A 57,933-nucleotide genomic window follows, 5' to 3' on the forward strand; every position below is an offset into this window, starting at 1 on the left:
AAAAAGTCAAGCCAACCCAAACATACTAGGCACCTATGTTTAAAAGCTCATAAGTTTGAATTAGGGGTGTTCATTAATTAGACTGATTGGGTTGAGATACTTTTTAGACCAAACTAGATTGTTCGAGTTCTAAACTTTTTCAACCCAAATAATTCTTATTAAATAATAAACTCAATACAACCTAACCACGAACAGATTGGTTCGGGTTATTCGAATCATTTATTCAAAGTATTATATAATAAAAAATGATTATATTTTAAATATGTATTTTTATATATTTGTCTAACATTGCATCAAAATTCATAGATCGATTTTATTTATCTTTTAAAATTTGTTTTTAAAAACTATGGTAGAATAAACAATCCATAAAAAGTAATTGAATGAAATAAAATTAAAATTAAATACAATTTTTATGGTGAGAGGTAGTTTTAAAATTCGTTCAATCCAAATATATTTTAGGTGAAATCTTAAACTAATTCAATCCATAAAATTTTCGAACCCACCCAACCCAAACGTAAAAAGTCTATACCAAACCAAACCGTATCATTTGGGTTGGATTGATCAATTTTTTTTCAGATGATCGGATTTTTTCGAACACCTCTATTTTGAAATTTGAATCTCCCATATGTTGTCGAAAAGGATACCATTTCCACGTGACACACGTGAGGTAAATATTTTAATTACAAAAATGAATAAAGAAGGAAGAAATAGTGCGACTTCCGTGTCTCTGGTTCACATGCCGCCCTGTCTCTGAAGCGCATAAATAATCCCCAAATTCCATCTCCTCCTTCACTAATTCGTCCTCCGCCTCCGCCAATTTCAAGATCCAGACGCCTCCGCCGATGGCGCAACCGCAAACGCAAGCTCGGGTTCTGGTGTTTCCTTATCCGACGGTGGGGCACATAAAGCCGTTCTTATCTCTGGCAGAGCTGCTCGCCGACGGCGGCCTGGACGTGGTCTTCCTCAGCACAGAGTACAACCACCGCCGGATCCCCAATCTGGAAGCCCTAGCCTCCCGCTTCCCCACGCTTCATTTCGACACCATTCCCGACGGCCTCCCCATCGACAAGCCGCGCGTCATAATCGGCGGCGAACTGTACACCTCCATGCGCGACGGAGTCAAACAGCGGCTCCGGCAAGTGCTTCAGTCTTACAACGACGGTTCTTCCCCGATCACGTGCGTCATCTGTGACGTGATGTTGTCTGGTCCGATTGAAGCGGCTGAGGAATTAGGGATTCCGGTGGTCACCTTCTGTCCGTACAGTGCTCGATACTTGTGCGCTCACTTTGTAATGCCGAAGCTGATTGAAGAAGGCCAAATTCCGTTCACTGGTCAGTACTTCTAATTGGGCTCTTCTCAATCTGTGAAGCCCAATAACCAATTTTCTCTTTTATTACATTTTTTAATAATACTTGAGTCGTCAGATTCCATCACTTCAAAATTTGCCACCTGTTTACTTTCTTTTTAAAACATCTCCATTTTGTTTCGGTACTGAATTTATTAGGCACTGAATTGGGCTCCTCACTTGTCAGATTAATTGTTACAAATATGAAAGTAAATAGAGACTAAATTGTGGTACTGAAATTGAGTTTACATTTTGGTTTAGATGGAAATCTTGCCGGAGAGATTCAGGGGGTGCCTTTGTTTGGAGGTCTTCTTCGACGAGATCATTTACCTGGTTTCTGGTTTGTGAAATCACTTTCGGATGAAGTTTGGTCGCATGCCTTCCTTAATCAGACCCTTGCAGTTGGTCGAACCTCTGCTCTCATAATCAACACATTGGACGAACTCGAAGCTCCATTTTTGGCCCATCTCTCCTCCACTTTCGACAAAATCTACCCCATTGGACCCCTCGACGCTCTCTCCAAGTCAAGGCTCGGCGATTCCTCCTCCTCCTCCACGGTCCTCACCGCATTCTGGAAAGAGGACCAAGCCTGCATGTCCTGGCTCGACTCTCAGCCCCCCAAATCCGTGATCTTCGTCAGTTTCGGGAGTACCATGAGGATGACAGCTGATAAATTGGTGGAGTTCTGGCACGGGCTGGTGAATAGCGGCACACGCTTCCTGTGCGTGTTGAGATCAGACATCGTTGAAGGCGGAGGAGCGGCGGATTTGATCAAACAAGTGGGAGAAACAGGGAATGGGATTGTGGTGGAGTGGGCAGCGCAAGAGAAGGTGTTGGCGCACCGTGCGGTGGGTGGGTTTTTGACGCACTGCGGTTGGAACTCCACCATGGAGAGCATTGCGGCGGGAGTACCCATGATGTGCTGGCAGATTTATGGCGACCAAATGATCAATGCTACTTGGATCGGAAAAGTGTGGAAAATTGGGATCGAAAGGGATGATAAATGGGACAGGTCAACGGTAGAGAAGATGATCAAAGAATTGATGGAAGGGGAAAAGGGAGCGGAAATCCAACGATCCATGGAGAAGTTTTCAAAATTGGCAAACGATAAGGTTGTCAAAGGTGGGACGTCTTTTGAAAACTTGGAACTTATCGTGGAATACCTCAAAAAGTTGAAACCATCCAATTGAATGTAGAAGAAGTGGTTGAGTTGGGTTTGATTGAAGTTGATCTTTTTGTGGTATGAATCGTAAAATTCTAATAAAAATCTAAATATTGTATGATTTCATTCCATCATGGAAATAATTATTTTTCGTTATAATAAATTATTATTATTAGGTTAAATGATGAGAGGATATCCTCACAGTTTGACTGACAATTTTATATTATTATATTTATTTGAGAATTTACAAGGATATTTTGAATATACATCCAATATTAGGGTAATTTTTTTTGAAGTTGCGATACTTCCCTTCTAGTCCCTGCTCGGAGATATACTTGAGATACTACACCTGATTGAGACTAAATTGAAACTTCGTAAGATCAAATTTAAAATTTGTACAAAATATAAGGATCAAATTTGTAATTTAACCTTAAAGATATTAAAATTACAATGGGTGAGAATTTAACCTTCTTCATATCTAAAGAGAGAATATTTACGACGGGAATTCGAACTCAAAATCTTTTAATCAGAAATAAATATCTAGACTATGTTTAGATTGACTTACTAATGGTCTAATCAAGTATTAATGTCACACGTCAACATTACAAATATTATAATATTACTTTTAAATATTATGACATCTTCCTATCTCACTTCCCACCAAAAAAAAAAAAAGAAAAATTTTGATGGAGACTTTTTGAAACATTCTTCTTTCTTTGAAATATAAAAACCAAAGATAACTATTATTATAATAAATGCTAATTTTTATTTGTTATAGTTGCTAAAATAATTGCTATCATGCTTTATTAAAAAAAAATGGTGGAAGTAAATTAATATTTGATCAACTTTAATTTTAATTATAAACAAATAGAATGTTTGATAAATTAATATTTAATTGTTACAATTCAGTAGTTTGGATGAAAATAAGAATAATTTTCAAAATTTGATGAGGTAATTGATGCTGTGGATTTAGATTAATGGCCTCAATGGCCAAGAATGAGCAGAAAATCCGTCAAGGGAAGGGAACACTCCCAACTTAAAAGACAAACAAACTTGTATATTATAATCTCACACCAATAACCATGTAAATTTTTATATAATTTAAATTACAACCTATATTTTGTTTACTCTAAATTATTTGACAGAGAGGCTCAGAAAAACAATTGTTATGAACAAAAATTCCATTGAATAAAATGTTAGTCCAAATTAAATACAAAAAATGTAAGGAAAAATAGATTGTTGATGTCAATGTCTAAATTTTATAGAAATATCGACTACAAATATTTACGAAAAAATTATAAAAATTAAGAAACTGATAAAAATATTTAAATTAATACATAAATATTTTACTATTATTTAAATAAGTCAAAATTTAAGTTATACTTTATTTATATTTCTATACATTTGGTTTATCTTTTAGATTCATCGTCCTTGATGTAAAGGATTGAACGTGAATCACGATTTTCGTTTATTATTGTTTCGGTATTTTCGAGGGAAAAAAAACTGCTGAGGCATTCCACGTGAGTAATCTTCTGTTTCTTAATAAATATTAAGGTGGTAAATATTGGAATTCACCAACTCCTGGTCGAACATAAAAATTTTGAACAGTTGAATTATGTTCAATTTGGTGAGGTAAGACTGTTAAATTTTAAGTTTTGTGTCTAATAGATCAACAATCTATTCCAAAATTTTAAAAAATTAAAAATGCATTAAATCCAAAATCGAGTTTTATGTTTAACAAAATCATGACTTTTCAATTTTGTAACTAACAGACGGGTAAGTTTTATAAAATGTTTAATAAGTAAGAGAGTTATTTGGACACAAAATCTTAAATTTAAGGATTAATTTACATTTTGTGGATGAACTTATTAAACACAAAATTGAAAATTAATACTTTAAAAGGAACATTAAATTAGAAGGTAAATTTATTAATTTATATTTTATTTATAACCTTTTTTAAATTTAGTAATTTATTAGACACAGCCTTAAAAGTTGATTTGTTATTTAATTATATATATATATATATATATATATATATATATATATTTTGGATCGTTAAAATTGAATACTACTCCACTATGTCTGCTACTATAAGGTGTCGTTATGTGTGGATATGTTTGGAGTTATTGTGTGTGTGTGTATATGCCAAAGTGAGCTATATATAACAATCTTAAAATTAAATACTATTCTACTATATCTGCTACTATATGGTGCGTTATGTGAGTTATTGTGTGTGTATATTTGTCAAAGTTAGCATGAGCATAGTTCAGCGGCGATTAACATATATCTCCAACTAAGAGGTTCTGAGTTCAATGGTCATCTCACATGTTCTGTATATATATAGTTTTACAACCATGTAGTTAATTAATACACTAGAATTTTGACGATCTCACAAATCACACCAATAATTATTTAAGACTTTATATAATTTAAATTATAAATGATATTTTATTTTCTCTTAATTATTTGATAAAAGACCATGAAAATTTTGTTATCAAGCAATTTTATTAAATCAATAATGCAAGAAAAAAATAAATTTGTTGGTTTTAATTAAGTTAACATACTGATTGAATTTGAAGTAAAAAAAAAAAAAACATACTGATTGAAGTTTGATGATACGGCAATTTTGCTTTTTGGATTGTTGAAATAACTGTCTATTTTCTGTCTTTTTCTCATCTTTTTTTTTTCTTTGATAGGTCTCGCTACCATCTTTCTGTTATTGCTAGCTTAATTATATCTCACAATTTTTTTTTTTTTATATACGTGAGTTTTCAAATTAGCTCACACATCTTGACTAATTTCACAATGCAACCGCTTAACCCTACAGTGTATTTGATATCGAGAAACACATAGAAATTAAATCTTAAGAATAGATGGTCATCATGAGTTTAAACTCATTCCAGATGGGACCCTTCTTGCATTTTGTTAGGTCAATAAACAATCAAATGAGTCAACAACTGAGAGAGTACGGTTTGTTAAAAAGACGAATCCATGTTTGTTCTACAGTTTTATAACTCATGTTTACTACAGTAAATACTATTCTACCCTCACGTTGCTACAGTAAATAATATTCTACCTCTAGTTTGTTAGAATACTTTATCACTACTCTCAAATTACTGCAGTATTTTATCATTACTCTTTTGGATTACTTTGCATATTTTATCATAAATGCGTTAACTTTTTAATAAAATATATTAGTTAAATAAGAAAAGTAGTTAATTTTAATTTTAATAATAAATAAGTAAATGAATTTAATTCAAATCGCAAGTTATAAATTGTTAATTCAAAAAATAAATTATTCGTACTTGAAATATTAGTTACTAAATAAATATTATTATATTTTTAATCACATATATATAATTAAACTAAACTATTTTATTTTAAATTTAAAACTCAACACACTTCATACATATAATTAAACTAAACTATTTTATTTTAAATTTAAAACTCAACACACTTCCTACAATTTAACAAGTTCATTTCTCTAAATCCATAATTTTATCCCTTTTTACTGTTGCAATGTATGGGGTTGCTTTCGTCAACGGCGACGAAATACGAAAAGCGAGGGAGTCATTCTTCAAGCTCTGTCTCTGATTCGTAGAGCAGAAGCTGAAATTTGGTAATCTCCAAATCCACAAACTTCCGGCGGCCGTCGATGGCACAACCTCGGGTACTGCTGTTTCCTTTCCCGGCAATGGGCCACGTGAAGCCGTTCCTGTCTCTGGCGGAGCTGCTCTCCGACGCCGGCGTGGAGGTGGTGTTCCTGAGCACCGAGTACAACCACCGCCGGATCCCCGACATCGGAGCCCTAGCCGCCCGCTTCCCCACGCTTCACTTCGAAACTATTCCCGACGGCCTGCCGCCCGATCAGCCGCGCGTTCTCGCCGACGGTCATCTCTATTTCTCCATGCTCGACGGAACCAAGCCGCGATTCCGGCAACTGATTCAGTCTTTGAACGGAAACCCTCGCCCCATCACCTGCATCATCAATGATGTGATGCTTTCTTCTCCGATTGAAGTTGCGGAAGAATTTGGGATTCCCGTAATTGCATTTTGCCCCTGCAGTGCTCGCTTCTTATCGGTTCATTTTTTTATGCCCAACTTCATTGAAGAAGCCCAAATTCCTTACACAGGTCGGATTCTTATTCTTAGAAGAAAACAAAAATCAGGAATCAAAATCGAACCAGATTTTATTCTGTTTGGACAGTGAAATTAAGTTTAGTAATCTGTTAAACACGTTTTTGTTCAGATGAGAATCCGATGGGGAAGATTGAAGAGGCGACTGTATTCGAAGGGCTGTTGCGGCGGAAGGATTTGCCTGGTTTATGGTGTGCAAAATCTTCAAACATATCTTTCTCGCATCGCTTCATTAACCAGACCATTGCAGCCGGACGAGCCTCTGCTCTCATACTCAACACCTTTGACGAGCTTGAATCTCCATTTCTCAACCACCTCTCCTCCATTTTCCCCAAAATCTACTGCATTGGGCCCCTCAATGCGCTGTCCAGATCCAGGCTCGGCAAGTCCTCCTCCTCCTCCTCGGCCCTCGCCGGGTTCTGGAAAGAGGACCAAGCCTACATGTCCTGGCTCGAATCTCAGCCGCCTAGATCCGTGATCTTTGTCAGCTTCGGAAGTACCATGAAGATGGAAGCCTGGAAATTGGCAGAGTTCTGGTACGGGCTGGTCAACAGCGGTAGCCCCTTCCTGTTCGTGTTCAGGCCCGACTGTGTCATCAACAGCGGAGACGCAGCGGAGGTGATGGAGGGGAGAGGGAGAGGCATGGTGGTGGAGTGGGCTTCCCAAGAGAAGGTTCTGGCCCACCCGGCGGTGGGGGGATTTTTGACGCACTGTGGGTGGAACTCGACGGTGGAGAGCATTGTGGCCGGAGTTCCGATGATGTGCTGCCCCATTGTCGCCGACCAACTCAGTAACGCTACTTGGATTCACAAAGTGTGGAAAATTGGGATCGAAGGGGACGAGAAGTGGGATAGATCGACGGTGGAGATGATGATCAAAGAATTGATGGAAAGTCAAAAGGGAACAGAGATTCGAACATCGATAGAGATGCTTTCGAAGTTGGCAAATGAAAAGGTTGTGAAAGGTGGCACGTCTTTGAATAACTTTGAACTTCTAGTTGAAGACATCAAAACGTTGAGAAGACCATATACTTAAATTTAAAAACAACCATGAGTTTTTCTCTCTAAGTGTTGTTTTCCATTTGATGAATTTGTAATATGAGTGGAATTAGTGTCATCTTTTAGATTGTGTTTATGTAATGTCTTTAATTTAAAAATTTCGAATCGAATTTTAACTTCTAATTTTGTATCTAATAAATTTACATGTCTGAGTGCAACCCTAAGTCTTATACAGACTAGACATGAGAAAAACCATGATATAGGATACAACTATTTTATTAGGTAAAGTCTTTTGAGATTTGAGCAACAAAGTAATTAGAATTTATGCACATAATAGACAATATATATTTTTTCAAAATAAAAAGTGGACGATATCGTATTACCAACACTCATCTACCCTTTATTGTTTGTATTATTATATTGTAATTTACTTATTAATGATTAATGTAAAACAATAATATCAATATTTATATGCTCTAGACTCAACTCAACTCACCTATCTCCATCTAAATAATTAAGAGTTGGAATCTATATTGTTATTTTACTAAATAAATTTGCAAACGCTGGACGCATTAACATTATATAAAGAGCACGACTAGGCAAACAATTAAAAATATATTTTTTCACATTGTTTACGTTTAGTAAAAAAAATATGTGCAGCTGTAGAGTCATCTGTATAATGGGGATCCAATCAAACTGCTGATTTTAAAAATGACAAAACCGACTTTTCGAAAATCAATTAAATGAAAACAATTATTTCAATATAACAATTAACAACCACGTGTGTAGAGAGAGAATCGGGATCCAATCAATTATGTGCGTAAAGTTAAAAGATTGAATACAAAACTTCCAACTCAAAAGTTTGCTTTTTCAAAGATCAATTAAATAAAAATTAAAAAAAAAAAAGATTGTTTAATGTAGCTACCATAATTTTACTAGTTCATAAATTTTTCAAATTACAACTAATAAATTTTAAATAATTCTCTAAACTCTAATATTTTGTCTATCAACTTTAAAAAGCATAATAAATATTTTAACTTTCAAAGTTGTCAATAAAATATTTAGTGACTCCATGTGTGACTGTTTAGATCGGTCTAAAACAAACCTACTAGATAATTCTTAAATAATTGAATCATCATAACTTTTGGTTTCACCCAAAAGTCCTTATACAGGTAGAGATAAATATCCTCTCTTATATACTAACATCATTTTTTCCCTTAGTCAATGTGAGACTTTATTTGCATTCTTCCTACCGATCCAACCTAATAAATTTACCTAACATAATAATATTTAGTGAATTTGTAGAAATTAAAAAGTTTGGACGGAGGAATTACAAAAGTTCCTCATAGATCTCCCATAACTCTTTGCCATTTCACTCATTATTGTGGTTTATTATCGACCAATTTGAATATTTACTAAATTAAATTGAAAAATGTTAAAATAATCACATACTAAATTAAAACTTTTAAAATAATAGGAACTAAAAAAAATATTCAAATAATAATTTTTAAAAGCCATATTTAACCTTTTAATTGTAACTATGTTCCTCAACATTTAGATTTAAAAATATGGGTCGTAAACCTTGAGATTGTGTTCATTTATTCCATGCTTTTAAGAAGTGTTCTTTATTTGTTACTGAATTTTAAATGTTGTATATAATGAATTCCAATGGTTAATTCAATTTAACTTACCACGTAATTCTTAGATAATACAATTAAGTTAAGAGATAATATTTCGACGGGTCATTTTGGAAACTTATTTTTACAAATGTCTGATGTTTACATATTTTTCAATTTTAGATTTATGGATTTTAAACTTTTCCATAATACCAAGTTTGCTTTCATTTATTGCATTTATATTTAATATAAATTGTTTTTATTTGAAGGTAAAATATTTAATGTTCCAAATTTGATTTGTAAAATTCTACATGGGTTTCATTCCATACCGGCCCATTTTAAAACAAAAGTGTAAAATCTTAAACATGAATCTATTTATGTAAATTGAATTTTCATATAGACTAGTAGTATACTTATCCTTAAGTTTACTATAGCTACTTGTTAAACACAAAATTAAGAGTTTCGGTATCATTGGGCCCATTCATTCTCTCTTGAACAAGTCGGCCCACTATGGCCAAGATTATGACCCTTGTTGTTTGGCCTAGCTCGACTCTCACCTGCCCCAATCCGTCATCTTTGTTAGTTTCGGGAGCGTGGTGAAGGCCACAAGTTATCAGTTAATGGAGCTTTGGCACGGACTGATGAACTGCGGGAAGTCCTTCCTGTTTGTGTTGAGATCGGATGCAGTTGAAGGGGAGGATGAGAAAGAAGTTTTCAAGGGAAGATGGATGGTTGTGGAGTAGGCTCCTCAAGGACAAGTCTTGGCCCACCAAGCCATTGCTGGGTTTCTGACCCATTCCTGCTGGGGTTCCTATGATCTCTGGCCCCAAAATTGGGGCCCAGCCTAGTAACTGGGCCTGGGTCAGTCAAGTCTGGAAAATTGGGCTCGATATGGTGGCTCGGTGTGATTACTCCATGGTCGAGGCGATGGTTAGGTCATTGATGGAACAACAAGGGAAGAAAATGCATAAGATGACTTTGGATCGGGCTAAACGAGCTAAGTTCGCAAGTCGTATAAAGATGGGACGTCGTATCGAAATTTAAAATTTTAATTGAGGATGTTAGAAAGATTAAGCCAAATTAACGGTTTTCGACTATGGATGAATAAGTATTTAATTTTTAATTAATGATGTTTTTGCTTTTTGGATTTGAATTTTGTTATTAGGCGAGGACTATAATTTGACCATTTGAGTTAATCAATCTGCCTTGTTGATGTTGTTTGATTATTTGCCAAAGTTGTTGTTTTAAAGTTCCCTCTCTTTTTCCTAATAGGATCATCTAATTTAGTATAATAATTAATAATTATAACTCATTTGCATTTTACAATTCTATTTGAAATTTAAAAAATTATAAATAAAAAAATAAAGTTTATAACTTAAGTTGATACTAGCCATGATGTCGCGTAGGATATTAAAATAAAAACTAAATAAATAAATAAACTTAGGTTAATGTTACAAATACTTCCAAAATGATGTTTCAAGCACTTTTCCAATAATTACTTTAAAACTTTTATTATTTATTTGAGATCCATAATTTTCTTTATTAATTATTTACAATTTTACTCTTGCTTAATATATTTATGCTATTAATAATTTTTCTTACCATAAAAGTATATCACCTTTCTTAAAAAAACAATAAAAAGTATATCAACTTTCTTAAATATATATATATATATATATATAAACTCTTATGAGATGATGTGACTATTTAATTTTACTTCATTATTTATTTATTAATATCAATAAAATTGTTAAAAGAATTATAGGAGAGATAAATGTAAAAAAAAAAAACTTTATCGTTTTAAAAGAAATGAAGAACTTTTTTTCATTCGACATCTATGCATGTTCAATTATGCTCAAATTGGATCAATGTCTATAATCTTTAGCAAGAGTATGCCAAAATCTTCATGACGGCTCTTGAATGTTTAATTCATATTGCAACTCAAAATTTGACATTGTTTTCTTTTTTTAATACATGTTGAAGTCGAATAACTTTTAAGGGTGGTTTGTGCATTTTGTAGTATGTCACATATTGGTTTTTATTAATTTCAAAGATAAGTGATCAAATAAAATAAAAATAAAAAATCGAAGCAAGAATAGCGTAGTAGTTATGGGCATTTATCCCTGATCAAGAGGTCGTAAGTTCGAAGCCTCACTCCTACATGTTATACTAAAATAATATATATATATATATATATATATATATATATATATATATATATATATATATATAAAATTCAAGATTCCTAAGAAGATTAATATTACCTTAACAAGTTTTTTTCTCCTTTTGTTTTATGAATATTACCTTATCCTCTGATCTTCTTATTTACTAGAAAAACATAGGTTTGTTAATGATATATATTAACGAATTGATCATTTATATATACAGAATGATATATACTCCATCCACACAAGGATATTTCCTTTGATTAAGAAATGTACTTCATTAAATGAGAATTTTTAAATAGGCTGGAGAAGGTGATAAAAGTTTGATTGAAATAGGAAAAAAAGGGACATTTTCGATTTTTGTTTTTTTTAATAAATGGAAAATATATATGTAAACCAAACCTTTGGTCAATGAAGGCGTTTTGAGTAGGCCTCGTTCAAATTGGGCCCTCTGTTCTAAATCTGGGCTTATTCAACAACAAATATAAAGCCCAGTCCCCATTTTCCGATTCTAAACATTTGATGTGGGCCCTCTGATCTCCTTCTAATTTGTGTTTCGTTTCTATTTGATTCTTGGAATTATAATAAATTTTCAACTTAATATTTTCGGTCATTACTATATATCAACAATTTCCCTTTTTTTATATATTTTATGATATACTAATATCAGCATAGTTTAGTATTTTTCTCTCTCTGAAAAGTTATAAGTTCGAATTTTCATGTGTATTTTTTTCAACTATGGTATAGAGAGGTCATAGATTGACATCCAAAGAAGATTAAAACTTTTTACCATTAAAAAATCGTGAAGGGAAATATCATCTCAAGAACTTTTTGTCAAAACAAACAAACTCAGTGGTTATTGGTATATATCTCCAATCAATATGTGTGAGTTTGATCCCCACCCTACATGTTGCACTAAAAAATCTCAAAATTTTTTTTTCCTTTTAGAAAATCACATCAAACGTGTAAAGGAGATAGATATATTAAATCACATCATCTGAAACCCTTTTACATTCTTAAAACCCGGGGAAGCCATAAGTTAATAGCCTAAACAAATCCAATTTTGTCCCTAATGAAAAAAAAATTCTCAACATTTCTTTTTTCCCGACGAAGGAAAAAACCCAAAATTATGTATACCATGATGTGTGGGTTGGAACTTGAAATTTTTACCGCCATTTAAAGAGAATGAAAGATGTTGGTTTTGCAAGAGGTTGTTGGGATAATGGAGCCAAACCAGGAGAAAATATTTTTTGGGAAAATGTCTTTTTGAATTTTTACTTATCCTATTCAGTTCGGTTTTTTTTTTTTTAATTTTCTCTTTCCCTTTTAGTTTTTGTCATACCATCTAATCTATTATAAATGGAGATAGATGGGTCATTTGATTGGTGTCCGCAAATACAGAGTTGTGAGAAATTCTCTAAGAAGAGAGAGTTTGAGAGCTAAATACTTGTGTATTCGTTCAAAAGTTTGAAAGACTTATAGAGTGATTCGTGAGCATTTTTTGTGTGAGGGAAAACTAAGAGAAATTATTGTAAAAGCTTGTAAACTCTTGGGAGATTCTTCCTGACATTTTAGTAGAACCTGCAACGATAGCAATAACTAAATGTAGCCACACTGGGTGAACCAGTATAAATCTGACATTTAATTTTCTTCTCCGTAATCTTTATTTATCATTCTTGTTACTTAGAAGTTTTAGATTATTTGATCTAATCTTTTAAGTGGCAAGTTTCAATTTGACATTTGAATTCTGCATTAATTGAAATCAAAACCTGATTTGTGATTAGCCAACAAATATTATCTGCATTTGTGATCGAATAATTATCAGTTGGTTGCATTTTTCACAACAGAGATGTGAACAAATAAAGTCTTACGTTGGTTGGAGAAGAAAAATATCATAGTATATATGTGTGTGTGAGTGAAGGACAACATCTTGATACAAAACTTTTTGAGATTTACGTTCAAAACGGATAACATCACACCATTGATTTATGTTAAAAACATAGAAGGATAGAGAATGTAGCTCACAACTTAACTAGAGAAAGAGGGAATGCACTATCCATACGTCTTTGTCTGAAGGTGTAAACAGAAAATGACAAGAAAAAACAACAAATGAAACTTCAAACGCACCAAATTGTCATCTGTCTCATGTCTCTGTCTCTGTCCTAAAGATTATATTGGTTAGAGAGAGAGAGAGAGAGAGAGAGAGAGAGAGAGAGAGAGAGAGAGAGAGAGAGAGAGAGAGAGAGGAGACAGATGGTCAAAGTTTAGGAATAAGAATATGCTAAAAAACACAACACTTGTATATATATTGACAGCTAAAGCCTAAAGCTAAACGACACAGCATGTAGCCTAGCCCATCCCCAGCCCTCTCCCCGCCAATCAAGCTCACATGCTCCCCTCTTTTTCTTTACCAACTTTTCCTTTCAATTTTTAGACCCAATTGCTTCCTTCTATTGCCTTTGTAGCGATCGATACAGTCCTCGTTGTTTTATTTTTTATTTCACTCAAAAGATTTCATACTAACCAATGTGAGACTTTGTTTGTATTACACTTACAAACCCAACATCTCGATGTCGAACTTAAGATTTAAAGTGTGTTTGAAATCACTTTTGCCATTGTAAAAACACTTCTACTTCCACTGATCATGTTTAACAAATTAAAAAATATATAATTTTAGGACAATAAAAGATCAATTTAAATTGATTTTTAAAGTATCATTGAGGGGTGATTCTGGAAAATCAATTATTCTTAAATCTCTTTTTTCAAAATCAGTCACCACTCTCAAATACACCTCTACTTGGAAGTGCTTTTTAAAATAAATGTACGAGTGTGCTTTAACTATAAGCACGCATTTAATTAAAAAAAGTGTGACAATAAATCATTTTGATATATAATTCTATACTATATCTATTTTGAGATATTTTAAGATTTAAGATTTAATTTAAATCATGAGATATAATGGGGTAAGTTTTGTTTTCTAACTTACATAAATTAATCCAATAATTATAAGTTATAACAATTAATTATATTTAATTTTTTAATATAAAAGATTTTGGAGTTCCAAATTCATTTCTTTCTTTCTTTCTTTCTTTTTTTAATTTTTGATATTATATCACTCTTTCATTTGCTATAGCTATAAAGTGACTCTTCCTTCATTCATTCTAACAGTTTGGGGTAGATTTTGTTAGGATTGAAAATATATATTTCATAATTAATTTTGTTGTAATTTTTGTTATAAAAATTCATGTAGGGTTAGAATCCTTCCATTTAATTCTTACAAAAACATTTAATTATTCAATATAAATTAATAGATTTGCCACTAATTTTAATAATTTTAATATATAAACAAATAAATTGAAGATATCATCTGCGGTGCACGTGTTAAAAAGATTAGTTTTCAAAAGTGTTCTCATGCCTTTCTGGATAAAATATCAAAGGTAATTTTATTGTTTTTTTTTTTGAATGAAGGTAATTTTATTGTTATTCTGAAACATTTAATATAATTTTTTTTACCGTGGGAGGTTGTTTTGGAATTGCATTCTAAAAAAAAAAAAGTAGCATTGATTGACAAATAGATGAAATGAACACTCTCTTCTTAAAACCAAATTAGAAATTTACCAAAGTTAATCATAGTATTGTGATAAGTAAGCTATATGTGTGTAAATTTTCTTCTATCCTTATCTCCTATTGGATTTCATCAAACCGCCATTATCCAAGTAGGAAAAAAAAAATCCTAATTTTATAAATAAAAGATATAATTAAATATTAACAAACCAACATAATTTTAGTGCCAAATTTCTACTATTCAAGATCGAAAAAAAAATGAAGTTTTTCAATTATTAATTCAAACCCATTGTCAAACTTCACTCATTCAATACCTACCTATGATAGAACGAGCCAATTTGACCTTTCGCCAAAAAAAAAGTGATAGATTGGATCGTTATGAAGTGAATTAATAGTATATATTAATAGGTCACTTTAAATGACACGTAGGCCACAAATTCTAAATCAAACAAAGACATTCAAGTTTCAATAAGTCACTCTCTTAATATTTTAGGTTACGTTTGTTTGGTGATACGAAAGACAAGAGATTCAATAAAAGCACAGAACTATATTCTTTCTTTTAAATATTTTCAAATATGTATTTAGTAGTATATTTGAAATTTGAATATCAATTCAAAAAGTTGTTGATATTAGTAATAAATTTATAAACAAGTAATAATTATTATTAACTAAATATTTGATTTAATCTAAAATAATATTAATTAATATATTAGACGTTTTGTTACAAATTTGGATCCACTATTATTTTACAATATTATATAATTTACAATATATCTTATTTTATTTGTTTTAATTCTAAAAAACAAAATGAGTTTATAACGTAAAATAATATATTTATTAAAGTTTTTATATGATTTTATTTAACTAATTATGCATCTTAAACGTAAGAAAATTTATTTTTGAAAATTTACACCCTTTCAATCACATCATCCTAATATAAGTTTTCAAAAATAAATATGCAAAAACACAAAATTCTTGAATCGAGAGAAAAAAAAAAAAAAACTCCAAATCCCATAGGAAAGAAGCCGTTGCTAATCCCAAGATTGTATATAGAAATTGGCTTAAAAATGAAAATATCTGCAAAAACAAGAACTAAAAATATACATTTTGTGTCCCCGACAAATCCAAAACCAAAGATGGTCTAAGAAAGGGCCCAAATATCGTGGAGATAAACAATTAGTAAGCGTGCTGAGTGAGCCACAATAATGACCACATTAATAATGGCTGAAATTTGTGGCTGGCCAGTCTAAAAAGACAGACGGCCGGGGCATGATTTACTCTGCGGTGTCGCCGTCGCCGTCGCCGGCCGCCTCCTTCCCACGGCGGAGGTGACTCCTTCGCCGCCATGTGTTGGCTATGCTGCAGAGGGCAGTGTGGGATTCTTGAATGGGCAGAATTTTGGAGTGGATTTAGGAAAAGGAAGAGCGTAGCGGAGTGCTGAGGGAAAGAGGGGCAAACGAATTTGCGATTGGGGATTTTTGTCGAACACCTTTTGGGCAAACCCATATCTATTCAATCTCTCTCTTCCACTTATTGACTTGTCATTCTCCTTATCTTTTGTGTTCTTTACTCCATCTTCCATCAAAGTTTCATTCACTCTTTTTCTTCAATTTAATGTTTTCGGGTACGGCGGAAGCCGAAATCGAGAAAATCTATTGAATTGGCCGAGTGGTCCATTCGTTGTCTCATTCGGTTTTTCCTTTTTTTGTATGAAATGACAAAATTTTAGACGGAAAATTACGACAAAGATGTGGGAGAAGGGAATTTTAGGAAGATTATTGATACCTAAAGCAATTGAGTTATTTTCTTTTCGAGAGATTTGAAAGTGAAATATTCTACCAAATAATGAATTGTTATAATAATGTTTGAGTTCATCTGGTTCCTACAAAAAGGTCTTCTTAGTTCTTGCAATATAAAGTGAACTTGCAAACCAAACAACGCAAACCCAACCGAAGATTTTAACTATGGAAGCAATCCCTTTTTTCTTTTTTTTTCTTTAATTATTATTATTTTTTATATCTGCAAATGTCCTAACCAACTTATACATGTGGTTGGAGAAAAAACTTTTGACATATCAGGTGGTATCGCCTTTGGGAACTCAATGTCTAGCATTTAGACCCAGATTAAAGGAGAAAACCTATCAGCCCATCTCAACTGAACTGAGAGTCGAAGCGTCAACTGCACATATTAGGGAGTGATTCAAGCGAAATTAATAACCATCGGGATCACCTCCAAAATCCCAACTATGATTCTCCCAACAGGATATTTTTCTCACACCAATATAAATACATCATCATCCCACTTAGTCAGATATGCAATTCTATCTGAAACTAATCTAGAGATTCAACTTACCGCTGACTTGAACGTCAAAGCTCCTTTTCTTTACTTGTAGGTCTCCTTATTAACTTCATCTCGCTCGAATCTCACTTTGCAATTTCTTGAAGAAACACATGTCACAAGATATTTTGTGAATTTCTTTATTTTAGTATTTAAACTTTAAAAAAATATAACGGAGGGTAGATTTGAATCTCATTTTAATATATGAACCAGGAAAAAAGAATTAATGATGTGGCTTTGTTTATTTATTTTAAATCCAAAAAGAAAGAAGGAGAAATTATTATGATGGTGTGGGTAGTTTGGGAAATCTTAAGACTCACTCAAAAACGCTAAAATTATTAGCTCTCTACCATTACCAAGATAGGGCTTCTGTGGTGGAAACCGTAATGAGCCTCCGGAGGGCCACAGCCACCTGGACTCCACTGCCTCTCCTCCGCCACTCACGGTTGCAATTATGAAATTTATTTACACCTTACAAAAGAATTTTTAATTTGTTTTAATTCAATTATTAATTTCTTGTCAATTAAAAAAAAAACTCTCTGTTTAGTTGTCAACAAAACTCAAAAGTACTCCCCTGCTATGTTCATGATCAAGCCATGAACATTTTTGCTTAAAATCATAATTAAATTAGTCATGTTCTTTTTCTTTTTACTAGGCCTATCTTATCTTTTATTTAATGACATTTTTTTAGAATTATTTGGTAGTTGTTGCATTAGAGTCTAATTAAGGAGGTTATCTATGTCAATGTGAACATAGCTCGATATTAATCGAGATGTATTCCTTTTTTGAGGTTGGAGGAGGTTTGATCTTCGTATATTCAAATATTGTACTAAAAATGTGAGGTTCTCTATATTTTGTTTAGGTGTTTTTTTAACTTAGTTTATATTTTTCGAGAAATTCTAATTTAGTCCTTTCTATTTTTTATACTTTTTTAATTTAGTCTCTTACTCTTGATGAACGTTAAAGTTAATTGATGATATAATTTAGAGGAGAAGAAAACAGAAAAATAAATAAATAAAAGTGTGTTGTGTTAATTTTGATTTTGATTTTCAACAAAAGAAATGGCCATGACATGAACAAATTATATTTTTCTTTAAGAAAATAACTCCTTTTGTTTTCTATATTAGATAAAATCACATATCTCTTTTTTTTTTTTTTCTTTTTCTCGTCTCCCCATCCATGTGGGGTTGGCATTTTGATATGGACTACAATGATGTTCACTCGAGCAATGTCTCCCCTCTCTGATCTCTCTCTACAAAGACAACTTCAAACATAAGCATAAAAAAGCAAAAATAAAATAAAAATTTAAAAATCAATTGTTAAAAGAGAAAGAAAAAAGGTAATTGACAATATAATTTCATATGGGATTAACGCACAACACAACATGCTGTCCCCTTTAAATCTTCAATTTTCATAATAAGAATAATTAATAATTGAAGTAATTATATATGTTCTATTTTACCAATCATAACTCTATATCTCGTTTTGATAATTATTTCATTTTTTTTTTAATTTGATCCCTCAAAATTTCTTGACATATTTTTCATATTCCCTAAAAAGATATTTGAATTATTAACTACATTTAAAAACTTTTCAAATTTTAGATTATGAAATTAAATTTTAAACTTAATTTAAACCAAATAAAATAGTTACAAAATTGAGAACCGACTAATTCATTCTCTAGCTATGCACCAAATATACCAAAAATATATAAAACCTTAAAAAATCACTGAGTTACAACTTAGAGAAACATAATTTGCAAGCATCCCATGATTATAATAATTATGATGATGTAGATTAATATGATTTTGTATAATTTTCCCACCCCCTTATCATTCAAACATGCTGCCCATAATCATGGCCTCACCATACCAACAAAGAGGTTTTCTTTTTCTTTTTTCTTTTACATTAACTATTTTTTAAAAAGAAAAAAAAAAGATAGTGAGTGAGTGGAAGAATAAATGGGAGGCACGTTGTTGGTATGCTGCTCATAAATGTGTTTCCTTAATTTATTGAACATTTAAGTTAGCAAAAACGACAGAAGCAAAGTGGCCGAGGCATTTATTATAAACAAAAAAAGAAAATTAAAACATAAATTTGCATGTCTTCTCTAAGTCGGCGGCCGGCATCCTCTGTTTCTTCCATTTGCCCTGTTTTCTGGATGACGGCGGCCCACCCACAAACAAACCCTAACTAGCTACCCCAAATCCTTCTCATTTTCCATTAATCAATTTATTTTTATTATTTTATTTATTTATTTAAAAACAAAAATACTTGCTGTTGTACTTATTAAAAAAAAAAAAAGAAGTGATGGATAAGAAAAATAGATCCTCATGCATAGTAGGAGTACTTGATATTTTGGATGCATTATGTTTCTTATTTTTTAAGAATACTAAATTTAAGAAAAATATGAAGTAAGATTAATCCATTTATTAAAATAATCTAAACAGAAGAGATAGAATGAGTTTAATATTTTTAGGATTAATGTAATTATATATAATAAAATAAATAATAATCTCTTTCGGTGCGGTTAAATGAGAAAATTTTGTAAGTATAATTTTACAAAAGCAGGGACGAATTGGTGCTTTTTTCCACAAATCCAAACAGCCAAAGCTCTTTTTTCTTCGGATTATTATTAATTAATACAAGTTTTCCTTTTTTTACCTTTTTGTTTTCCTTTTTTTATTTGATTTTTTTATTTGTTTTTTTTTCTTTTTTTACATCTGTGGTTCGATAGGGACAGCAGGAAATCAGAGAGCACCATCCCGACCGGTGGGACCCGCTTTTCACCTTCTCATTTTTCTCACGCGCCGCTGAGGCGGTGGCCACCAATTGAAACGACCCGACATTTGCCCGCAGGTCTGCACGTCGTCGCCACGTCACCTACATTTAGTTTCTTTTTTTCTTTTGGAAAAAATAATGGCTGTAATTATTTAATTCCCGGACGTTATAATCAAAAATCAAATATAGTTTATAGATTCATATTGGTGTCCACGACGGAGGTGATTCAATTCCGCCGTCCCACGCCGGTCGTTTCCCCGACTTCAAGATTCCCTCCCGGACAATTTCTTTTTTTTTTTGGCTAAATATGTATTATAAGATATTATTTATGCTATTGACCATCAGAAAATTATATTGAAGTCAAACAATTATTTGGGAAATTATAAATTCTGTTTTTTTTTGTGATGACGTGGAAATACAAACAGAGTTTTTTAGAGACGGGCGAAATTAGTAGCTGGAAAAAATGCAGTGGGTACGACCGAGGCGGGGTAGAGTTGGAAAATTTTAAAATTGTTTGTTTATTTTTTTCAAGATAAGTTTAAATTATTTAATAACCGTACAGAAATTTTTACAAATGCCGGTTCTTCTTCCGTCTCGGGACACGTGTCGTGTAATTTTCATCATTTATTCATGATATTCATAATTATGTGTGCATGCCTCACCAACGCTAAATTCCTTCCTAGGTAATTAATATGCCAACGTGGCGGCCTGCCCTCTTTTTCTTGGCTTTTTTTTTTTCACCTGTAAAGTGATTTTTGTAAAAAAATAAAATCCCTTTTTACCTTCTACTATGTGAGAAAAATAATTAATTTAAAAGTTGAATAGTAGTGGTAATGGTAATTACTAATTACTCATATCCATTTCATGTTATCATAATTTTCTAATTTTTATATACTATTATATATTTCATTTTTAAATATTATTTCAAATACTTGAAAATCTGTTGTTTTCCTTTGCAACTTTTAATTAAACCTCTCAAATGTTTACAAAAATACGACTTTTTATTATTATTATTTATTGAGATTTTGAACGGACAAATTTTAAAGGAAGTTGCAATAAGCATACAAAGAATAAGACAATTCTTTGAACTACTAATAAATACATGCACTCCACGTCAAATTCTATAAGTTTTTTAAGTATAAAAAGTTTAATGAATTTAATAATGATTAAATTGTTTAAAGAAGGTAATAAAAATTAAAACTTATTGATTTTTATAAATATTCTTATATAAACTCTTGTATTTGCCATTGTTAATTTTTCAATTTAATGATATGATTTAAAAATTATGCATATATTTTTTGTTGGTGAAAATATTGATTACATGACGTAATCATTAGTGAGTTCGTGTAATTTTAAAAAAGATTTCAATATATGTTTGGTAATATATTTGTACACGAGTGATAGTTCCTAATTAAATATTTGGTTCAATTTAAAATAATATTAATTAATCTAAAACAATTTTGTTATAAATTTTGTATAATTATAATTTACAATATTATGTATTTTATAATATATTATATTTTACGTGTTTTAATTTTAATAAAAATAAAATGAATTTATAACAGAAAATAATATATTTATCAAAATTTTTATACTTTTAAATATAATTATGAATTTTAAAGTTTGAATTATTTGAAAATTGTTAAATTTTCCATTATTTGAGCCATAAAATTCGAAGACAGTTTTAAAAAACAAATCTACTCAAGTAACCTTTTTGATCCAGTAAATTTAAGAAACAAAATGTGGATCGCCAAAGCTCTAGGTGACCTAAGAGAGGAAAGTAGCTAATTCCTCTTTCAAATTTCTTACTTTTCTTCTATTAAATGATATAATTATTTTTATAAATTCAGGAAGAGTATGATTGAAAAAATGTTAAAACATATGAGACTATTGAAAAACACCAAAATTATTGGTGGATAATTTTGCATGATGTAACATGTGAACTTTGTATTCGAGTTGGACGCTTGGTTGACTGAGTTGACTATCTACGCATAGAATCTTGCATCATTGTGGTGTTTGGCCACATACACTCCAACCCTTGAGTTAGAACGTAAGTGTGATGTGGTGTGTAGCAGAACTTACTTAGGTTGCATGGAAAAACGTACATTTGAGAAGGAGCGAGTAAGCTATTTACAGTCTATTGAGATGCTTTAGGAAGTAGAAATGTGACCCTAATGGTGTAATACCCAAAATTTGGTGTAACAGATTTTTCATTAGTAGCATTCGCTGTCATTTGGTCAATATCGAGTTGGACTTATGTTGAGCTGGTCATAAGTAATGAGTCTATCTCACTTGGTGCCCGACCTATTTGAATTAAAGACCGACATGATTTTTCGAACCAGTGATCAACGACTAAAATATGTATTTAACATATATTTATTATTATGAAATATAATGAGTAGTTGTTGGCTCTTTCATATGAAAAGTTTGATATATATATTTATAGCAAATTAAAAAAAAAGGAAAAAAAAAGGGGAGGAAATAAAAATATAATTAGTCGCCCCTCGTCTGAGAAATATCTTCGCCTGCACGCAAATCTTCGCGCAGGCTTTAACTCAGTTCATCGCTCTATCACGTCCTTACCACTACCACACACAATAGGGGGCAAAACCGTCATTCTCCCCCTAAAACCACAAACTTTTTTTTTTCTTCTTTTACGTTTAAAATTTCATATTCTCTTCCAACCTTCCCCACCTATTTGCTAAAACCTTTTATTCAATTTATATCATATTATAAAGTTTTTATTAAAATTGATAATTGAGTCAGATTCCCTGCTAACAATAAGTTTTTTTTTTTTAATGAGAAAGTAAGAAACTGAGTGGTGAAAGTAACTGAAACTGAGTGGTGAAAGTAACTCGATTTTCATCATTCATGAAATTTCACTTTTTTTCATACGATTTTATATTTGTACGTAAGAAGATCTTTGAATATGATAGTTGATGCTAAAACTACTGATCACAATTTTTTTATAGTTTATGGTTCAATCTTTTTTTTAATGGATAGAGAAAATTGTTGAGAGATGACTTTTCACTTTAACTCATGTTAGCTTTTCGGACTAATTTAAAGTTTCACTATTTTTAACTTAAAAATAATAAGAACAAATAAATAAATAAAGTAAATGGATTTAAAAACCTCGAATGTAAATTATTATTGATTATGTAAGTCAATATCAAAATTCTATACAATAATTAAAAAAAACCAACGGTAAAAATTTAAATAATTTTTATTCAAACTCCAGAAATTAAAACAAGATATTTGAAACTTTAAATACTAAAAATAAAATAAATATGAAAAAGAATAATTATCGTAATTGCGTTGATGTTACCCTAATACAAACTCGTTAAGAACACAAACCCACTAAAATTTGAGTTAATGAATAAGTAAAACTTGTATATAAAGTATAGAGATGAGATGAGGATTAAATATTTATTGAAGGGTTATTTTATGAATTTGTGGTTATTATTATTATTATTTGGTAAACTTAAATTGCGGTTGAGTTTCCACCGCGAACGGAACAGGTGAGGCCCATTGGCCCACTAAGTCGCGTCGTGTAGGGTTTTTTGCGATTTTGTTGGGGACACCCACTCTCTTCTCAATGCACCGTTCTTCTTTTTTTTTTTTTCTCTCTAATTTAAAAGTAAAAAATAAAAAATAAAATATTTAATCCATGGGATGGGGCCTAGTCACATGGTGGAGCGAGTGGCGTCCATTTGCCAGGGTGGGCCCCACTACGTTTCCCGGCCACCGAGAAACCGTCTCCCCACTAACGCCCCGCGCGTATCATCCACGCTCCGTGCACAAGCGCGTGAGGCTCCCCCTCCCATTTCTCTTTTATAAACTTTTCCACTTCCTGTGCTTTTAAAACGTACTCCGAGGCTTCTCCTTCGGACCTCCTTCTTCCCCGCCTCTCTGTATTTTTCTATTCTCCTCTTTTTAGGGCTCACTCTCTGTGCTTAATCCTCTCCTTTTTCTTCTTCCTTTTTTTTGTTTGGGTTTTGATTTGACTGGGGCCCTTCAAACCCTATTCATACTCAGTTCTTGTCTTATAATTAAACCTTAACCAAGCGGCAAAAAACCCCATCATCAAAGTCTAGCACTCCTTTCTTTCTCTCTCTCTCTCTATCGTCCTCGGTGTTTTTGTGTTGTTCTTGCTTTTTGGTGAAGTGGAATATTGTTCTTCTGGGGTTCTTTTGAAGTCTCTGAAATGGCTGAGAGTTTGGACGACGGCGAGTTCTGGCTTCCTCCCAAGTTCCTTAACGACGACGACTTGTTCTTGGAGGACAAGTGTGGGGGAAATGATGTTAAGAATGGGAGGGATGGAGTTAGCTCCTACCCGTTTGAGTTCCCTCTCGGGTTTGGGCCTTTTGGGGTTACTTCTGATCTCGGCTCGCCGGTTGAATCTCTCATTGGTTCCAGCGAGACCGAGAGCGATGAGGAGGAATACATCGCTGGATTGACTCACCAAATGGCGCGTTCCACGCTGGAGGATGGATTTGGCCTCGACAACTCTCACGTATTAGATGCTAAAATTTTCTTAGTTTCTTTTTCTTTCATCCCCTTTTATGTTTGTTCCCTTTCTGATTTTGGGGTTTTTTGAATGCAGGGTTGGGGCTCTTCTGGTTCTCCACAGTCAACGCTGTGCGCTGTAGGAAGTGGGTGCGGCTGCAAACAGGGCTGTAGCAGAGGAAGCCCCAACGGTCATTATTCCCAAGCTGCTTCTCAGCCGCAGCTCACTTTGGATCTGCTCTACGCCGCGGCCGGCGAAGTCTCCAAGATGCGTCTGAATGAAGAAGCCTACGGCTTAATCAACAACCGTGGACCCCTCCCTCCGCCGAGAAAGCCCTCTCCCGTCTCTGTTCCTGTAAAAAACCGGGAACCCGACGCCGGAGTTTACCAGCAGCTGCAGGCATCTCAGGTAAGTAGTACAGAATCTTGAACCATTTCCCTTATTTATTTTAGTGTTTTGCTTGTCTCTTAATTCAGTCTGGGGGTTTGTATTTTTTGGACAGTTTTTACATCTGCGACGGCAACAGCTCATGGAGCAACTGAACTCGGCGGCGGTGGCGGCGGCGGCTGCTCGGGTAGGGCAGTCAAAGGGCTGCTCTGTTAGAAACCTTCAGCACGAGCACCAGCACCAGCAGGGTCCCCAAATGCCGCAGAACAGAGGAAGAAACAGCGATTTCTTCAGTGGCAGAAACTGTCGCCCTGCTTCTGGCTTACCTTCCCCTCCCACTTGGGCTGCTCCACGGAAACACGCCGTGAATCCCCCGCCGAACGGCTCCGGCATGAGGGCGGTGTTTCTCGGCGTTCCGGGTGGCAAGAGGGAATGCGCCGGCACTGGCGTGTTTTTGCCTCGGCAAGTCGGCGCCGTCTCTGAATCCCGCAAGAAGCCAGGTCTGTAATGGGTTTTATATGTTCTCATGAAATCTTAGATTTACCTTCGAGCTCTTTAGTTCTCATTTTAATGGGGGGTTTTGGACTCTGCAACAGCTTGCTCGACTGTGTTAGTTCCTGCAAGAGTGATGCAAGCTCTGAATCTAAACTTAGACGACATGTACGTTCAACGAATCCAGCCCCAGCCTCCTCTTCAATCCCGTTCCCCTCCAGTTTTCAACGCAGGGAAGAACGGTAAGAAGAAGCTCCCCTGAATCTTCACATTTATTATTTGTTCAAACCCCATGATTGAGAGTCCCTTTTTGCTGATGTTATACTGTTGTTTTAATCAGATGTTTGTGTGAGAGTCCGCAGCGAGTGTTTGGGATCTCAGCAAAAGGGGAATCTCCGGGCGGCGGTGCCGGTGGTGAACCATGACATCCGGCTACCACAGGAGTGGACTTACTGAAGCAACAGCACCACCATTAGAAAAAGAAATGGATGGGGGATTAGATTTTACTAACTGCTTAATGTTATATTTTAGGGCAATCAAAAGGGTAGGAGAAGAAGAAGAAGAAGAAGAAGAAGAAGATAAAGAAAAGAGTTAATTAAGAGATGTTTTAGAAGTTAGATTAGTGGGTTATTATAGGAATAGAGTATTATTGTTATAGGAAAAGGGTAAGATAGGGGGAGGGAAGTGAGTGATTGGGAGAAAGGAAAGGAAAGGAAAGGAAAGGAAAAAAGAGAGAAGAAAAGGGTTTTTGGTTTTTTGGGGATAGGATTTAGATGAAATAAAGTTGTGTGTTAAGTGGGTTTATTGTTGTTTTGATTGGGCTGAAAGGCCAACTTGGGTGATGAATTGTAATGGGAATGGCAAAAAGGGAAAGGGGGGGTTTTTCGGTTTTGTGTTTGAACTCTCTGTAAAAGAGAAAGGGGATTAAGTTGGCTTCTTTTTTGTAGAAGGGCAGATTGGGAAATTCTGTTTTGGATTCCAAATTGTCCTCTGGCCCATGCTAATAAAATAATATATAACAAATTTTCACTTTTCTTTCAGTCTAAGATTTATATTTTTGTTTTCATGTTTTGTAATGTTTTTGTTTAGTCACAATGATTTGTGTCCTAAGTTATTTGTTAAACTTGGAATAATTTATTGTTCTATTTGGTTGCTATGGTGCAGCATAATGGCAATTTAATGTTATCAATCATTTTGAACTTTTTTCAAAATTGGAGGTACTAAACTGTCACATTATGGACCATTTAATCTAGCTATTATTATTTTAAATTAAATTTATGTGATGTTTTTTTTTTCCAAAATTATTAGATAGAAAAAGAGAATGAAAAATGAAATTTTAGAGGACCAATTTTAAATATAAAGCTTCTATAATTGAACTATATTTATCATATTTTTTTAAAACATTGAACGATATTTGTCTAATAGCGTTTTTTTTTAAAAGGTGAATTTGAGGTCCGTTGTTAATAAATGTGGTAAGTTATTTAATGTAGTAAGTAATATTAGTGGTAATAAAATGAGTTGTCTCTCTTCTCAAAAGGGAAAAAGAAAAAAAAATGAAGATTAGACGGTTTTCTATAATTAAAAGCAATTATATTTTCTATAAAAAAACGCTATTATATGATATTGTTTATGATTTAATCAGTAATGAAAATTATTAGGCGAGACTGGTAAATGGTAATTGATTAAGTCTTACTTCCAAAAAAGAAAAGAAGCGAAAAAGAAAAATTGATTAATAATGCTTGGTTTGGATTCAACTTGGCAGCATAAAAAATGAATCCAATAAATTTATTTATTTTAGTATTTGATAAAATTAAATTTTAATAATTTAAATAGAATTACTTTCCAATTAGTTGATTTATAATGTCAAAACGATCATATCTTAGCGATAATTGCCATAGTCTCCAATAAAAAGGTCGTGAGTTCGCCCCTCATCCTTAAAAAAAATAGTTGATTTATAAAATCGGATTAAGAGCGAACAAGTCAGTAGGAAGATTGGACTCCCTATTCCTAAGTTTGGGTTGCAGCAATTTCTGTCAGAGATGTTCATGCTGGTTGTGCTAAATTTGATACCTTCGCACCCAGATTTTGGCTAAGTGTAACAAGTCATTTCCTTGATGGATGAATGTCTGAGGCCAACTAGGTGGTTGTTCGCCTGTCATCTAGATTAGACCGTCTCAAACCACTAGAGGAGATTGTCAGAGTATTTATCCTTTATGCTTTATGCCTTCAACAAAAACTAAGATTAATTCAGTGCCACCTATTGTTTGTTTTTTAACTAAAATATATCAAACACTAATTTACTTCAACTTACAGTTAGTAAACTTTTTAAGACCAATTGATATCTATTATTATCTAAGAAGGTACAACAATTAGCTTTAAGTTTAAACAACTCTTTGTAAAAAAAAAAAAAATTAATTAGAAAATATAAAATACTTTAACAAATGCTTTCTTTTATTTAAAAATGAAAGTAAAAGTTTCCCAAAATAGTTCTAGAAACAAAATAAAAAACCAAACAGAAAGATTCTACATTTATTTTTTAATAACAAATAGCAAAATTGTTAAAAAATTATTCAGTTACATCTTTTAATAAAATGGAGTCATGATAAATGATTAAAAGAAACGTAGCATGGGAAGTTGCCGAGGAATAAAAGTTTTAAATTTTTTATCGAACAAGTTAAAAAGAAAAAAATAAAAAACTTGAGGCTGGCAGTGGCAGTGGCAGTGGCACTTAAATTTCATCTGGAAGGCAGAGAGTGAAGTGGCTTTTGCTTTTCCCGAGAAGTTGCAGCTGTAATGTGTTCTTCGTCTTCCATTTCAAACTTCAATTCGATTAATGAAGTTTATTTTTACAACATCAAAAAACTTTATAAACATACTTAATCGTTTCTTCTAAAATCACAATTTCATAAATAATAAATGAGAGCGGACCAGTAAAAAAAGAAAAAAAAAAATCATTACATGGTTGGCATAATATGTGTAAGAAAATTGGGTGGGATATTCTGATTTTATCTAACTAGCTTAGTTATTTGTATTATATTGTTTTGCTAAATTAATATGTCACACTTTTTAGTTCAATCCACATAACATATTACTTGATAAACAATGGTGTTAATAACATGAATTAACTTTAAATATATAATTGAACCATTTTAGAGTTTGTGAATTAAATTTGACCTAATTTCAATGTACATTGTATCATTGACTTTTTGAATTCAGGATTAAAAATAGTTTTTGAAAATAAAGACAAAAAAATTTATAAATTATATATATTTTTTTAATTCCAACAACGGTTGATACGACTATTGTATTAATATGGGTCTTCGGTTTTGTTTTGTTCGTTTCTAATTTTATTAAGTATTTGGTAATTATTTATTTATTTTTTCTATTTTTTTAGAAGTATTTTTAAAATGGTATAGAATTTCTTGATACAACAAAAACAAGTTTCTTATTTTTTTTCTTCTCATTTTTTATTTGTTCCAAAACATAATTAAGAATAGAGTCTTATCATTTTTGAATCCATCGGTGTTAGGTAATACAATTTTTTTTATTATTATTAAAAATAAGGAAATAGAAACAAGAAATGATAACATATTATTGTTTCTAATTTTTGAGAAACAAAAGCTTTTGATAATTGTTCTGGTTACTCGTTTTTTATTTTTAAAATTTTTTTCAAAATTGTATAGAAATTTTGTAAACAACAAAATTAAATTTGTTGTTTATTGTTTTTCGTTTTTTAAATATAGATAAAATTTTTTTAGTTTTTTATTTTAAAAATACATAATAAATAAAAAAACATTTAATTTTAATAATTAAATTATATAGAAATTGTAATTTTTTAATGAAAAAAAAAACTTGACAACATTTTTAAAAAATACACTCTGTAGGATCGATTCCCATCCGTCCAGGAATGTAGAATGCAGGCTCCACTGTGCCAAAATGAAATTGCACTAATATTTTTACATTATCTAATATATGCTGTTTAGTTTTTAAATCCACGGGAGCCTCTTAACTTCCTTGGATCGCATATGCAATTGAAAAAGAAGGAACGAGAAATAAAAAACAAGAAAAAAAAATATTGGTCTATTCAATAATGATTTTGACGCATGGTAAAAAATAACTTTCTTTGTAATTTAAAAAAATCAATTATATCTAAATATCTATTTTCAAAGTCACTTATTTTATCCTTACTTGCAAACACACTTTAAATCATTATCAGGTTTCTCTCTTCGACCGGCGGTGACCATGTGAGATATTTTGACATTTGAGGTGTTTTGCTTTGAAGGGAAGCCGTGAGCCTTGTTTGGTTGGTTTTGGCAAACTTTCTTTTTTCCAAAAATATCTCACTCCCTTTTCAATATCTCCCTTGTGTTTCAAATCCGGCAAGCTTATTGGGTATCAAAATAAACCATATCAAACTAGGCCGGTGCCTTGTACAAGGTTTTTTTTTTTTTTTTTTTTTTTTGGGTAAATCATACATTTTTATTTGCATATTTTCATGTTTTTTAATCAATGTTGTCATGACTAATAATAAGCAGTAAAAAAAAAATTAACGGTAAAAATTAAAATACAAAAATGAAATTGAGCTCAGTAAGAGTATTGAATCGAAATTTACACAAACATAAAGGACAGGAGACAGATATTTTTTTTTTTTTACAATAATACTTATTCAAAGTATTTATGAGATAACAAATGTTATAAAAGAAGTATATATACAATATATCTTATATTGTATCTCTTGAAATACAAAAGGATGTATTTTTTTGCAATATTCATTATTCTTCAACAATTCCTCGTAACGATAACTATGTCAAAGAAAACATTTTTTAAAAATTATGAATAACTTAAATTAGGTTTAAATTTATTTTTCAAATTGAATTACATAAATTATTCAAATTTAAATTTGAGTCTAATGGAGAATAGTTGTAGATAGGATCACATTCATGGAGAAGTTGGGTGTTGTGTGTGATTAAGATATATTAAATACCTTTCTTTAAATATATCATAGAATTGAATAATTATTTCTCTTACTTACATTAAGAGAGTGTATTCTCCATTTTTAGATGTTATATTGAATGCTTAAGACAAGCTTATTTTACTCAACCATTAATTGAACGTACTTTGAACTAATTATTGTTATAATCTTAATAAATGAGTTGTTCAAATTTTTAGATGATGCCAATCATTTTTCTTTCAAATTTGAATTTCACTTAGCAAGACTTCTATTTTTTAGCTAACGCGACTATAGTTCAGCGGTAATTGACATATATCTCCAATCAAGAAGTTATAAGTTCAATCCCCGAAAAAGAACTTCTAACTTCTAAATTTTATTTTGTTATTAGGTATAGTTTGAACTTGGATATATTTTACTACATATTTCAAAAATGGTAGTCAAAATTCATTTATAATTAATTAAATCTCCATATTTTTTCTTAGTAATTTAAAGGTCATTGATATATCAAACTTATTTTGAGAAATTATTGTTCCAACTTATATTTGGTCTCATTTAACATTATTGATATCAATCGACATGACATGAATTTGTAGTCAAAATATTAAATGACATTAATGTCAAATTAAATCTTTTTCTCACCTACATTTAAATTTGAAGTACGAATAATAATTTGAAATCATAATAAAATTGAAAATTCAATATAGTTAAAAATAATGTAATTTTAAAATGCATAGTCCATCAATAAAGCGGGAAAAGTCAAGGCTCAGCACGTGGCCTGCTATTTCCTTTGTCAGTTCTCCCTCTTTTTTCCCTCCTTTTTTTAAATAATCTTTAAAATTTATTGATAATATTATCTTAAAATAAATAAAGCTGGTCGATATTTCTTATTTGTTCTTTTCAGGAAAATGACAAGTGAAGGAATTGCATTGCAAAGTGTTTGAAACTAGGTTAAACATATAATTTCGTCTTTGAAAATTTTTAATTCTATAATATCATTTCTTTTATGTATTATGTTTTTAATAATTTAGTATTTTGTGTTAATCATACTATAATTTATAAATGAAAGGATGATGTGAGACATTGAAATGTAATCTGTTACCATGGTTATACATACTACATATTTAAAGTCAAATGAATTTAATATGCTCATGCACAAAGTCAAGAATCTACCCAATTCGTGATTTGAGATGGGATATGCTACTGTAGAGAGAATAAATCCATTGCAAATGTTGTTATGTTATAACTAGTCCAGTCACCTTTGTTAAACAAATACAATTAAATATACATAAAATAAAAAAAAAGGTTAATTACAAGTTTGGTTCCCAATTTTACAAAGTTATAAAATTTGAATTTTATATCTAATAGATTTCTATCGTGAATTATTTAATATTATAGTGACATTTTAATTGTATTATTTGAGGGTTACACCTAGACATTTTTTTTTAAGAGAAATTTAATCTGGAGACTTATTAGATAAATAAGAATCCGTTTAGTAACGTTTTCATTTCTTTATTTCTCGTTTTCAACTTTCTTAAAAAAATCTAAACATTTTGTAATTAACTATATATTTTTGCTTTTTCTTTTTTGGGAACATTTCTCAAAATTATATATAAATATTTTGGAAACAATCAAAACAAGTTTATTCTTCTTGTTCCAATTTCCTATTTGTTCGGTCAAAACATAAATAAAAAGATTGTTTCATCAATTCATTGATGCACAACTAATTTTTCTTTATTAAAAATAAGAAACAAATACAAGAAATAGGAACGTTAGATCCAAGGAAATGATGGGTGTGTGGGAAGTAGTTTTCCTTAGCCCTCTCCACTTCTTTTTTTTTCTCTCTTCCCAATTTCTGATATTCTTATGATTTGTATCCCATACCACGTATCATTTCCTTTTATGAGTTAAAAAATGATTGTGAGACCATATATATAGTGTGAGATTATTATTAGGGATTCTAAATGAGAAGGATAATATGGAAGATCTTGTACTCGTCCACTTGGTACCATGTAGTATGTATTTGATCAAGGAACTCTTGAATTGAACATAATTGAGTAGAGATGTACTTATGATTAGATTAAAATAAGGTAGGGTCAAGTTTTCACGAGGAGTAGTGATTGACCTTATATTGTTTGAGGAGTTGGTTGGATAATCTTCTTTTTAGTTAAAAGATTATGGGGTGAAGAATTGAACCGATGCTGAAACTGACTTAGTCAATTTCCATTTGAAAATGGACCATTCTTTTTCCTTCTTTTTCACCGCCAACCCAAACGTCGGTCGATTTCGGTTTAAACCGATTCTTTTTCTCTTGTATTATAAACCTACCTAAAGTTTTACTTTCAATATGGGATCAATCGTGGCTCACTCGGATCTCATTTTTGGATGGGATGCTCGTTTGAGTTTGTTGGGCTCTGATACCATATCAATATTCATGGGGTTCTATCCCAAAACCAATTGGCAATGAGAGGAGTAGTCTATGTCTATTATAAACCTAGATAAAGTCTATTTTCTTTTCAATGTGAGATCCTTAACAGGGTCTGGATGGGAGTAGAGCAAATAAAAAACAAAAACCCTAAACGAGCTATAAACTAAAGCATATATATACTTTTAATTTATTGTTAATTAACAGTCGGTTGATCGGTTTGAGGTAGATTTATTGTGGTCAACCAATTTTGTAAACACAAAACTACCCAAACTGATTGGGGGTAACGACTGATCAAGTATCGTTGGTTCAGTCGGTTTTGATTGATCGAGTAAAATTTTTAGCCATGCTTGTATACATCCTTAGTGTTTAATCCGCTAAACTATGTTTGGATTGAAAACTAGTTTAATTATTAGGTACATGATTGAATAAGTACATGAATTAATTTCATTTAATTTCAGTATTTTTAATACTATCTTAGAAATTTATGATGAGGATTAAACTTTTCTTTAGAGGAGGTAGAGATGGTCCCTAAAGAGGTTGAAGTTGACATTTAAATAATTTTCCATTGGTATTTTGTTTGTCAATTTAACTTTTTTAATATAGTTTTTAAGGTACTAACAAGTAACAACTTAGTGCCAAAACGAGCATAACTCAACGATAATTAACATATATTTCCAACCAAGAAGTTGTAAGTTGGATCCCCATCCCCATGTTTTGTACTAAAAAAATAAAACTAACTTTTTAAAAACTAAATTATTATTTTCACATGCAAATAAATATCCACCATGTGGCGGTTGGGATGAGGCCACCTAGTAGTGATGTGAGGCTCGCTGACGTGTCTCCAGGTACAATGTATAGGACGTACATGCATCCCGTTGATGAGTCTCTCTGTGCATAAGAAGCAACATGAACCTAAGTATGAAATGGGAAGGTGGTAGAAGTAATCCTTTGAGTCTCCTATAAATGACTACCTCGCTTTATACTCGGGTCCGCAAAATAACATTAATTCAACTTACCAACTTCATTTAAGTACTAAATTTAAGCATCAGAAAGTGTTGCTACTACGAACTATTTCTACATATAACAATCTTAGCCACGTGATCATCGCTTTGAATTTGACGCTAACAAAGTCCACATGTGCTAAATTAAACCTATTTAACTTAATTTTAGATTTCATTCAAAATTACTTTGACATATATCTGAATGAAATATGAAAGTCTCCTGTACTTTTCCAATCTATCATCAAACCAAACCTCAACTACTACAAACTTGCACTTGATGGTGGCATGGTTATCTTAGTCAATTAGTTGTTGAACTAATTTGCAGAAAAGCCAATGAGTTGGATCAGTAAGTAGTAAAATTCTATTGATTTGAACTTCAAATTTTTTTTTTTATTTAAGGTAGTTATTATTAGCAAAGTTTTCAGTGAATTTTATTTTCAATAATAATCCTTAAAAGATTATGATGTGTGTCACAATTAATTAATACGTTCAAATATTCACATATTCCTTAATAAGATTATTTATGTGATTCCAAATGTAAGAAAACAAAAAGGTAGATTAACCACTAATTAATATGATTCACTAACAAAAGAAATGTTTGATATTATGTTTTATTTTTTTTTTATCTTCAATGTTTCATTAAATACAGCTAAATAATTATTAAACTATTAAGAAATCCATGTGGTTAAAAGCAAATTCCAATCAATAGGGATTAGTTAGATTTTTGGTGAGGAGGATATTTAATCAAGTGAGGTTAGCTTATAGAAAGTAATATTTATCAAAATAAAATACGGTAGGAAAAAAAAAAGAAAGAAATAGAAGTTTTCTAAATATATAATTTCTAAATAAAAAAAAGTTTAAAGGGCCTGCAAATGGCCCAAATGGTTGGATCCAATTTCATGGGCCCAAATCGGCCCAGGCCTCAAGTTGGTTCGGGCACGCCGTCCGCACCAGTTTTCATGTTCAGACCAGGCCGGACTGTTGTTTGGTAGAAGATCAACGAACGCGGTTCAGCTGTTCTTTGATTCCCCTTCCCGGCCATTGGCTTGGCGAGCTTCAATTCTCCGCTGACCTCTTGGCTCATCAGTCGTCTCGTTCCGTTAATTTTCAGGTAATTATGACGTTTGATTCTTCTCCGGTTCAGAACCTTTCTTTTTCAGCGTGGTCAACATCTTCTTGAGTTGAAATCAGTGTCACTGGAAGTTTTTGTTTGATCTTTTGCCTAAACCTCTGGCAAAACTAAGGTGTAAAAGGTCAATTGGATTTCTACTATGAATTCTCACTTTTCGGCTTGAAGGCTGGACTCTGGAGTCTGCTCTTTTACTTAGTTTCTGTCGGTCATTATTGATCACAATTGCCTTAATTATCTGTAATCTTTTTGAGCTACTTCAGGCCGCTCACAATTCTACCGCATTTCAGTTTCCTGGCCAGCTAAACCGGTCATGGCAGTAGATGGCGAGGCGGAGCAGGAATCCATGCCGCAGAAGAAGAAAGAACCTTCCGAGGATGAGAAGAGGTGCCCCTTATTGGCCTCGGAATGCTGGCTTCTTCACATTTTCACCTCAGCACTTCTGATGTTCTTCATTTTTCCTTGTGCATATTATTTTCTGGACCAAAAGGAGGGCGAAAATTGTGCCGGGAAGCTTGATGAAAGCTTTGATGAGACCCGGAGGTGGTGAATCGACACCTTCGGAAGGTGATCAGGTTGCTCATATGCACGAATCTATATTTGTTGCTTATTTGCTCTTTTTTAACTTTGGGCGAGACTTATTAACACGTTCACTGTGTTGCTTATTTAGTTCAATTCTTAAATAAGTTGTTTGAACTTTCAGGCAACACAACATGTGTTTGAGCCTCGAATCCATTTGTTTCTCAGAGCATGTGTTGAATCTACGAGTAAATAGGACACGAGAAGAAATGATATTGTGTGCTTTGGTGTTGTAGGTTGTGTATCACTGCACCATACGGACACTTGATGGATTTGTTGTTGAATCCACTCGATCAGAATGTGGAGGTGAGTTGATCATATGCTTTGAAGGAAAACATCTTTGGGAAATATGGATTTTGGTTGCGCTGGCTGTGTGAAAAATTATGTGACATACTGCCTCAGCTGTTGACAGAATAACAAAGTCATTTTCAATCGTTTACTAGTCAACCACTTCCAGAAATTATGACATTGAAGCTGATGATTTCTAATTAGAGTCATGGCCACATTCTATTTGTCATTACCTCTACTGAATGTGAAAACTGTTGGATGGAAAATTTAAAGGCTCTAACCATAAGAATCACTGTTACAGTGATTTGTAATGTAAATAACAAAACTTCATTGTCTGTTTATGTTTCCTTTGTGTAGTTGCTAATGCCTTCTTTTTACATATCAGGGAAGGGCACTCCAACAAGGCATGTTTTAGGCAAAAGCAAAATGATACTGGGTTTGCTAGAAGGTATTCCAACAATGTTGAAAGGTGAAGTGGCTATGGTAATTTTCTTTCCTGAACTTGGTGCATCTGTATTCCCTTGGGGGATGAGGGGAAGAAAAATAACATCTTTTGGACATTTATTACAAATAAACGTTTTTACTGCTGTTTCAGTTCAAGATGAAACCTCAAATGCACTATGGTGAGGAGGACTGCCCACTTTCAGTCGGTAGCAGCTTTCCGAAGGAAGACGAACTGCATTTTGAGATTGAGATGATAGATTTTTTTAAGGCCAAGGCAAGAAATTTCAAAATTAAAACTAGTCATATAAATCACGTTAAAATCTTGGATGTCTATAAAACCTTCTCAAATATAAGGTTCGTGTGGTAAATTATATTTACTTCAGGACCATAGATGAAATCTAGTGGTACTGACTCATTAGTGTGCATGCACCTTTTCACTTCGTAACCTTCTCAATACATCTTTTTGCTTGCTTGATTGTTCCCTCAACCTTAAAGATCTTGGCTTGTGTCTGATCATGATCTGGTAGTAATTTAACTTTTCTTATTGATATGTTTGCAGGTTGTAAGCAGTGATTTTGGTGTTGTGAAGAAGGTATTGAAGAAAAGAAATGAACATTATTGATTAGTTGTAGTGCTTCTATAGTTGAGTGAAAGTATACATTTTCAGCAATATTTTATAGAACGAATAATTTCAACTCTGAAGTATACAAACTTAAATACATCAGTGGAACTTCTAATATCAGTGGCTGATATGCATATGGCGAGTAGTAAGAGAATTTAAGACAGGATGTTGTAGGGGTTGCCTGGAAAGTTTATCTTTTAACCTGGGAAAAACTATGTGAAATTCTCTGAAGAACTTGAAAGGCAAGTTTACAATTTTTAAGTTTGATATTTTTTAACAGGTTCTAAATGAGGGGCAGGGTTGGGAATCACCAAGGGAGCCTTACGAGATCAAAGCATGGTATATGCTTTTTTCCTCCTGTTCTCTTTTATCTTTTAAATCTTTTCTTATTTGGTTGAGCACCAAATTGAGTTTTTTTTTTTATTTTTTATTTTTTAATTTTTTGTTGAAAATGTGGGTGCTTCCAGGATTTCTGCTAGGACAGGTGATGACAAAGTGATTCTATCACGTGCAACCGAAGAGCCATATTTTTTTACTTTTGGAAAGTCAGAGGTTAACGATCAAGTCCTTGTTTCATTTTTTAAATTCATTTTCTTCCCCCATTTTCTCACTTGATCTCTTTTGTATGCATATTAGGTACCTAAAGGTCTAGAAATGGGAATTGGAACAATGACACGAGGAGAAAAGGCAGTAATATTTGTCACTAGTCAGTACTTAACTCCGTCTCCTCTAATTTCGGTGGAAGATGGTATTGAAGAAGTTCATTTTGAAGTGGAGCTTGTCCACTTCATTCAGGTTAGTGAAGTCATTCCAGAAATAGATTATTGATCCATTGATATGTCTGGAAGTGCATTTACACGCTTGTTTATATTGGTTCTTTCTGTCGTTGATCTGCTTTGAAAAAGTTGATTATTTAATCATCCTTTTGTTGTTGTGTCTCTCACGCTCATGAGCTTAACACTCTGTCATGAATGGGCAGGTGAGAGACATGCTTGGAGATGGACGCCTGATTAAACGTCGGATTCGAGATGGAAAAGGTTTGGGTTCAGAACTGCATTTTCACTAAATTTGCATTTATAAGGAGCACAGACAAATTATAGACATGAATTTGATGAAAGTTCCTTCTATTGTTGTACTATATGGCATACTTGCGCGTGTAAATTAAATAACTCATGTAACATCTTTGATCTTCCCTTTTGTACTGAACTAAAATTTATATCTGTTTCTGTAGTGATTTTATTCTCACATGGAATTTGAATTTCATTTAAGCCTTGAATCTCATAAACATATTACTATCAGTCATCATTCTTTATTTTAATCCATCAATGATCGTACTTCCATATTCTCTGGTATCAGGTGATTTTCCAATGGATTGCCCCCTTCATGACAGTCTGCTACGTGTTCATTATAAGGCCATGTTGAGTGAAGATAAGAGAGTTTTCTATGATACAAAAGTTGATAATGATGGTCAGCCTTTGGAATTCCGATCTGGAGAAGGGCTTGTGAGTTGCCTTCCATTTTACTGAGTAATTTATTGTTGATGACGATAGCTGACCTACTTGAAAATTTGTTAGTAAATGTTATTTTAGAGAGGGAAGCGTCTCCCCTAACAATTAGTTAGCACACTACGTTCAGGGGAGTAGCTAACTGTCTGGAATTGGCTTGGCATGTGTCTGTAAGGTGCATTTGCTGGCCTTTCAAGCTCTTTAATAGTAAATAATAGACTGGATACCTAACAAAGATCTTGTCTCTAAGAACAAAGTTGTCTCTGTACCAAATAATAATTACATTAACCTTCTATGGTTTCTTCGGGTAGTTCGTTTGAGGGGATTCCAACAAGTCTTGAATTGATTATGTCCGGGATCTTGTTTGAGCATGTGCTAAAGATAATAACTAGTCAAGTTAGTGACCCATGCTTATGTAATAGGTGCCTGAGGGGTTTGAAATGTCTGTCCGTTTGATGCTGCCTGGAGAAATAGCCCTAGTTACCTGCCCTCCAGATTATGCATATGACAAGTTCCCAAGGTTACTACTCAACCTTTTCTTTTTAGTAACATAATAGTTAATTGTATCTTGGTTTTCCAAAATGATAGGATGTACGACTCTTTTATTCAAATCAATATAGTCTTTGAATATTGTTGTTGTCATTACACCCCTCTTCCTCTTTCTCAGTCTTTTAAAGCATAACTGCCTCTTTTGTGCTTTGTTTTTATGTGCTTAGGCCAGATGATGTTCCAGCAGGTGCTCATGTTCAATGGGAAATTGAACTTCTTGGTTTTGAGATGCCACAGGTGCAAATCAATGAAATTGTTCTCAGTAAATCTTTAGTGCATGGAGACATGGCCCAAAATGGTGATAGTTCCGAGTAGTGATCATATTGCTACTGTTTAGCATCAGACTCTTCACATGTGTTCTTAGTCATCCTTGTGACATCACAATTTTTTTTGCAGTATATTTCAAACAATTATTGCATCATCTCGTCTTTGAATTGATGGTCATGCATATATTTCTGTGTTTTTAATCTCTATGATGATATTGATCCAGGCAATAACCTCATTTGTGAATTATAGTTCAAGAGTCGGTAGTTTAGTCTGATGCTGTTCTTTGTATGTCTAATGAAAATGGATGACACAAACTAATACGAGTGCCCCATATCCTTAGATTTTTTTCTTTTTCTTTTACTTGGGTTTATGAAGCTATTAACTTCAAATGGAGAAAGAATTCAATTTATGAGTCCAAAACATCATATTAATTGACCAAAATATTGTCAAGACAACATATTACGTTTGTGCAAAATAAGTTGATGTGCACCATTTTGTTTTCTTTTGGTATCAAATGGTGTTATATAATAAGTATTGCTCATTATCACAGGAATGGGATGGTTTGGACTTCAAAAGCATAATGGATGAAGCTGAGAAAATTAGAAACACGGTATCCTATCCTTTCTGTTTGTCTTGGCTAATGGCTAGTATTGGGCAATTTTATGCTACACTATTTTGCTGGCAGATTGCAGTTTCTCCTGTGTTAATGATTCCAGATGTTACTTATTTTATACTTTATTTACAGGGCAACAGACTCTTCAAAGAAGGAAAATTTGAACTTGCTAAAGCCAAGTATGAGAAGGCAATCTATTCTGCTCGTACTCTCTACACCTTGTGTCTAGTGTAACTTTTTGATAAATATCGAATTGATATCATTTCACTGGTCATACTCATAACATGTAGTCTACTTTTTTGTTAAATCAGTTTGCTAACCTAGTAAAAGAAATGTGACAATAATATTACTTATCAGCCCAAAAGACTTGCTCTTTGGTGAACATTTTCCATATTTGATTTAATCTTAGAATTTTTGCTGCAGCATGGTGTATATGTACATCTCTCGAACAGTTTTCTGTCGTCAGGTTCAAGGTGTTGTGTTGTTTGACTGTTTCAGGAGCAGCTCTTATTGCAAATGGCAAATGTTTCATTTTTTAGTGTGCATATTTTAAACTGGCAACTAAGACTTCTCACAACTTTTCTTACATCACCTTATTAAATTGTGGAATCAAGCAAATAATCTACAAGCTACCAATGTTAACCGTCTTTAATTGTTATGGGCATCTGTAATTCTACAGGTGCTTCGTGAATTCAATCATGTCAATCCACAAGATGATGAAGAAGGAAAAGTTTTTTCTAATACTCGAGTAAGTACATGCTGGCATTTGATCTTGACTCGTGTTAAATTTGAACATTTTACCCAGTTGCGTCCAACATAATCTGTCTAAGATTGCCTTTAATATCTTGCATTATTTTATTTTTCCAGAATTTGTTAAATCTGAATGTTGCTGCATGCTACCTGAAACTGGGAGAATGCAGGAAGTCCATTGAGATGTGTAACAAGGTATGTTTTATGTTTTTCTTGGCCAATTTCTGTATATGAAAACACCATCTGCTCTTGGCAGCTAAATTTATGCATTTGAGATGATTTAATGGATTCCATTTGAATCTGAATGATCGCTAGTATGTTTTCATTCACAGTATCAGACAAGGTTCTTAATCTCTGTATTCTTCTGAGCCATGCTTGTGTCCTGCACTCCAACCAGAAACAAAGAGTTAAAGAAAGGGGATGTGAGGGTAGTCGTTCTGAACTTTATGGAGTTCGGAGTTCCTCATTTTTTTTAACAACTTTTGGTTGAGCACCAGTATTTTAAGATCATAAAAAATCATTATGTTTTAAAGGCGGTTGAATTGGCCCTAGATACCAAGGTGCTTAAGTTGTTAGGCTGGAATCATTTTGATCTTTCTTCAGTTTATTCTTTAAGATTCTCCTGATGTAGGCTTGAACATTAATTTTGTTTTAAAGCCCAGTACATGTATCATTATACGATTTAATCTTGGATCTTCTACTCTAACAAAAGTCAGATTTGGAAGAATACTTTACAAATTAGTTTTTCGGCAATCTGACGAATTGGATTTACTGCGTTGTACATATATTTCATGCCTTTTACGATGTTTCCTTTCATTTTAGTCTTTCATATTTCTCAAGTGGAACTATGCAGGTTATAGATGCGAACCCTGCAAATGCCAAGGCTTTGTTCCGTCGAGGAATGGCCTACATGACCCTTGGAGATTTTGAGGAGGCAAGGAACGACTTCGAAATGGTAAAATTTTTTTGTTGTTGAATGTTAACCTATGGATGTTTCATTTCCATTTCTAACTCTTATGCTTCACACTAACAGATGAAAAAAGTTGATAAATCATGCGAACCTGATGCCACAGCAGCACTCCTAAAACTGAAGCAAAAGGAACAGGTCGAATTAACACCATCAATATTCTAACTTACCAACATTTAAGATGGGATTGAAATCTCTGTAAGATGTAATATTGCTCTTATGCTTCACCATTCTACAGGAAGTGGAGAAGAAAGCAAGGAAACAGTTCAAAGGACTATTTGACAAAAAGCCGGGGGAAATTTCAGAGGCTGGAGATGGAGATAGAGACGACCCAAACCCAGGTGAAATCAAGGAAAACTCTGATAAATTAGAACAAAACGATGACGATAAATCCTCTGAATTTAGTGATGATAGTACAATAGATGACCATCCTAGGGATTGGCTATCCCGCTTCTGGCCTGCCGGTAGACGAATATTTGCAGCCCTTGGGTTGAATAGATGTTCTATACTATAGATTTTCAAGAGAGAAGTGAACGTATTAGAGGTAGCTCAGCTTTGCTTTAACTGCATCATGAGTTATACAAAAATGCATTGCATGTTTCGACATCCACCTTCAATAGGTTTTCTGTACTAGCTCCATCACTTGTAATCAATCATAGGATCTGTGGAGATGAAATATCTTTTAGGATTCAGATCATTTATGGATTTGTTTCTGTATTTTCAAATCTTGAAATCTTTCAACATAATTTAGTGGTAATTAGCATCTACTCCTTCCCTTGAGGTCAGATGTTTGAACTCCCATATCCCTAATTGTATATTCAAAAGAATTGTTCAATTGTTGGACTTGTTTTGTAATTTCAATGTTCTTATATACACTGACATAGTATGCAAACAGTAGGAAAAGTTGTTAAAAGAGTTATCCATACCCACAATAACTGATTAGATTAAGTATTACAAAAGAATATTTGTCAATGTTGGAATAGTCTTTAGTTTTATTCATGAAAGGAGACTCAAATGGTTTTACTACCAACAAAATCCTAAATACTCTGTTATGATCGACACGAAAATTCTAGGAAAGTGCAAGGAAAGTTGTATACGAGAGACAGTGTTTACGACTACTATGACAACCATGTGTAAATTTACTAAAATTTTAAGTTGATATTGAATGTCAAATATAGATTATAGGTTAGCGATGATATGAGTATAGTACAATAGGTCAAGGCATCACTTATTTCTTCGAAGATCGGAGATTCAAATCTTTCATAGTGGATATTAGGTGTAGATGTTATTGAGTAAAAGTTTTAAAATATTGTTTTATGAATACAAATAAAATTGGAACCCTTATCTTCTAGGCTCCTTGCTATTCTCCCCTTCTCTCTTTCCTTTAGTTTTTGGTATCCTTTCTTGGTGTTGTCGCTGTAGTGTAGGCTTTGGCTTTCGAATTTTTGCATCTCATCCAAAGCGAAAAATGCTAGATAGATGCCCTAACCTTTTCCCAATCAAGTTATGCTCTACACCAAGTTTCAAAAAATTCTGGAAAAAAAACCCCTCAAAGTTACTCAAAATTTTAATTTTTAGATTTAGTGGCATGGTTCAACCACTAAAGGTAGGGTCCTTTAGTCAAATCTCAAAAACAAAATCAAATTTTTGAAAACTATTTTTTCTTCAAAATTTGACCCAAATTTGAAAATGTTAATAAAATCTGATATAACAAGACCAAAAACAAAAATGCTTTAAGTGAAAATAATGTTTCTAAGCTTAATTTTTAAAAAATAAAATCAGAAGTGAGACGATTTTCACATAGAGCTATGATTACTTTTTTTGATTGTCATAGATTCTATATCAATTTGATTTGGAGACATTTGATTTGATTTTTTTTTTTTTTTGAAATAAGAGACATTTGAAAATTTTAAACTTTAGTAGAAAAACGTATAGATTGTATAACTTCAAACTTGTGTTTACCTTAATTGATGTTGTCCTTGTTCCCGATTATAAAATTTGTCTTCCTTCTAAGCCCGCAACCGTATAGCATATTTCATACATTGGATGGATATGATAGCGTTAGCAAAAATGATAATTTAACAAAACATTTCACAATGGCTGCATTTACAAAACTTGCAATTAACAGAGGGAGAGAGAGACAACAGTGAACAGAAACACAGTCTTTTCTCCGTCGAAGATATATAAGTAATAATACCAGCCGCCAGTGAAGCTTTTCATTGTACAAATCAGCATAAACGAAATTAAAACAAGGAGTTCAAAAAGACACAAACAAAATCGTATCAAAGCCACATAGCTCAAACTGCAATCAAACTTCAGTAGAATCAGTCCTCTTTTCGACGGTAAGAGCATGAACCTCGACGACGAAGAACCCGAGAGTGTGGCCAGCCACAGCCGCTATAAAGATTCCAACATTGAAAGACATAACAGCCAGCATGACCAGATATGCTAAGCCTGTCCGGAAAGCATAGATGACAGCCTGAATTGAGGCGCCGACGACAGGGCTCTTGCCGAGCTTGTTGGGTGGTGTGTGGCTCAAGAACTCAACGGTGAAGGCCAGGAGGAAGATGAAGAAGAAAGCCAATATGTACATGCCAAGGCTCTCTTTAGGCCACCCTGAGAATAGAACCACAGCATCTTTGCCCCAGTAGAAGCTCATCTGCATCTTCGTCGTCATCATCGTCATCGTCATATTATTACCGGTAGAGTTGTTCGTGCTGGTGTTGCCATCCATGGCTGGAGGAGACATGTCCATAGAGTCCATACCTGAACGTCAGAGAGAGAAGGGGGGCTGCTTAGTTTATATAACAATGAAGATCAGAGACAGGGCTCAGCCAAACTGTAGATGATTAATATTAGGGAAGTTTAATGTTGTGATTAACTAAAACCTAAGTTGAAGTTATTAGTTTGTCCGCCCAAAGATTGATGATGGGCTTGTTTTTTTGTTGTCTAGTGTTTGTTTGGTTCTGAACTTTCTTCAGTCGCAAGTGATGAAATGAAGGAGAATATATACATATAAAAGAAAGCCCAGTGCTTTTCATTTACAGAGTCACCTTCTTCTTGGCTCTTTAAATTACACTAATTTCATTTTTTTATTATATGTTTATCAACTCTATAGCTGCTTTCTAATCTTTTATGATCATTACAGAAAGTTGCACTTTTTATTTCTTTGATTTCATAGGCTTTTTTTCTGATTAGAGGTGCTATCACATGGAGGTAAATTTGTGTCATTTAATAGAACAGTTCATTTGATTATTTTTGTAGTACAACTTTGGCTGAGATGGGCACCTACTTATTTTTTCAGGTTTGTTTTGTTTGGAATAACAATGGAAAATCAGAAATGAATGGGTTCTTCATTCATTAATAAAACAATAAAATCACAAACAAGGAAGGGATTTCATCCAGGTTGAAGAAGAAGCTAAAGAAAGCAAATTGTGGACCACTTTCCTTCCTCACATGAAAAAAATGAAGGAACCTGTCAATAATGAGCAACCTCATTGATTTTCTGAATCCAAATGTCAACTTCAGAAAAATCTGCAGAGATTATTGACAGCATTAATGGAGTCTTCCTTATAAACAACCAGAAAAGATTTTAGTCCTATCATGGTATATAATCCGACCCATAATCTTTAGAGATTGCGAACTCCCTGTTCTTAAAAACTGCAACAATTTCTACCCCTTGAGCTTGATAATTTACGTTAACACAATTTTTTTCATACTTGCAACGCATCTTCCCACCAAATCTCTGAAAATCACCCCTAAATCTGATTAGAATTGCAGGTACCATCCATGTTGAATTTAAAAATGTATTAGGAGAAGGTTTTCATAACCTTGTGTTGGTTGAAATTAAAGTGGAAGAGATCAATGAAGTTGTAGAAGAGAGAAGAATTGGAGGCTGGGAGTTTGCTTCTCTGAATGTAAGATCTTATCCGCCGCATCTTATCCAATGGTTGTGCTATTGGAATACTATGGGAAAATTGTTTCTATCATTCCAAATAGCCTAACAGGAATCTTGATGGAGAATTCTAATAAAGAAGGGAAGAGGTGTGGCTATCAAGAAAGGGGTCATAAAGTGATGCCAAAATGTTGCTACAATTACACAGCTTTAGGGTGGGTTGGGGTCTGAAGATGCAGACTACCTAGACAAGAAGACCCTATGAAGTTTCATTGTTCCTTGGGATTGGTTTTGGATCTTTCCCGTGCGGTTTGGAACGTAAAGAAGGGGGCCAGACCATTAGTGAGATACCATTCTGGAAGAGAAGGACCTACGGACTGCCATTATAAAAAATCAATTCTCTTTTCACTGATGCAAATTAAAAAATTGATTTCAGGAAAGTTTAAAATCGCTTTAAATTGGTTTTTAAGGTATCTTGTATCGTGATTTTAGAAAATCAATTATACTTAAATCTATTTTTTTTCAAAATCACTCATTTTACCATCACTCCCAAACACACACTATAGTGGTTTGTGAAGGGCTTATTTCACAATAACCTCCCAATTTTATTTTTTATTTTTAGAACCTGGCAATGTTAAAAAAAGAAAAAAGAAATCCTTCAACAAGTATCTCCCATTTTAGCCACATGTAAATTCTTATAAGATTAATCAGAATATTCGCAAATAATTTCTAGCAATAGTAAAAAGTCCAACAATGGTATGAAATTAAAACTTTGCATTATCTATCTTGACTTATCTAGGGTAAAAAATTAAAATTTTCCATTATAGAGTTTATGGTGGACTTGTTTACAGTTCATTGCTTATCCTTCATCCTCGTGTTGGAAAATGTGAAATAAAACCAAGGCCCGAAGCAGAAGACGACCCAATTACAATGCGGACAGCCCAAACTCAAATCCCATCCAAATTCCACTTGGGCTGCCGACATTGAAAGACAAATTCCAAAGCTTTAATTGCAGGTGTGAAGTGAACTCACCAGAAGCTCCCGGATGATGCTCGTTCGAAAGGGGCCACGCACGCCGAAGAAGAAGGTAGAAGCTGGTGGAAGGATGAAGAACACTACCACCAGTTACCCCACTAAAGAGAGGACAAGAACATCCCCGAAACTTCCCATCATCAATCCATCTTCCCCTTGTATAAAATCCCCATCCCCCATAGCCCCCACACCAACACAGAAATCTCAAAAGCCATTCAGACATTTCATCGAACACATAGAGCGCATCCCATAATCTCAATCTTCAATCAAACCAAACCCAGCCCAAAATGTCTCTGATTCCAACTCTGTTCGGCAACAGGGGCGTGTTCGACCCCTTCTTGTCGGATCTGTGGGCACCGATTGGCTCCAACAGTGAAGTGTCCTCGTTCGCCAACGCGCAGGTGGACTGGAAGGAGACCCCAGAGGCGCACATTTTCAAGGCGGATCTGCCGGGGCTGAAGAAGGAAGAGGTGAAGGTGGAGGTGGAGGACGGCGGCGTGCTTCAGATCAGCGGCGAGAGGGCGGTGGAGAAGGAGGAGAAGAACGAGAAGTGGCACCGCGTGGAGAGGGGGCGGGGGAAGTTCGCCAGGAGATTCAGGGTGCCGCAGAATGCTAAAGTTGATGAAGTGAAGGCGTCGATGGAGAACGGGGTTCTGACGGTCACCGTTCCCAAACTGCCGGAGAAGAAGCCGGCGATCAAATCGGTTGAAATCTCCGGCTGAGAAACGAAAACTCGACTGAAAATGATCGCTGGATCGATTGTTCTCTTGTTTGGATGTGTAATGGATTTCAATAAATCTGTGAAAAAAGTGTGTTCAAATGTCGTAAATGAGTCTGTTTTTTCATATGGTTTAAAGTTTAATGTACTATTTCGATTTGGAGTGCGTTTCTTTAAGATTTGCATGATGAGCATCCAAATTCCTCTTTGGCATAAAGGGTTACCCCATTTTTAGATATTCTGTTTGTCCTTTATAAAAATATAATCTAAATTAATAAAAAAAAGTTAATATACGAATTAAAATTATTTTTAAAAAATATATTTTAACATATGAATGATAGGATGACCAGTAAATGCGTAATTTTAATACTACAAATCTTACTAGAAAAATATGGGTATCAACTATTTTCGTTACTAAACAATCCAAACCATTACAAGGCATTTTAAAAATTAAAGATATTTGGTAATACCGAAGTAAGTCTTAAAATATTTAAATAATTTTCAAAATTATGTATTTTTATATTACGATTTATCTAAAATCACCTTATTGATATTTTTATTTTGGTTAGTAGAATCGTTTATTGACTCATTCAAAATGTTAAAAAATGTTCATATATATATATATATATATATATATATATATATAAATAGTCCTTTAGATTTATGGTGTTATCATCATTTATTATTAGGTGATTTACTTGGGAATTATATATATATATATAAATAGTCCTTTAGATTTATGGTGTTATCATCATTTATTATTAGGTGATTTACTTAGTCTTATAATTCCCCTCTACTACCTTTTAGTGATAGGTTTTGGACTACCCTAAAATACCTAGCGACCAACCTTATAGTTCAAATCTCCAAATTTCATTGAATTAAAAAAAAAGAAAATGAAGAAAATGAATAAATTTCTTTATGCTCATGTTAGCACACAATTAAAAACACACGCTAATTTTATAAAATTCAAATTCAAAGACAGAAAAAAAAAATCCTTCTTTTGTCGAATTGAGGATACAGGAAAACCTCAATTACTTGATTTGGTGATTTTAATATCTCGAATCAAACTTTCTAAATTTCGGTACGATTCTCCATCTTTACCAACTCTATACTTCACTCGTTTCGCTAACTCCGCAATTCTCCTCTCCATTTCCTTCCCTTCTTGTTCCATCATAGACCTTGCCATTCTCGCGACCGTAGAGCGGTCGTACCGTTCCTCCATTTCAAGCCCAACTTTCCAAACCCTACTGACCCAAGTACAGTTACTGGGCTGATCCCCAATTTTAGGCCAACAGACCATAGGAACCCCAGCAGCGATGCTCTCCATTGTGGAATTCCATCCCGAATGCGTCAAAAACCCACCAATGGCCTCATGGGCCAACACCTCCTCTTGCGGCGCCCACCCCACAACCAACCATTTCCCCTCTCCATTACTCTCCAAAATCTCCTTCACCACTTGCTCTTCATCCTCCCCCTCAACCACATCCGATCTCAACACCAACAGGAACGATTTCCCGCTGCTCACCAGTCCGTGCCAAAGCTCCATTAACTCGCGACTTGTCGTCTTCACCAAGCTCCCGAAGCTGACGAAGACGACGGATTTCCGCGGCCGAGCGTCGAGCCAGGCCAGGCAAGCGTAGTCTTCTTTCCAAAGGCCACAGTGGGAGGTGCCCAGCAGAGAATGGATGGGCCCAATGGTGTAGATTTTATCGAATGTGTTGGAGAGATGGGTTACAAATGGGGCTTCCAGATCCTCGAATGTGTTGAGAATGAGGCCCGAGGAGCGAGACGAGGCCAGCGTCTGCTTCACGAAGTTCATTGGGTCGTTTTTTGCTACGGCTTCTACGGACCAAGATCCTGGCAAATCTTTGCATCTTATGATCCCTTCAGCCCCGGGAACGCCGTACAGTTCTTGGTTGGTTTTGCCGTCTGCAAACACACACCATCAAATGGAAAATACACACGTATATATACCGTATTTTTCAAACATAGATCAATGGGAGTAAATTTTGTACTATGGTGGTACAACTTACAAGGGAATTGTCTCATGTTTTGAAAACAATTTCGGAAACAAAGAAACCAATCATTTTTGTTGTGCAACAAACATGTGTTTTCAAAATTTAGATTAAATGATATAGGAAATCTAATTTTCATGTTTTTCAATCTTTTCAACTCTTTGTATTAAAATTTATCAGTCAACTAATCACTCTATAAACAAATTAGTTGAGATTTGCTTATATGAAGCTAATGGGCCATTAAATCATTGTTTTATTTATATGGTATTTAGGCGCGGCATATCAATTTAACATTCAAATTGGAAAAAAAATGAATTTTTATCGATATGGGTCGGGGTAGAATTTTGCTGATGAAAGGTTGGGTTTTATTTGCCCAAATAGTAATTGAGTAGCGCAAATAACTATAAAATCGTGAACAAAATCAAGCATAAATTTGAAAGTCTAAAAACAAAATTGTTTGGAAATGGAGCGTTAATAATACATCTTAACAATTTAACTTGGTCATATGTTAGTATTTGAATAAATAATGATAAGAAATTTCAAACATTGTTTTTCAAACAAAATTCAAAACTAAAATTATTTGATTTTTTATTTTTCAAAACAAATTATGTGGAATTAGGAATTCCAACTCACTACTAGGTGCTTGAACTATATATGCTGAGTTAACTAAAATTATCCAATTGATAATGATAAATTAGCCATTCAACTTTGTCTTATTTTAATGTTCCTATTAAGAAACCAAGATTAAAAGGGTTTTGTAGTTTGTACAAATTAAGAAGTTACCTGGAAATGGAAGCTGGCCCTCTTGAATGAGCTTAGGAATCCAGAAGTAAAGAAACAAGAAACGGGCACTGAACGTGGCGAAACTAAACACAGGAATCCCCAATTCCTCAGCCACCTCCACCGGAAAACTAAAAATCACATCTGTAATAACGCAACTTATGGGCGGCCGGCGACCGGAGTTAGAAACATTATTAGTTCCATTTCCATAACCATTGTAGGAGAGCAGAAGCTGTCGGAAGAGCGACTCGGTTACTCGACGCATGGATGCAATAAGCTTCCCGTCGAGAAGATCTCGAGGGTGGTCAGGCGGGAGGCCGTCGGAAATGGACTTGAAATGAAGCATCGGAAATTGGGTGGCTAAGAGGCGGCGGTGGCGGTCGTCGATGCGACGGTGGTTGTGGTCGGTGTTGAGGAACGTGACTTGGAGGCCGGCGCCGCAGAGGAGCTGGGCGAGGCAGAGGAAGGGCTTGATGTGACCCTTCGCCGGAAACGGAAAAAGGAGGACATGATGTTGATGATCATCACTATTACTATCAGATTGCTCCATAGAAATGCAACTGATCATAAATTTCCATATGTTTTTACACCAAAACCATATTCAAAGTATATATAATATGAATAGTATTTAAGTATTGTTGGTATCTCATAAGTCTACGTTAACTAGTACTAAAAATAATTGATAATTTATTGTTTTGTTTTTACAGTGCTCATCACAAAACTCCAAGTATTTTTCTTAAAAAAATTTCAATGAAAAAACATTGTATAAAATTTAGGTACTTAGGGATTTATTTTCGTGCTTTTTAATGTTACAAACATGAGAAACTTAGTATTAATCATCCAAATATTGTATAATTAGAGTGTGTTATTTTATTGGGACTGCGTTGGCTTTTGTGGAGTTGCCAGTCGAGTTTTACAATGTTGACAATTGGAATTGGCAGTAGCGTTTGCTTTTAAGGATTTTCGTTATTTTCTAGGTCGGCCCTTTCTTTTCCCATCCTTTAGATGACATAGATACATATATTTTTTAATTTTAAAATTTCTACCACATATTCCTTCCCTTTCAATTTAATATATCATTGAGTAATAGAACAAACAAATGACATTTTTTTTAATATTATTATTTTTTAGAATTTATTTTAAAGTTATTGTATATGTTATAACTTGGCCGTTGAAACGTGATTTGAAGAGTTCAATTGAACTAAGTAGTCCAAACATAACTTTGATGGATTTTTTGAAATAGAGGTAAGATCAAATCTTGGTTCATACCACTAGATCGAAAGTAATCTTACATAAAAAAAAATGTGACTTAGTGTTGAAGAGGTACCGACATATATTTCGATACTTAAGGCAGTATTAAGAACTGATGAAAGAGAAAGATTTATATTGAAGTGCAGTGGGTTAGTTGTGTTTCTTACCTCTATTGGCATTTGGACCCCTTGTATTTATAGGGGTCCTAGCCCTTCTTCCCCAAGTATAATTGGAGTGGAAGACAAGTTTGCATGGGCCTATGCGCGCGTCAGGGAGGCATGTGAGAAGCGCAATGGACTGCAGTTGAGTGGTGTGCACACCATGCTTCAACCAAGGTGGTCGCGGTGGGCACAGGGGGTGCAACCATGAGAGCCGCGTTTGCTTGGTGCTGAGAAGGACTAAGACCGCAGGGGTCGTGCTCCCTTGCATTGAGAAGAGGTTGGCCACATGGGTTGGCTTGGGCGCGACTGACGTGAAGACCTGTGCAGTCGCGTTCAAGGGTAATGCCTTAAAGTGATCGAGGTGATGACTATGGTGCCACTGCAAAAAAAAATTAAGTATTTTCAAAGGTCACAATCTTTGAAAAAGTATAAAATAAACCTTCGATAAATGTTTTTTTTGAAGGTTTACTCAACCTTCAAAAAGTGTCGAAAAAGCTTTTTCGAAAGTTTTATCAACCTTCAAAAATTTATATTTTTCAAAAGTTATAAACCTTCATAATTATTAAATTAGTTGTGGTAATTAGTTAGTTCAATTACTTTTTTGAAGCTTTTCATTATTTTTTAAGGATGATAATCTTATCACCAACCATTTTTAAACCTTAAAAAAAAAGTTCTTTATTGACATTTGTAATCCTTCGGAAAAAACCAAATAGAATGATAACATTTGAAATTAATATTAATTTAATATTATTTGTTTGAAAAAATTAAATTATTTTTTCTAGTTAAAATTTATAATTTCAAATCTATATTCAACCCAAGCAAAATATTACTTACTATAACCAATAGTTACTGCAAAAACAATCAACAAGTAGTCACCATATTCCTAAAAATAATTCAAATAATACAAATACTTCAAATACCTAAAACAACAAAATTTTCTAACCCTTACTTTAGGATATTTTTCGCATCATCTCAGCCATCGTTGCTTGAAATTGATGCTCAAAACGATTTTCTAACTCAATAATTTGATCTTTGAGTCTTTGTACCTCAACTTTTCTTTGTCGTCCAAATTCTTGAAGGAAAAACTATATTAGACACTTGAAAACCTAAAAGTGATAAACAAAATGGCTCAAGATAAATAGATGGGGAAGAGAGAGAGGACTATAGGAGATAATATCTCGCCCTCATATTAGTAAGGAAAACCACAAAGAAATTGTACTAGAAAGTAGAAACCAAAATAAAAATGAATCACTACACATAATCCACAAACCATCTTCCAAAGGAGAAAAAGCAACAAATTAATTAAACTAAGATGTTTAATTAATGTAACTGATGCCTAAGCCAGGGATCCATTTGAAGAATTCATAGTAATGAGTTGGTATTTGATATATACAAACATTAATCTATTATTAGGTTGCCAACAGGATATGTAATTTAAATTGTACTAGAGGAAGCATATAATATGGTTAGCGTGAAGAAAAGACTTTGGGTTAACTTGGGGAAGATGCACAACAAGCTGCATCAGGATGCCAACCTTTCTCATTTTCTTCAGCGAAAACCTCATGTGAGAATAAAAGCTTCAAGGAGATTTTTCTCCATTTCTTCTGCGTTTGTTCTCAATACTTTGAGTTGATTTATTGAGAGAGGAACTAGGCTAGTTGAAAGCTTTTTCACATAATTTACTCCACTGTCTCAATACCTATTATTGGACTTCTAGAGTGAGAAAAAACTTATTGAAATTAGTCCGTTGGACATCAACTATGATAGTTGGAGGAAGCAAATAAAACAAGTAAATGTTCATGTGTTAGAGGTAATTGGGATACCTTTGGAAGGAAATCCTAAATCACTAACTCATTTGGAGGAAGTAGGAGGGAGATAGAATTTGTTTATGGTTTGTTTCCCTCCCCCTTGCAAGAGGGGGTTTGGATTTAGGAAACTTAATTAAGAAGAAGGAATTCTTCTATAGGTTTTAAATGGTTAGTTCTCTTTGATACTGAACCATGATCTTTTTCTTCCTCTAAACACATATTTGAAAAAAAAGAACGAATTAATTAAACCAATAATTTGTTTCAATAAATTGAACATTAAAATAAAGAGTTTTAATTTGAAAGAGAGATATTTCTTTGAAGTTATGAAGAAACTTCTGTTGAAAAGCAAGTTGATTAAAAGTAATTACATCAAAACGTATGCACTTTCATGACATTTCCATTCTGCTGGGAATGGTAAAAGAGCAAAAGGAACATTGACATGTTCATCATCAAATCATCTTCATGGGCAAAAAAGTTCAGATAAATAAACTAGATATATATCAAATAGTTACTAGTATGAGGAGACAATCTAGCAGATAAATTGTGCACTATTAAGAATCCTCAATCTTGTAAATTCGAGTATGATGACCTAAGTCTAAAAAAGAAAGTAAAAACCAAAATAAAATAATTGTGCACTATTCCTTTCCCACTCTTGAGCCATGTTCTAGGTCCCTCAGTTGGTTAATTTCATAATTGTATTTTTTTTATGGTTTCTACTTCTAGCTTCGGGTGGAATTACTACTAAAAGAAATTGATAGCAGTAAACTATTTATAGCCATTGTTTTCCAAACCTATTGATTTTGATTTTAAACTTTGATAGGATGATGACCACTTTTGGAATATCTTGCAATCTAATCACTAATACTAATAATAATGTTGCACTAAATTTTAAGTTAGCTACAAACTAATTACTAAATGTCAAGATCTTCTAAAATGTAAAATCTCATGTGGCTACACAGTTACTCCTCATAATATGAGTTCTATTCATACTTTCTAACAAAAGGTACAATTATAAACAGAGTAGTACACAAACAACAAAAGGTATATAACAATAGCAACGTGGATGGTGCTCGGATAAGTTGATCTAGATAGAACAATGCTGCAATTTTCAATCAAGACCAAGCATTTTCTCTGGTTTCTTAGAACATTTCTCTTATTTTTCCCCTAAAAGAATCTAAAATATTTAAATCATCACATAAAAAGACAAGGATGATAATAAGAAAGCACTACAATAGTATTCATAACTCAAACCTTTATTAGAAACTAATTAGTAAGGTAAGATTTTCTTGTAGTGCATCTTATTATCATCCTTGTCCAGTGCATCTTCAAAAGAATTAGGCATGCCTAGTGCATCTTCAAGATAAGATTTCAAGATTTCAAAAGTTGAACACACCAAAGAGTTGAGTGCACTCCAATAAAAGACTCACCCTTGTAGTAAAATTAATTTTGTTTTTAGAAAAATTCATTTTTTGACATCAATTTTTATAATTAAGTTTGGGGTTGATTACATCGAAAATTTTCTTAGGACATATAATAAAAATATTAATAATGAAAATAGGAATTTAATGTGGGTATTTAATAAATTGATAGAAATTTAAATGAGAAGTCTAACCATTTTGGAGAGAGAAATTTTATTTTCCTTCTTAAACATCTAATTCTCCCTTCTAAATTACCATATTCTAACTCACTTAGTTATCCTGTGAGCCTACTAACATCAACAAATTTTAACATTAACTAATGAAAATTGGTACCCATTAAACTATATTCAATTTCAGAGTTACGTAGATAAAAAAATAATCAATGGTTGAATTTTCTACATGTCTATATTATATCATTTTAAAATTTGAAAAGAAAATCGTTCTCACCCATCTAATACCTTCCGAACAAAATTATGTGTCTTTAGTACATATATAAAATGCCAACACGAGTATATAACTCAGAGATTATAAGACATTTTACTCTTTTTTTTAGAAGTTTGAGGTTTAGATTCAACATGGGCTAGTTCATTAATATTGAAAAGAAAAACAACTTTGTTACTTTCATTATTTCTTCCTCCGCACATTTGCTTGAAACAGACAATTATATTTGTAGGACTATCTCATATTAACTAAACAATTAAATATATAAATGTACTCAATTAAATACTAGTTTATCCTGTGAACTCAAAATGAAACCAAACCAACGTTGTAGCACATTACCATCTTCTACATGGTCACAATATTTTGAGGTGCTGTATGAGAAGTTCCAAGTTATTAGAAGACAAACCTCCTTTGACAATCTTTTCGGTTGCCAATTTCGAAAGCTTCGTCATGGATATCTGGATTTCCACTCCCTTTTGGCCGTCCATCAGTTCTCTTATCATCATCTCGACCGTCGACCTGTCCCACTTTTGGTCCTTTTCAATTCCAATTTTCCATACTTTGTCGATCCAAGTAGAATTAATGGGCTGATCGCCAATACTCGGCCAACATATCATCGGAACTCCGGCCACAATGATTTCCGTTACCGAGTTCCAACCACAATGCGTCAAAAACGCACCCACCGCAGGGTGCACCAGCACCCTCTCCTGTGCTGCCCACTCCACTACCATCCAATTGCCATTATTCCCTCTTTCGCCCACCAACTGTTTGATCAATTGCCCCGATTCAGATTCTCCCCCATAAACCACGTCGGGTCTCAGCACGCACAGGAAGGGTTTCCCGCTGTTCACCAAACCATGCCAAATCTCCATCAATTCATTCTCTTTAATCTTCACCAAACTTCCGAAACTGACGAGAATCACCGATCTCGGCGGCTGAGAGTCGAGCCAAGACATGCAGGTTCGATCCTCTTTCCAGAACCCGGCGAGGGCCGAAGGGGAGGAGGAGGAATCGCCGAGCCTCGATTTGGACAGAGCATGGAGGGGCCCGATGGTGTAAATTTTGTCGAAAATGGAGGAAAGATGGGTCAGAAATGGAGCTTCCAAATCGTCGAATGTGTTGATTATAAGAGCAGAGGTTCCAGCCACTGAAAGGGTCTGATTAATCAAGGAGTGAGACATTGGTATATCAGAAGTTTTCTCACACCAAAAAGCAGGCAAATGATTTCGCCGCAAAAGACCTTCGAACAGAGGCATACCCTGAATCTCTCCCACCGGATTCTCATCTTAACTTCAGTACACAATCAGATTAGAAGCAGCAAAAAAACTATAAACAAAATACAGAGAGAAGGGGAAGGGCGCAACTCTGTTTCTGACCAGCGTATGGGATTTGAGCTTTTTCATTGAGTTCTGGTATAATAGAGTAAGTGGTCAAATATCGAGCACTGAACGGACAGAAGGTAAAAACAGGGATCCCAAATTCCTGGGCCACTTCGATCGGGGAAGAATACATGATGTCGTTGATGATGCAGGTGATGGGGGAAGAAGCGTCGTTGTAAGATCGAATCAAATGGCGTAATCGCGGTTTGATTCCGTCGCGCATTGTGAAATACAGAGGAGTGTCGAGAAGAGAGCGCGGGTGATCGGGCGGCAGCGGCAGGCCGTCGGAGATGGTGGCGAATTGGAGCGTGGGGAAGCGGGAGGCTAAGGCTGCGAGATTGGAGATGCGGCCGAAGTTATACTCTGTGCTTAAGAACACCACGTCCACGCCGCCGTCGGAAAGCAGCTCCGCCAGAGTTAAGAACGGCTTCACGTGGCCCAGCGCCGCGAAAGGGAAAACCAACACCCGAGGTCGCGCCATCGACGGCGGCCGGAGGTGATTAACTAACGGAGGCGGAAGCGAATGATGAATTTGTGGGAATTTTGGCCACTGCTCTAAAAATCAAGAAAAGATTGCTCACGTTTATCATGTGGAATAATGCGTCATTTTTCATTCTTTTGTTACGATAACAATCGTGATTCACGAGTTGGGTAGCCATGGCCGCCATGGCCTGAGGATTTAGGTGGTCTGTGGTTAAAATTCTGTGTTTGGGCCTGGAGGTAACGTTTTATTTCAATGGATTTTTTCTTTTGTAACAATTATGTTTCTTAGCCTTTTGTCAAATAATTTAGTGTAATCAAAATATAGTTTTTAATTTAAATTATATAAAATTTTAAATGATTATTGGTGTGAGATTCTATTATACTAGTTTATGTTTAGTTAGTATTATTTTCGGTTGCTAAATTTTGATTTATGAGTTCTCTTTTAGCGAGGGAATTACAGAAATGCATAAAATGAAATATATATTTATATAATATAGTATTAGGTTTAAAATTTTATTTTATAAATAAAATGGTATAATTTTGTTTTTAATATTTAAAATTAAAATTTATCGAATATTAATTTACTTCAACTATATATATATTTTTAATAGACTATATTAATATGAACATAACTGAACTCTAATTTAGGTGATTCCTTCCTTATTATTTTTCATCAATAATAGTTATTTTTTATTTTTATATTTTCCAAAATGTCCCCCTCATTCATTTCTTTTGTTGGCCTCTGATAGAGAGATGACGGGATATTTAAAGTTAATCTTAATAACATTTTAATATTAATGTGTGACAAAACTAGATATTTTTATATTGCCTCCTTGACACTTAAAATAATCACGTCACGAAATTTAAGGGCATCTTTGGTAATGTTTCTGTTTCTTATTTTTCGTTTCTAATTTTTTTAAGAAATCCAAACATTTTACAACAAACTTTATTTCTTGTTTCTATTTCTTTT

The 57,933-nt window shown here is 33.6% G+C and overlaps 8 protein-coding genes across 16 annotated transcripts; 5 read left to right on the plus strand and 3 right to left on the minus strand.

Annotated features, from left to right (window-relative positions):
• The first annotated feature begins 724 nt into the window (after window positions 1–724).
• On the plus strand, window positions 725–2,690 carry LOC111019406 (mogroside I-A1 synthase). The gene is made up of 2 exons (XM_022295782.2): window positions 725–1,332; window positions 1,608–2,690. The coding sequence occupies exons 1-2, from the start codon at window positions 843–845 to the stop codon at window positions 2,534–2,536; spliced, it is 1,419 nt and encodes a 472-aa protein (XP_022151474.1). The 5' UTR covers window positions 725–842; the 3' UTR covers window positions 2,537–2,690.
• Window positions 2,691–5,940: 3,250 nt separating this feature from the next.
• Window positions 5,941–7,833, plus strand: LOC111019460 (mogroside I-A1 synthase-like). The gene is made up of 2 exons (XM_022295854.2): window positions 5,941–6,641; window positions 6,758–7,833. The coding sequence occupies exons 1-2, from the start codon at window positions 6,164–6,166 to the stop codon at window positions 7,678–7,680; spliced, it is 1,401 nt and encodes a 466-aa protein (XP_022151546.1). The 5' UTR covers window positions 5,941–6,163; the 3' UTR covers window positions 7,681–7,833.
• Window positions 7,834–23,957: 16,124 nt separating this feature from the next.
• On the plus strand, window positions 23,958–26,532 carry LOC111019479 (uncharacterized). The gene is made up of 5 exons (XM_022295874.2): window positions 23,958–24,619; window positions 24,710–25,021; window positions 25,116–25,500; window positions 25,597–25,734; window positions 25,833–26,532. The coding sequence occupies exons 1-5, from the start codon at window positions 24,311–24,313 to the stop codon at window positions 25,946–25,948; spliced, it is 1,260 nt and encodes a 419-aa protein (XP_022151566.1). The 5' UTR covers window positions 23,958–24,310; the 3' UTR covers window positions 25,949–26,532.
• An 8,308-nt stretch (window positions 26,533–34,840) lies between these two features.
• On the plus strand, window positions 34,841–42,417 carry PAS1 (FKBP-type peptidyl-prolyl cis-trans isomerase family protein). 5 transcript variants are annotated; one of them, XM_022295833.2, is made up of 21 exons: window positions 34,841–34,980; window positions 35,289–35,385; window positions 35,489–35,573; window positions 35,814–35,883; window positions 36,251–36,348; window positions 36,461–36,583; window positions 36,869–36,901; window positions 37,212–37,270; window positions 37,399–37,483; window positions 37,568–37,726; window positions 37,911–37,968; window positions 38,288–38,433; window positions 38,859–38,956; window positions 39,153–39,222; window positions 39,803–39,862; window positions 39,998–40,054; window positions 40,545–40,613; window positions 40,733–40,810; window positions 41,469–41,570; window positions 41,649–41,720; window positions 41,821–42,417. In XM_022295833.2, the coding sequence occupies exons 2-21, from the start codon at window positions 35,312–35,314 to the stop codon at window positions 42,094–42,096; spliced, it is 1,872 nt and encodes a 623-aa protein (XP_022151525.1). In that variant the 5' UTR covers window positions 34,841–34,980; window positions 35,289–35,311; the 3' UTR covers window positions 42,097–42,417. The 5 variants fall into 5 exon arrangements, with proteins under 5 accessions (XP_022151525.1, XP_022151526.1, XP_022151527.1 ...); XM_022295834.2 differs by having other exon boundaries at window positions 34,842–34,980; window positions 35,262–35,385; XM_022295835.2 differs by lacking the exon at window positions 34,841–34,980 and adding an exon at window positions 35,102–35,122.
• Window positions 42,418–43,729: 1,312 nt separating this feature from the next.
• On the minus strand, window positions 43,730–46,643 carry LOC111019407 (copper transporter 6). 3 transcript variants are annotated; one of them, XM_088119073.1, is made up of 3 exons: window positions 45,203–45,405; window positions 45,039–45,116; window positions 43,730–44,348 (listed from the first exon to the last, which is right to left on the minus strand). In XM_088119073.1, exon 3 carries the CDS (start codon window positions 44,344–44,346, stop codon window positions 43,891–43,893), a length of 456 nt encoding a protein of 151 aa, XP_087975199.1. In that variant the 5' UTR covers window positions 44,347–44,348; window positions 45,039–45,116; window positions 45,203–45,405; the 3' UTR covers window positions 43,730–43,890. The 3 variants fall into 3 exon arrangements, with proteins under 3 accessions (XP_087975199.1, XP_022151475.2, XP_087975195.1); XM_022295783.2 differs by lacking the exons at window positions 45,039–45,116; window positions 45,203–45,405 and adding an exon at window positions 46,510–46,643; XM_088119069.1 differs by lacking the exons at window positions 45,039–45,116; window positions 45,203–45,405 and adding an exon at window positions 45,413–45,703.
• Window positions 46,644–46,653: 10 nt separating this feature from the next.
• Window positions 46,654–47,404, plus strand: LOC111019408 (18.1 kDa class I heat shock protein). The gene has a single exon (XM_022295784.2). The coding sequence runs from the start codon at window positions 46,797–46,799 to the stop codon at window positions 47,229–47,231; it is 435 nt and encodes a 144-aa protein (XP_022151476.1). The 5' UTR covers window positions 46,654–46,796; the 3' UTR covers window positions 47,232–47,404.
• A 779-nt stretch (window positions 47,405–48,183) lies between these two features.
• LOC111019440 (mogroside I-E synthase-like) lies at window positions 48,184–50,572 on the minus strand. The gene is made up of 2 exons (XM_022295822.2): window positions 50,026–50,572; window positions 48,184–49,156 (listed from the first exon to the last, which is right to left on the minus strand). The coding sequence occupies exons 1-2, from the start codon at window positions 50,570–50,572 to the stop codon at window positions 48,255–48,257; spliced, it is 1,449 nt and encodes a 482-aa protein (XP_022151514.1). The 3' UTR covers window positions 48,184–48,254.
• A 747-nt stretch (window positions 50,573–51,319) lies between these two features.
• On the minus strand, window positions 51,320–57,264 carry LOC111019418 (mogroside I-A1 synthase). 3 transcript variants are annotated; one of them, XR_015789831.1, is made up of 4 exons: window positions 56,478–57,263; window positions 55,508–56,386; window positions 52,384–52,540; window positions 51,320–51,813 (listed from the first exon to the last, which is right to left on the minus strand). XR_015789831.1 is itself a non-coding variant. In XM_022295796.2 (4 exons), exons 1-3 carry the CDS (start codon window positions 56,959–56,961, stop codon window positions 52,385–52,387), a joined length of 1,485 nt encoding a protein of 494 aa, XP_022151488.2. In that variant the 5' UTR covers window positions 56,962–57,264; the 3' UTR covers window positions 51,320–51,813; window position 52,384. The 3 variants fall into 3 exon arrangements, 2 of the variants coding, with proteins under 2 accessions (XP_022151488.2, XP_022151489.2); XM_022295796.2 differs by having other exon boundaries at window positions 52,384–52,506; window positions 56,478–57,264; XM_022295797.2 differs by lacking the exon at window positions 52,384–52,540 and having other exon boundaries at window positions 51,322–51,813.
• Window positions 57,265–57,933: the final 669 nt, after the last annotated feature.

The sequence above is a fragment of the Momordica charantia genome, assembly GCF_013281855.1.
Source record: "Momordica charantia cultivar OHB3-1 chromosome 1 unlocalized genomic scaffold, Mcharantia_2.0 BLBB01000001.1, whole genome shotgun sequence".
In the NCBI taxonomy this organism is placed as follows: domain Eukaryota; kingdom Viridiplantae; phylum Streptophyta; class Magnoliopsida; order Cucurbitales; family Cucurbitaceae; genus Momordica; species Momordica charantia.

Coding starts and splice junctions, on each gene's coding strand:
- LOC111019440 (XM_022295822.2), bottom strand. CDS start 50,572: ATGGAGCAATCTGATAGTAATAGTGATGATCATCAACATCATGTCCTC. Junction 49,157..50,025: donor GGGCCAGCTTCCATTTCCAG/GTAACTTCTTAA, acceptor GTGTGTTTGCAG/ACGGCAAAACCAACCAAGAA.
- LOC111019407 (XM_022295783.2), bottom strand. CDS start 44,346: ATGGACTCTATGGACATGTCTCCTCCAGCCATGGATGGCAACACCAGC.
- PAS1 (XM_022295833.2), top strand. CDS start 35,312: ATGGCAGTAGATGGCGAGGCGGAGCAGGAATCCATGCCGCAGAAGAAG. Junction 35,884..36,250: donor CACTCGATCAGAATGTGGAG/GTGAGTTGATCA, acceptor TTTACATATCAG/GGAAGGGCACTCCAACAAGG. Junction 41,571..41,648: donor CAAGGAACGACTTCGAAATG/GTAAAATTTTTT, acceptor TCACACTAACAG/ATGAAAAAAGTTGATAAATC.
- LOC111019479 (XM_022295874.2), top strand. CDS start 24,311: ATGGCTGAGAGTTTGGACGACGGCGAGTTCTGGCTTCCTCCCAAGTTC. Junction 25,022..25,115: donor AGCAGCTGCAGGCATCTCAG/GTAAGTAGTACA, acceptor TTTTTTGGACAG/TTTTTACATCTGCGACGGCA. Junction 25,501..25,596: donor TGAATCCCGCAAGAAGCCAG/GTCTGTAATGGG, acceptor ACTCTGCAACAG/CTTGCTCGACTGTGTTAGTT.
- LOC111019406 (XM_022295782.2), top strand. CDS start 843: ATGGCGCAACCGCAAACGCAAGCTCGGGTTCTGGTGTTTCCTTATCCG. Junction 1,333..1,607: donor AGGCCAAATTCCGTTCACTG/GTCAGTACTTCT, acceptor ATTTTGGTTTAG/ATGGAAATCTTGCCGGAGAG.
- LOC111019408 (XM_022295784.2), top strand. CDS start 46,797: ATGTCTCTGATTCCAACTCTGTTCGGCAACAGGGGCGTGTTCGACCCC.
- LOC111019418 (XM_022295796.2), bottom strand. CDS start 56,961: ATGGCGCGACCTCGGGTGTTGGTTTTCCCTTTCGCGGCGCTGGGCCAC. Junction 56,387..56,477: donor AGCTCAAATCCCATACGCTG/GTCAGAAACAGA, acceptor ACTGAAGTTAAG/ATGAGAATCCGGTGGGAGAG. Junction 52,507..55,507: donor CGAAAAGATTGTCAAAGGAG/GTTTGTCTTCTA, acceptor TTTTCCTTCAAG/AATTTGGACGACAAAGAAAA.
- LOC111019460 (XM_022295854.2), top strand. CDS start 6,164: ATGGCACAACCTCGGGTACTGCTGTTTCCTTTCCCGGCAATGGGCCAC. Junction 6,642..6,757: donor AGCCCAAATTCCTTACACAG/GTCGGATTCTTA, acceptor GTTTTTGTTCAG/ATGAGAATCCGATGGGGAAG.